Source organism: Babylonia areolata, chromosome 28, assembly GCF_041734735.1.
Source record: "Babylonia areolata isolate BAREFJ2019XMU chromosome 28, ASM4173473v1, whole genome shotgun sequence".
NCBI classification, from domain to species: Eukaryota; Metazoa; Mollusca; class Gastropoda; order Neogastropoda; family Buccinidae; genus Babylonia; species Babylonia areolata.
In genome coordinates this window covers 13,224,155-13,296,243 of record NC_134903.1, presented here as the reverse complement: position 1 = coordinate 13,296,243, position 72,089 = coordinate 13,224,155, and the positions used below count along the sequence as shown (strand labels likewise).

Here is a 72,089-nt window from a genome sequence, read left to right as displayed (position 1 = left end):
AAACTGAAGGGGCTTAAAAAGCCAAAAATGGCAAAGTTGTATAAAACAACGCCCCAAATCCTGATCCTGATCCTGATCCTGAAACATTTCCATTGGGAACAGCATCGTCTGATTGTGGCAGACTGAGAAAAGTGAGACACTGGTCCACTGCCGTCCGAGGGGAGAGACTACCAGCTGAGGGAGAGCGGCCATGCCAAAGGCCACCTGGAAGGGGGGACCACCCATCAGTGTGGTGGTGCCCTGTGTACCATGGTGTCCGTCGGTGGTGTGTCGGGGCCTAAGATGTGGGCAGCCGTCAGTCTTTTTGTTTATTTTTTTTTTTTTAATGAGTTCAGAAAACTAACGAACATTTATTTTCTTACAATCTTTACTTTGATTATATATTTATTAATATTATTAAGTGTAAATAGCCAAGTTAAAAAGTACAAGAAAATGGGGGTTTTCGTTCTAAAAAATAAAAATAAAAATAAAAAATAAAAATTACATTCGCGTTTGTGTTGTGCTTTTTGGTTCCAATGGGGTGCCAGGTGAAAACAGCACAGGCCCACGTATTTACGTAAAAATTCCGTGACATAGGGACATGTGTCGAGATCATCAGGCCTGACAAGAAAAAAACAAACCATCCCGCAAGGCACAGCGCCAGGAGGAAGACGAAGAGGCAGACAGAAGTTTCAGTTTCAGTTTCAGTAGCCCAAGGAGGCGTCACTGCGTTCGGACAAATCCATATACGCTACAACACATCTGCCAAGCAGATGCCTGACCAGCAGCGTAACCCAACGCGCTTAGTCAGGCCTTGAAAAAAAAAAGAGATAACTACATAAAAAAGAACTATTACTTCTAATTATAAAATATGTATAAGGCGCAAAAACTTGATGAAATCAACTATAAGAGTACAAAATAAAATAAAATAAATAAATAAATAAATATATTTAAAAAAACCCAAAAAAACTAGCTAAGTAACTAACTAAATAATAATTTTTTTTTTAAAATAATAATAATAAGGCAGAAGAAGAGGTGGGAAGATAACATCCAGGTGTGGACAGACTTGTCGTTCGCGGAATCGCAGAGAAGCAGCCCGCGACCTAGACAGATGGCGGAAGATTGTCAGAGAGTCATCAGTGGTGCCTCCTCAACCCCACACGGAGTTTCTAGACCGATGACGATGGCGATGATGATGATGATGAAGGAGTCAAGAGTGTTGGAAGTAATCAAAGAGTCTGTTCCACGTCTCTGGGACATTAATAGAAAAACAAGAGAGGCAAGGCCTTCAAGACTCACTTGTGATACACTTTAAAAAAAAATTAAAAAAAAAAAAAAAAAAAAAAATCCAAGCTTTTTATGTATTGAGTATAATTTCAAAATGTAATGTTTAAGATGAGAAAGATCAGTTTAAAGCAAATTAAGTCCCCTAGCATTAATTACAGAATAATTTCCCTTTTTTACTATCTGCACCAAAACGTTTGCAAAATAAATAAAACTTCCATGCTTAGCAAAAGAAGTTCCTGTTTGAACAGAAAATGATAATAATGACTGCTCTTGTTGTTGTGTCAGAATATCAGATCAAAGTGCCAAGTTTAGAGAATACAAAAAAATATAAATATAACAGTAAATGCAGTTTGCATATAATTAGGCTTCATTTTTTATTTTTTGTGCCCATCCCAGAGGTGCAATATTGTTTTAAACAAGATGACTGGAAAGAACTGAATTTTTTCTATTTTTATGCCTAATTTGGTGTCAACTGACAAAGTATTTGCAGATAAAATGTCAATGTTAAAGTTTGCCACACACACACACACACACACACACACACACACACAACCGAACACCGGGTTAAAACATAGACTCACTTTGTTTACACAAGTGAGTACAAAATCAGTGTCCCTAGGTCTTATTTCTGTTCAGAGGTACTCAGAGAAGTCGAGTGTCAGAAGAACGGTTGCTAGCGAGACGGAGTATAGATATGAGGTTCCGAAAGGTACTCTAGTCCAGACGCACTGACTGTGCAGAAATATTTAGGGTTGATAGCTTGTAGCCAATTCAATCAGAAACAGGCAACCAGTGGAAAGATTCAGGGAGAGGAGAAAAAAGCGTCAGACTTAGAAGCTTTGCAAATGAGTTGGCAGTTAGTTTGGATTCATTAAAGCCTGTCTACACACGTGCGTGAACCCCCCCTCCCCCCCCCCCCCCCCCCCCCCACCCCACCCACCCCACCCCAGCCCCCTCCAAAAAAAAAAAGAAAAAGAAAAAAAAGAACCCCAAAAAACAACCAAACAACAACAACAACAGAAACAAAAACAACAACAACAACACAAAAAAAACCACGAAAACAAACCAAAAAAAAACCAAAACAAACCAACACCTGAACACAACAGTTTTAATTTTGTGCATGCTAACTTTGTGTTTCAACAACAACAACAAAAATTCGTAATTTATATCAATAATGTGGTCGTTGGATTCTCGGAATCTCCTGTTTTTTTTTAAAGCATCTTTTCAATTGTTAAAACCAGTCGTGCACATAACCTGCATTTGGTTGACACATCTATAGACAAGATGTTTTATTAATGTTATCCAATAATTATTTTTGATAACGTACTGATAAAATGAACCACTCCAAAATGGCATTGATGCGATAGAAAAGAAAAAGAAGAAGAAGAAGAAACACAAGCAAATGGAATTATTTGACAGTGTGATAAAGTATGAACAAGAAGATATAAAAGGTGACATAGAATTATGCGTTATCGGACCACACCTGGCCTGTATCTGTGTTTGTGTATGATTTTCGATTTGTGTTCGTACCTTTTACGTATCCCCCGCCCCCACCCCACCCCGCCTCCCTCCAATATTCATTGTGACCCCGGTACATTTGGTAATAAAGACATATTCTATTCTATTCTATAACACTGCACCACCCAACTTGTGGATTGATTTCTAGAAAGAAAAATAATAAACAAAGAAGCATAAGAATTATAATAACAATATGAAATAAGTTGAAAATAGATAAGCAAATAGAAATGTAATACTGCGACTACTACTACTACTACTGCTACAACTACTACTACTATTACAAATAATAAATAAATACATAAACAAATGAATGAATGAATAGATATATTAATCATAATGAAAGGAGAGGAAGAAGAAAGAAGAATGAACAAATTGATATATATATATATATATATATATATATGTATATATATATATATATATTTTTTTTTTTTTTTTTTTTTTTTATGACAGAACTAAATACTCCTTTCTTTTTTTTCTTTTTTTTTTCCTTTTATCCTTTCATGTCTTTGACCCGTCAGTCCTTTTTTGACTCACTTGTGTAAACAAAGTGAGTCTATGTTTTAACCCGGTGTTCGGTTGTGTGTGTGTGTGTGTGTGTGTGTGTGTGTGTGTGTGTGTCTGTGTGTCCGTGGTAAACTTTAACATTGACATTTTATCTGCAAATACTTTGTCAGTTGACACCAAATTTGGCATAAAAATAGGAAAAATTCAGTACTTTCCAATCATCTTGTTTAAAACAATATTGCACCTCTGGGATGGGCACAAAAAAAAATTAAAAAAGAAACCTAATTATATGCAAACTGCATTTACTGTTATATTTATAATTTTTGTATTTTCTAAACTTGGCACTTTGATCTGATATTCTGACCCAACAACAAGACCAGTCATTATTATCATTTTTTGTTCAAACAGGAACTTCTTTTGCTAAGCATGGAAGTTTTATCTATTTTGCAATAAATGGTGCAGATAGTAAAGAAGGGAAATTACTCTGTAATTAATACTAGGGGACTTAATTGATGACAAGTGAGTCTTGAAGGCCTTGCCTCTCTTGTTTTTTTTTTTTTTTTTTTTTTTTTTTTTTTTTCACTTCTCCTTTGGGTTCGCATGACCTAGCAGCTGGCAGCTGGTTGTCTTAAGTCGCTGTGATGTCATCCTCATAGCGACGGCTATAGTGGGTGTGATTTAAAGAGATAAGAGGATAAGTCCTGTTCAGTTTGGCATGAAGCCCATTCGCGCCACTCTCTGGTGGTCTGTGGTAGGGAAGGAGTGAGAGGGTGGGGGGAGGAGAGGGGTGCGGAGGGGGGTGGGTGGGGGTTGGGGGTGGGCAGTGGGGGGCTTGGAAAAAAAAATATATATATGTGTGTCGTGTCGGTGAAGCGGTTGGTTGATCATGGGTGTTTGCGAGATTTCTTATTGTTGCATGTGCGTTGTGTGTGTGTGTGTGTGTGTGTGTGTGTGTGTGTGTGTGTGTGTGTGTGTGTGTGTGCGCGCGCGCGCACACTTGTGTGTGTGTGTGTGTGCGTGTATATGTGTAGTAGCAGTAGTCTTCAGTTTAACGTCTTCCACTTTAAGTGATATTAGACAGGGGAAAAAAAAGGGAGGGAGGACTGGGTGGAGGGCGGGGTGTGGTGGTGGGAACGGTATTGAGCAGAGGGTGAAGAATGGTGTGTGTGTATGTGTGTGTGCGCATGTGTGTGTGTGTGTGTGTGTGTGTGTATGTGTGCGTGTGTGTCGTGGGGAAAGATACAGAGCACTGGAAAAAATAAAACATTAAAAGGGGAGACATAGGCACAATATAGAAGGAAACGCTAACATCAAACAACTGTAACAACAATAACAAATGTCCAGTTGTACTATGCAGCAAACCTTCTGCAATAGCAGATAACATCTTGAAATTGTCAAAAATACATTCATACTCTGCTGAAGTTTGTTATTGTATAAGCGTTCAGCTTTATCCTGTTTGATAATGCCTGAATTTGCCTTAATCTGAATAAATTACTGAATGTATTTGATTGATTGATAGATTCCGGTTGTTGAATATTATTTATCCTTTTATTTAAAACTTTGCCATTTTGCTGGTATACTTCCCTGGCTTTGCTCCATGATGCTTTTTCTAGTAAGCGGTACCGCTCTTGTACAGACACACACAGAGTGAGTGACAGACAGACAGACAGACAGACAGACAGACAAACAGAGAATGTGTGTGTGTGTGTGTGTGTGTGTGTGTGTGTGTGTGTGTGTGCATATGTGTGCGTGTGCGTGTGATTATTTACATTTATTCATCGATTATTATCATCATTCTTATTCATATTATTTTCCACATAGTTTCATTATTCGTTTTTTTCTTTGTATACGTGTATGTGCATGTGTGTGTGTGTGTGTGTGTGTGTGTGTGTGTGTGTGCGTGCGTGTGGCGGGTGGCGGTGCTATGCGTTATTAAAACTAATCAGTGTTAAATCCATCGGCCAGCTACTTGATTACGTGATGGATAACAGCATTTGCAACGGTACCACTGAGTTATCCTGGATTAGCCTCCAAAGTTTGGATCATACCTCTGTTACTAATGTATATTGAGGGCAATGGTTTAGAAGCCAAGCAGGTTTTGGACTTCTTGGTCTCTTTTTATTTTTTTTTCCTTGATAATTTTTTTTTTTATTCGAGTTTAACATTTAAGACATACAGAAATACAAAAATAGTATTTGTAATTATTGATGAACTTATTTGTTTTTATGCATTATTTAAACTAAAAATCAGGAAAACGACAACACAACATTGTTTTATACAGAAAAAAAAAATCAGAAATAAACAGTCATACACACTGCATATAAAAAGTAAATAAATGAAAGGAGAAAAAAAAAAGATAAAAGAACAAACGTTATTTTGTATTTGTATTTCTTTTTATCACAACAGATTTCTGTGTGTGAAATTCGGGCTGCTCTCCCCAGGGAGAGCGCGTCGCTATACTACAGCGCCACCCATTTTTGACTCACTTGTGTAAACAAAGTGAGTCTATGTTTTAACCCGGTGTTCGGTTGTCTGTGTGTGTGTGTGTGTGTGTGTGTGTGTGTGTCTGTGGTAAACTTTAATTTCTCTGCAAATACTTTGTCAGTTGACACCAAATTAGGCATACAAATAGGAAAAATTCAGTTCTTTCCAGTCATCTTGTTTAAAACAATATTGCACCTCTGGGATGGGCACAAAAAAATAAAGAATGAAGCCTAATTATATGCAAACTGCATTTACTGTTATATATATATTTTTTGTATTCTCTAAACTTGGCACTTTGATCTGATATTCTGACCCAACAACAAGAGCAGTCATTATTATCATTTTCTGTTCAAACAGGGACTTCTTTTGCTCAGCATGGAAGTTTTATTTATTTTGCAAACGTTTTGGTGCAGGGGTAAAGAAGGGAAATTACTCTGTAATTAATGCTAGGGGACGTAATTTACTTTAAACTGATCTTTCTCATCTTAAACATTACATTTTGAAATTATACTCAATTCATAAAAAGCTTGGATTTTTTTTTTAAGTGTATCACAAGTGAGTCTTGAAGGCCTTGCCTCTATTGTTTTTTTTTATTTTTTCCTGCGTGCAGTTTTTTGTTTTACCTATCGAAGTGGATTTTCCTTCAGAATTTTTCCAGGAACAACCCTTTTGTTGCCGAGGGTTCTTTTACGTGCGCTAAGTGCATATTGCACACGGGACCTCGGTTTATTGTCTCATCCGAATGACTAGTGCCCAGACCACCACTCAAGGTCTAGTGGAGGGGGAGAAAATATCGGCGGCTGAGCCTTGATTCGAACCAGCGCGCTCAGATTCTTTCGCTTCCTTGGCGGACGCGTTACCTCTAGACCATTACTCCACTATATTCGTGGTTTGACTTTCCTCCTCCTCGTCTCCCCCCCCCCTCCCCCCCCTCTCTCATTTTACCCAATACTGTGGGCACATATGGAAAATAAATAAATAAATAAAAATAAAAAACCCACCCCCAAACATCACATCCATCCACAGATAGACAGAGAAAGAGAGAGAAACAGACACAGAGAGACAGACACACAGACAGACACACCGAAACACAGGCAGGGAGACAGAGAGAAACAGACAGGGAAAGATATTATAAACAAAACCCTGAGCCACCACAGGACACGCCACACCTACAGGTGACGTCATTGCAGTCAACCAATCAGTGACCAGGGGTTTTAACCACTCAGTTCCCTGCGGTCGAAGGTTGGGTCGGATCGGATCGGGTCAGCGAAGGGCAGTTCGCTTTCATACAGCCAGGTTAATCTGCTGTAAATGGTTCAGTGACACAACGCGGGTGACGTGCGCTCACGGTTGAATTACCCCCTTGTTGGCAAAACGCATTTACGGAACACACACACACACACACACACACACACACACACACAAAAGAAAAAAAAAAGTTGAGCACACTGATTTTTCGCGGTGGCTCGAGATTATCATTCTTGGTCAGCCCCCCCCCCCCCCCCGACCCCCCACCCCCCACCGCGAGAGCTACTTAACTACTTAATTACTAAGCATGAACCCGACTTCTCTTCCATCCGCCAACTAACCCCCTCTCCCACCACCAGCCCACCACTACCACCCCCACACACCCTCCTCCGCACAGACGCATTGACCTTAAATCTCAAGCCACTTGTTGGTTGACTTCCAAATCACATGCACTTAGTGAGCCAAGTATTACGCCGGCTGCTAACAGGTTAATCTACGGTTCCGTTATGGAACTTAACTGTTCTTAATCAAAGGATTAGCGTTAGGTTCAGAGCGGTGGAGAGATAGATAGATAGATAGATAGATAGATAGATAGACAGATATTTGTATTTGTATTTCTTTTTATCGCAATAGATTTCTCTGTGTGAAATTCGGGCTGCTCTCCCCAGGGAGAGCGCGTCACTACACTACAGCGCCACCCATTTTTTTTTTTTTTTTTTTTTTTTTTTTTTTCCTGCGTGCAGTTTTATTTGTTTTTCCTATCGAAGTGGATTTTTCTACAAAATTTTGCCAGGAACAATCCTTTTGTTGCCGTGGGTTCTTTTACGTGCGCTAAGTGCATGCTGTACACGGTACCTCGGTTTATCGTCTCATCCGAATGACTAGCGTCCAGACCACCACTCAAGGTCTAGTGGAGGGGGAGAAAATATCGGCGGCTGAGCCTTGATTCGAACTAACGCGCTCAGATTCTCTCGCTTCCTGGGCGGGCGCGTTACCTCTAGGCCATCACTCCACATGATAGATAGATAGATAGATAGATAGATAGAGAGATAGAGAAATAGATACAAGGTTCACAAAAAGATAAGCAAGATAAGGTCTAAGTGGGGACTTACACAGCTTTCGTCTTCAGAGGGGGTCGGGGGGTATTATGTTCACTACTGATACTGATACTATGTACAAGGCTCACAAGGAGAAAAGAACCATGTGGGGATCATGTACAAGGTTCACAAAAAGATAAAGACCATGTGGGATCTTGCACAGTATTCGTCTTCGGGGTACGGTGGGGTTGGGGGCGGAGGAGGAGTGTGGGGGGGGGGGGGGGGGGTGGGGGAGGTTATGGGGGTATTATGTACAAGGTTCACAACAAGATAAGGACCATGTGGGACCTTGCACAGTTTTCATCTTGGTTGGGGGAGGGGGCGAAAGGGGATGGGGGTGGGGGTGGGGGTGGGTACGGTATTGAGTAGAAGGTTCAGGACAAGATAAGGACCATGTGGGAACTTGCAGTTTTCGTCTTGGTCGGGGAGGTGGGGAGGTGGGGGTGGAGATCGGGCGGAGGGACGGTATAGTGTGGAAGGTTCACGACAAGATAAAGACCATGTGGAAATTTGCCTAGTTTTTGACGATGTAGAAAAGGAAATGTAACCTTGTATACAAGGGTAAAAATAATAAACCACTCATACCCAGATGAGGTTACTTGCCGTTTTCTTACTTTTTCCTCAAGGCCTGACTAAGCGCGTTGGGTTACGCTGCTGGTCAGGCATCTGCTTGGCAGATGTGGCGTAGCGTATATGGATTTGTCCGAAAGCAGTGTCGCCTCCTTGAGCTACTGAAACTGAAACTGAAACTGAAACTTTTTCGGTAAAAATCAAAAGTTATCGTTTATCAGTCACTGGTATTTTTTTCGGGGGGGGGGGGGGGGGGGGGGCAGGGGGAGGGGGTCGTGAGTGTCAGTTTTGTTCAGTCTAAAGTTAAGGAAAGAAACAAATGGGAAAAAAACAAACAAAAAAAACAACAACAAAGAAACAAACAAACGCTAACGTATTCGATGATGATTTAACCAACTCCTTTTTTTTTTTTCTCTCTCTTTCTCTTTCTTTCTTTTTTTTTTTTTATGCCGATGCTTTTTCATTTTGAAAAAACACGCCTATTCCACGCCCGCACTACCCCTTCACTCCAGCTACCCCCGCCCTCCTCAATGGCAATGAGAGTGATGATGGTGTTCGGGAGGGGTGGTGGTGGTGGTGGTGGCTGTGTGTGGAGTCAGTGGAATAATTCTGCAATTGTTTTGCATGCAGCATGTTTTTTCACCTGCCCAGTTTTACCTGATTTTTACTCACTGATTGCTATTCAACCAGCCTGTAAAGCTTTCATTTCTGTGCCCTTGTATGGAGGGCAGATGATGGCAAAATTGAACATCATGTCTTGATGTGAAAAGAACGGTATGAAATAACATATTTTTCTTTGGAAATGAACCGGGGATATAGATAATAATCATAATGATAACAATGGATCATAAATTTTATTAATGATTATGTAAAACTATGTTGTAACACGTGTAACATAAAATCAAAGTTACCTAAACTAACTTTCCTGACCGGATACTTTGTATTTTTCTATTCGATCAATCAACAGAAAACTGATTAGCGTTATCCTCACAGTGAACAAATAATTATGTAGGATTGCAGAAAAAACAAAATGTAATAACAGTAAGACTATCAGAAAAAAAACAAAACCAAACAACAACAGCAACAACAAACAACAACTGAAAATAAGGAATTTTATTATCTCTGTAAAGCAGAACCGTGTCCGAATGTGACACCTGACTACATCTCAAGCACTACTAAACGTGAAATGCTTCAAACTTAATTAATTTTAAGAAATTTATTCAAAATCAATGTATAGTTTGGTTTTTCAGAACTTGTGTGATGTAAAATGTGGCTGTTCTAATCAAATTATACAAAACAATAAGCGCGTCTGGACTGACGTCTTTCGAACACAACGAATTTTTTCGTTCCACACTTCGTATGTCTTGTGAACTGATAAACTACATCATTTCGTGACAAAACTTCACCATACAGCAAAAGCCAGAATCAAGGTTATTTATGGGGGTGATTTTCTACTTTGAACTTTGTTGTATGGATTTTTTGATGCAAGAAGTATTCAACTGAAAACAGTCTTACCGAACTACATGCGTTGACTTGATTCGAAATATTACGCCAGTATCAGTGATTGTGTCTAAACTTAATCGGATGAGAGAAAAATGTACAAACAAACCATAACAACGACGAAATTAACATACACAGTTTATTTGTTTTTTGATATAGCAACCACGGGGTGCGAATGAACATATCTGAGATTTCCGTGTAACATACGTACATTTCACACACTGTCGGAAACAACACATTCTCTGAATCTGTGATTAAACACACACGATTGAAGGGTGTTTGTCAAACCGATTTACACTTTCCCGCGATGAATCCGCATGATTTATGTGAAAACAGTTCTAATTTTGTTTACATGTATTACTCTTTCCCGCGATGAATCCGCATGATTTATGTGAAAACAGTTCTAATTTTGTTTACAAGTATATTTTATTGGGTTGTTTACATGCACAGAAGTAACACAAAAAAGCGGAACTGAAAATTAATATGCGACGTCGATTACATTTCCCCCCCCAAAAAAAATTAGTGTATGTGCTGCAGAAGATAGCTGTGTTAACCACCTGCTGCAAGTAAAGAACGTGTCGTATATTCACGAATGTGCTTGCCTTTGAATGAAAAAAAACAACAACAAAAAACAAAAAAACAAACACGTCAAGAGGAACGGGTTGTTTACGTCTGTCACGCGGGTTTTTTGCTACACGGTCTGTAAGGCCCTCAGCTACCCCAGTTTCCATCAACTAGTTACACCATCATATATGCTTTGCAAAAGTAGTATATTTTGAATTTCATTCCCAGTATTGACTGCATCATTTATGTGTGTGTGTGTGTGTGTGTGTGTGTGTGTGTGTGTGTGTGTGTGTGTGCCGTGGAAGCTGCGATACGTAGCCTAGAAACGAGTGTGTGGACGAGGGGGGTAGAGGGGGTGCAGGGTAGTGTGTGTGTATGTGTGGGTGTGTTGGGGCTAATGAACGTTTATGTGTATTTGACTGTGCTTTCATATCTGTGAAACTGCATGTTTGGTGCATATCTGTTATGCATATGTGTGTGTATGTGTGTCTGCGTGTTTTCATTTATTTGTTTATATATCATCATTGTTGTCTTTTTATTTAATTTTATTATAATTATTATTATTAATTATTATTATTTATTTATCTATTTATGTACGCTTATAGTTGACTTCATCAAGTTTTTGCGCCTTATACATATCATTATTAGTAGTAGTTCTTTTTTATGTATTTATCTATTATCGATTTACTCCCTTTTTTTTTCTTTTTCTTTTTTTCTCAAGGCCTGACTAAGCGCGTTGGGTTACGATGCTGGTCAGGGCATCTGCTCTGCAGATGTGGTGTAGCGTATATGGATTTGTGCGAACGCAGTGACGCCTCCTTGAGCTACTGAAACTGAAACTACACCACAAGAAATGAAGGGGAAGCTTTTTCCCCCCCTCTTTTTTTTTCGATTTTGACGACAGTCTGTTGCCATTTAATCAACCACTGTTCTGTGAACGAAGGTATTGCATGAACTTGAGAAGCGAGGTGGCAGAATGGTTAAGACGTTCATCTGTCGGTACAGTGGCTGTCAAGGACTGGGTTCGACTCCCTCTCTCGCCCAATCTCCCAGGTTTGACTGGAATAATCCAAATGAGCTAGACGTCCAGTCATTCGGATGAGACGATAAACCCAGGTCTCGCGTGCAGCACGCGCTTGGGGCACTGAGAAAACAAAAACAACAACAAAAAACAACAACCCAAAACACGGCAACAAAATGGGTTGTCCTCTGGCCAAACTCTGAAGAAGATATCCCACTCACTGTGATAAGTACACAACTGTATATGCATGCACTCCCGGCCTGACAAAGGGCTTTGGGCTTATGCTGCTGGTCAGGCATCTCTTGCCATGCACTTGTGGTGTAGCGTGTACGGGTCTGTCCGAACGCAGTGACAACTTCCTGTGAAACTGAAGCTGAAACATGAACTGCAATTCATTTTCTTTTGGGTTTTTTTTTCTGTTTTTTCTTCCATCACGCCCTAAAAAAACGTTGGTTTTTTTATACTTGTATTATTATTATTATTATTATTATTATTTTAATACATCGTGAGGTTACTAGTTTTAAGATGAACCCCTATAATAAAAGTTTCTGTGTATGTTTGTCTGTATTTTTCTCCCCCCCCCACCCTCCACCCAGCCCCACACCAAACCGCCCCTCTCTCTCTGCCCCCACTCTCTCTCTCTCTCTCTCTCTCTCTCTCTCTCTCTCTCTTTCTCTCTCTGTATTTGCGTGCGTGGTTCTTCTGATACTGAAACTGAAAGTGAGGGTCGATTCGTCCATGCATACAAATTATGTTTTGCCCAATGAAGAAGCATATGACGACAACAAGTCCAGTAATAAAAGGGAGCTCATTTCTCTGTGTGTGCTGACAATAACTATATCAAAAATAATTATCACTGAATAAAACTTTCCGATAATTCTTTCCACACGTGCATGATTATTGGATATGTGATTGTACTCTGCCTCGTACCAGTTTTTGTCTGTCGTAATATGCTTGACACTGGTATTGACATGTGCTGTATGCTTGTGTCAGCAAATTTTGCTACTTTCTCTGAGACGGTATCCGGTTATGTATGTATATATATATATATATATATATATATATATATATATATATATATATATATATATATATATAAACATAAAAAAACCACACACACACACACACACACACAAAAGCAGTAGAAAGGAAGTGCTAGAATCCGCTTTGTATACCCATTGTGGACTATTTATTGCTAGTATTATATATATATATATATATATATATATATATATATATATATATTATATTATTATATTATATATATATATATATATATATATATATATATATATATATATATATATTTCTATTAGAAAATGCGATATAAGCAAACGAGCATCTGCAGGTTATACTTCATTTGGTGAGATATAATTTTCATTCATTTTTCAGGAATTAACTGATGTACAAAAGAGGCGCCGCTGCTTTTTTTTTTTGTTTGTTTCCAGCAGGATTATAACCATCCATCCGCTTATGAGCCGCTTTATCTATGTCCATAACTTTCTTGCCCAGTCTTTGCAACATCCGCTCAATGTTTTATCGTTGTTCCTGTTTATCCATGTCCATAACTTTCTTGCCCAGTCTTTGCAACATCCGCTGTGTCTGGATGTGTCTGCGTCGCTCCAGGGCCACGCTGATCACGTGCAGAAGCGGGTTGAGCGCCATGTTGACGGGCAAGGTGAAGGCTGTCACAGCAGAGCGGATTCCATCCCCCTCGGACAGCGGGGCGGGCAGCAGTAGCCCCAGGACGGCCACCAGAAACCAGCCACAGGCGTCAGTCACCGAGACGGTGATCGTGCGGCGTGCACAGTTCAGCTGGTGGGATCTTCTGGAGTCCGCCACAAACACTATGGGGTTGGCGCGAATGACGATGTAGATGAATACTTGACCCGCCATCGTCAGTGCCATCAGTAACGCGTTCAGCACGATCAAGACACGTGAGGCATGGTGGTGGTGATGTGTACCCGGGGTGTGGGTTAAGGGAAGGGGGATGCACAGACTGCTTTGATGCTGCGGGGACGGGGGAGAGAGGAGTGGCGTGACGGACAGGGCAAAACCCATCAGCCAACAGAGGGTGCTGGAGACCAACACCTGTCTCCTGCCCCACACCTGTGCGTCCGGCCTGGCCAGCTGTACACAGTGCCCCAGGGTCAGGCACAGCAGGAGGAAGGCGGACACCTGGGCGGAGAACAGGTAGAGAAAGCCGCACAGGGAGCACCACGAGCTGTGCCTCCACCACCTGTCTGCCCACAGGTAGTCACCCCGGTGCACCTGGTCAGCCAAACACACCGCCGTCAGGTACACACCCATCACCAGGCTGCACACGGACATTTCACACACGAAGACACCGCCTTCTCTGTTGTGTTCACCCGCCCTCCTTCTTTTGTCCACCCCGTGCAGTTGGAAGACGATGCTGGAACCGTTGCCCAGAAGAACCAAAACCGTCAAGATGGCAGTCACCACACGCAGAGAGGACGACCCCAACAGATGGTGACAGGAAGAGAAGAGAGAGGAAGGGGCGTGGCAGTGCTGGAGGATGAAGTCTGCAGGCAGGTTCTGAGGGCAGCACAGTGTGGGCAGGTCCGTGTGCACAGTGTGCAGCAGGCGGAGGGGGGTGAGCCAGTGAGGCGGGAGGTGGTGCAGATCGCAGCCCGTGACGTCCAGGGTCTGTAGCTGTGACGTGGGCAGACCGCCAGTTACCCGCTGTACGCCGCTCCCTGACAGGTTGAGGACAGTCAGTGAGGGGAACACCTTCAGCATCTGGGCAGACAGGTGAGGGATGGGTACCTGAGACAGGTGCAGAATGTGTAAGGTGGGCAGGGGGCGTGACACTGAGGAACCGTTGCCTCCGAACAGTCCGGTCATAGGGTTAGCAGTCAACAGCAATATCTTCAGTTTGCCTACTTGTTCTAACTGCTTTAAAGTCACGACACGGATGCTGTTCTGACTGACGTCCAAAATAACCAAGTTGGGCAGCTGGGGAAGAGAGAGATTGACGAGACCACAACGCTGAAGAGCTAGGAACACCAGCATCGTGTTCTTCCCCAGGTGTTCAGGCATCACTCCGCTACTGCTGGCGTCCAGGTACCGCACATCGGGATACTCCTCCACACGCACCTCCCTCCTGCAGTGAAAAGACAGACCTTGGCACGTGCAGCTCGCGGGACACGAGTGACTGCAGAACCGTTCATCATCCTGCTGCTGACAGTGCAGGGTGGCGTCACACAGGTGGTCAGGATGCAGGCACACACGGGAACCCCGACACCGGTAAAACCCCGGACACGTCCACTGCTCGCAGGCCGTTTCGTCCTCACGTCCCGGACAGTCGTTCATGCCGTTACAGATGACGAAGACAGGGAGACAGTAACCGTCCCCAGGACATTGGAAGTGGGTCTGGGGACATACAGTGCCGGCATTCTTACCGCTGGTGTCAGTTGAAGAAGGGGACAGTGGCGTGATGTAAACTTTACCAGGCGGAAACGCTACAAAGGTCACAACAGCGGGAGGCTGGGGCGGCTTGAACTGCCACATTTTTTCGACGTCAAACCCATAGATAATTGTGCTCCTCTTGAAGACCGCAGCAACTTCAGCGATGCATCCTTCTTCATCAGCAGAATTCAAACAGTCTCGCACATCGTCGCACTTTTCTTCTACAGAAAAGCACTGGAAAAACATACACAAACACGACTTATTGCACATGATATTGCACATACCAGTTTGGACAAGAAAACGCGCTTGCACACACACACACACACACACACACACACACACACACACACACACACACACACACACACACACACACACGTTTTACATAATGCACAGCATCCAGCATGAAAGACACAATACTGGTACACATCAATCAGATTACTACTCCACACTTTAAGAATTCAATTACTTTCTTTTAAGAGGTCTTCAAAGAACGACTGAATTAAAGTGTTTTCCTTTCTGTTAACAAATTGCTGGTTTACGTTAATCGTACTGATAAAGGTTTCATATATTTACCATGAAATGTTACGATGAACCATACTATAGATGCGTGTTTGTCCTGTAGTGTCCACAAGTAGATGAAGCAGATAGTTTGTGAAAGTAAAAGTTAAATAATTAATGGTAATTTCTCCAGTAACATTATTTTTTTTCTATCATTTCTCTATCTATTCCCCAAGCACCCAAGCATGTATAAACAGTTCTTTATTCCCACGTCACACACACACACACACACACACACACACACACACACACACACACACACACCATTGCCTTGATTCTTATATGAGTGCGTACTATTTTACAAGTCAGCCAAGAAAAAAAACAACACACACAACAAAGGTAGAGGCCATAAGGATAAGTATGATCACAAAGATGCACAGGTTTTTACAATACTTGCCATTTTCCGCGTCAGTGGTATCCATTTGCCTCCGGGAAACAATTCATAGTGAATAAAGTCTTCACATTGCAGTTCACGAACAACCCATCATTCATCTGTAATTTGGTCAAGAAGCTGATTACACTGTATTGTCAAAAGACTGTGTAACCCCCGTTACTCATGTCTAGAACTACCAAGAATGCTTTGCCTGCTAACAGTTCTTCTACAATTTACTTAGAAACAACAAACGTTCCACAAACGACAGCGCTGATGAATTTCACTATTTGTTTGTGAGTCCCAATTTTGAAGCTGTCAGCAAGTGTTTATCTAGAATCTGCCCAAACTATTAAATTCCACATGTTTTCTGAAAAGATAAAAGACAATATTGCTCAATCTCGAAACATTTCTTTCTACTTTGTGTCGTTCTGTTTGATAAAGTTATGACTGTTGATATAGACAAGAATGCTGTTAATGGCCAAGGGAACAAATGACTTATTAACGTGTATTTATGTATTTGCACGAATGGACTTTTTTGTTTCGTTTTTGTTCTTTTGACATTACTCCGGCTCCTTATGTTTGTATCTCTTCTTCCTCTTCTTCGTTCGTGAGCTGCAGCTCCTACGTTCACTCGTCTGAGTGGGCTATTACATGTATGGCCGTTTTTACCCCGCCATGAAGGCAGCCATACTGCGTTTTCGGAGGGTGGGGTGTGCATGCTGGGTATGTTCTTGCTTCCAATACCCACTGAACGCCGACATGGATTACAGGATCTTTAACGTGTGTATTTGATCTGCTGCTTGCGTATACACACGAAGGGTGTTCAGGCACAGGCAGGTCTGCACATGTGCTGACCTGGGAGATCGGAAAAATCTCCGCCCTTTACCCACCAGGCGCCGTTACTGAGATTCGAACCCGATGTAACGTCCCAAATCGTCACCCCCCCTCCCCTCCTCCCTTCCGCAGGTCCCACGGGGTGTCCTAAATCGTCCCCCCGGGGGACTTTTCAGGATTCTGAAACGTCCCCCGGGGGACTTTCTGGGACGTCCCCCCCCCCCCCCTCATGCTGTTTCGGTCCCCACCCCCCCGCCCCCCCGTCCCCCTGACTTCAACAAAGCTCCCGTCCCAAAAAGTCCCCCGCCCCACCCCCCACCCCACTCCAATCCGCGAGCGCGTGTGTGTAGCTGTCTGTCTGTCTGTCTGTGTATATTTGTATGCAGAATAGTACTAATTAAGGCAGAAATAGTTTGTTCTTTTTGGTCAAATTATTATACTCTGTCAGAGGATACAACACTAAATGTTTTTTTTGTTTGTTTGTTTGTTTCTGTTTTTTGTTTTTTAATAGGAAAATGAATCGTCACAAGTCTTTTCTTATTCATTCCATCTGCAGTCTTACTCTGGCCGGGGCATGGGTTCAAGTCGTTCAAATGTCATCTGTCATGAACGGGTAGGCTGGACAGCTTTACCATTGGTGCAGTGGTGCATGTACTTTGTAGTGTATCGTGAATTTACTTGAGGTCTTTCTCACGTGTTTCCAGCATTTGACTTTCGGCAAGTTTTCACAGGCTATCACCTGGTTATTACATTTTGTTATTTTATTTGTCATTTTTGACTCACTTGTGTCAACAAAGTGAGTCTATGTTTTAGCCCGGTATTCGGTTGTCTGTGTGTGTGTGTGGTAAACTTTAACATTGCCATTTTTTCTGAAAAACTTTGTCAGTTGACACCAAATTTGGCATAAAAATAGGGGAAAAAATCAGTTCTTTCCAGTCATCTTGTTTAAAACAATATTGCACCTCTGGGATGGGCACAAAAAAAGAAGAAAAAAAGAAGCCAAATTATATTGCAAACTGAATTTAAACTGTTAAATATATATATATATATATATATATATATATATATATATATATATATATATATATAATTCTCTAAACTTGGCACTTTGATCTGATATTCTGACACAACAAGAGCAGTCATTTTTGGACAGCTACCGCCCGCCCAAGCTGGGCAGCCCCCAGCCAATTAGGTGCTGTCCCGCCACGACCTGCATTCTTCTATGGGTGTATGAAGATTAGGAGAATATCCGACAAGCAGGTCGTTAATTTCCGTACCCGGAAAAAAGAAAATTTCAAGAAACGGATCAAAAATGAAACTGCCCTGTTGGAATGTCCGGACAAAGATGCCTAGACTCTTCGAAGATCTGCAAGACATCAGTGATGCCAGATAAGAGGCCGTAATAAACAGCGAGCTAAAGAGACTAAATGTGGACATTGCCACTCTGCAGGAAACACGGCTGGCTGACTCAGGAACACTAAAGGAGAAAGACTACACCTTCTTCTGGCAAGGAAAGAGCTCTGATGCCCCAAGAGAGTAGGGAGTAGACTTTGCAGTCAGGAACAGCCTGCTGAACATAACTGAACCAGGTAGCGTTGGTTCTGAACGACTCCTGACTCTCCGCCTCAACACGTCCGAAGGCTATGTCACTCTCGTCAGCACATATGCTCCAACTCTGTCCGCCTCTCCAGACGCCAAGGATGAGTTCTACGAAATCTTGCATCAACCATAAGGAATATCTCCAGTACAGAACAGCTTGTTCTCCTGGGCAACTTCTATGCCAGAATGGGTGCAGACAATGATTCGTGGCCCTCCTGTCTTGGTTCCTTTGGAGTGGGGAAAATGAATGAGAACAGACAGCGACTACTTGAGTTTTGTGCCTGCCATGAACTGTGCATTGCCAACTCCTTCTTCTGGACGAAGTCCCAACACAAAGTCTCCTGGAGTATCCTGGAAGCACCCACACTCAAAACATTGGCAACAACTGGATCTTCCCCACACACAGCGCAGACTGTGACATGGACCACTCTCTGGTATGCTGCAAGATCAGACTGCAGCCAAAGAAGTTCCACTGCTCAAAGAAACAAGGGAACTCTCGCATTGACGTCAGCAAGATGTCTCAGCCAGACTGTGTAGAACAGTTTGAAGAGGCCTTTTTGAGAGAATTTGATGCACCACAGCCCCAGACTCTGCCCCAGAAAGATGGGAAACGCTACGAGACACCATGCATCGCATTGCTATGGCCACCTTTGGGAAGAAAACCAACTGGTCTGAGGCCAGATCATCAGAGATGACTCCCATTATTGAGGCCAAGAGTGCTGCACTCACCGAGTTCAAATGGTCACCCAGTGAGAAGAACCTGCAAATCCTCAGGGCTGCCAGGAGTAAGGTTCAGCTTAACGCCAGGCGATGTGCAAATGAGTACTGGACAGAGTTCAGCGAAGAGATACAGAATGCTGCTGGAAGAGGCAACATCCGAGGGATGTATGATGGCATCAAGAAGGCACTGGGACCAACACAGAGCAACACTGCCCCCCTCAAATCCTCCACTGGGGAAGTAACCAGCAATCTTAGCCAGCAGATGGAGAGATGGGCGGAAAACTACTCTTGACCTCTACTCCACAGAAAACATGGTGTCCAATTCAGCCCTCGATGCCATCAAGTGCATGCCGGTCATGGAAGAACTTGACGCAAAGCCAACTGTGGATGAACTCAGCAAGGCCATTAACAGCCTGACACCAGGCAAGGCACCTGGCAGTGACGGAATTCCTCCAGACCTCATTAAACACTGCAAAACTACTCTTCTGCATCCTCTGCACACAGTCCTCTGTCAGTGCTGGAATGAGGGAGCTGTACCGCAGGAAATGAGGGACGCCAAGATCGTCACCCTGTACAAAAACAAGGGCGAAAGGAGCGACTGCAACAACTACAGAGGCATCTCGCTTCTCAGCATTGTAGGCAAAGTCTACGCTCAGGTCCTTCTAATCCGTCTGCAGAAACTGGCCAAACGCGTTTACCTGGAATCACAGTGTGGTCTCCGAACAAAGAGATACATGGTAGACATGATCTTCTCCCTTCGCCAAACCCAGGAGAAGTGCAGGGAGCAGAGGATGCCCCTGTATGTCGCATTCATTGACCTCACCAAGGCCTTTGACCTAGTCAGCAGAGACGGCCTTTTCAGGGCTCTTCGAAAGATCGGCTGCCCCCCCAAACTGCACAGCTTGATTAAGTCCTTCCACTCCAACATGAAAGGGATGGTGCAGTTTAATGGTAACCTCTCCAAGCCCTTCGACGTACGCAGCGGTGTCAAACAAGACTGCGTCCTCGCCCCCATCCTATTTGGAATCTTCTTTGCTCTTCTCCTGAGACATGCATTCAGCACGGTGCAAGAAGGGATCTACATGCAGACCAGATCAGATGGTAGGCTCTTCAATCTCGCCCACCTCAGAGCAAGGACAAAAGTCCGCGAAGCCCTCATCAGAGACATGCTCTTTGCCGATGATGCCACAGTTGTCACCCACACCCAGCAGGACCTGCAGTCACTAATGGACCGCTTCTCCCAGGCCTGCAAAGATTTCAGTCTGACCACCAGTCTCAAGAAGACAAACGTCCTAGGCCAAGACACGCCACTCCACCAACCATCACCATCAATGACTACGAGCTTGAAGCCATCCATGAATTCACTTACCTTGGGTCCACTATCACCGACAACCTCTCCCTTGACACTGAGATTGACAAGAGGATCGGGAAGGCAGCCACAATGCTGGCCCGCCTTACATAAAGAGTGTGGACAAAACCCAAGCTGACCACGAAGACAAAGACGGCTGTATACAACGCCTGCATCCTCAGCACCTTGCTGTGTGGCACTGATGCGTGGACCACACATGCTTGTCTGGAGAAAAGGCTCAATACCTTCCACCTGAGAAGCCTACGGCGCATACTCGGAATCTCCTGGCAAGACAAGGTGACAAACACTGAAGTCCTGACTCGCGCTGGCCTCCTGACCATGTATACCATGCTGAGACAGCGTCGGCTGCGCTGGCTGGGCCACGTTCGCCACATGGAAGATGGTCGCATCCCAAAAGACATCCTTTATGGTGAGCTCGCCATGGGGCAGAGAAGCATCGGCCGCCCACAGCTGAGATACAACGACGTTTGCAAACGTGACATGAAGGCGCTTGAGATCAACACTGAGTCTTGTGAGGACCTTGCAGATGACCGCAACAACTGGAGAAGCACTCTCAAGAATCAGCTACGGATTAGTGAGGACAAACTGTCAGCTGCTGCAGCGAAAAGCGAGCTCACAGAAAAATAACATGGCAGCCAACAGACCAGCATCAGCTTACACATGTGACCACTGTGACAGAGACTGTCTCTCTCGCATCAGTCTCTACAGTCACAGGCGACGCTGCTTGGTCCAAGCAGACAGCCTAATTAGACATTAGGTCGGATATACTCTCTCCATGGTCACCCATGACCAAAGGAGGCCTACTATATATATATATATATATATATATATATATATATATATATATATCTGTGTGTGTGTGTGTGTGTGTGTGTGTGTAAGCACAACAGACATAATATAGCAGTGAATGATACACAGATTTGGTTTAATAAATGTTTGGAACAATTGTTCAGAATGGGCTTTCATTCAAGTTTGAATGGCGTCACGCCACACAAATTACTTTGGCAGGTAAATGGTTGGAAAGAATCAATGTAGTAAAACTGTCATATTCTGCGGCATGTGCTGTAAGTTAAGCTATAGCGGTCATTGTATCCAGCTGAGTGCTCGGCTACACACACACACACACACACACACACACACACACACACACACACGCACACACACACACACACACACACACACACACACACACACACACACACACACACACACACACACACACACACACACGTTTAACTGAATCGATAGCTAATTACATGAAATCTGTGAGTTTCAAAAGCCGTGAAGATGATGTCAGTGTAAAAATCAGTTTGTTTGAGCTATATATCTGGTTGCGAGGTACTGGTGGCTAGAATGACTTGGGTCAGACAGACAGAGCTGCGTCCTATTTTCGTTGTCGAGTCATCACCTGTTGGCACAAGAAGAACATGCTTATCCTTTATTGTATGACTATGCAGTGTCACTGAGGGTCTGGTTTATATTTAAGTTCTGACCCTTTCTGGAAAAAAAAAAAATCAAACTGAGCATCTAGTCATTTGGATGAGACGAAAAACAGAGGTCCTGTGTGATAGCAAGCACTTGGCGCACTGAAAAACAGCCCATGACAACAAGAATTGTCCTCTGGCAAAATTATGTAGAAGAAATGTGCTCTAATAGGTACACAAATACATATGCAGGCACTTAAGGCCTGACTGAGCATGTTGGGTCATGCTGCTGGTCAGGCATCTGCCCAGCAGATGTTGTGTATGTCTTCACCTTCACCTTCACCTACGTCCAGAAAAGCCAGTGGAGAGTCGTCGGGGCACCGCAGATGATTTCCAGACCAGTTCCCTCAACCAGTTCCTGTCTCTCGCAGCTCTCTGGGAATCTAGGGAATTCAGGTCTGTCCATTCTCTGATGTCCTGCCACATTTTCTTTTGCTTATCTCTCTTCGTGATACGAAGACCTGCAGAATGGTCTTTGCGAGCCTGTCGGTCTTGCGACGTGTCCGTACCATTTGAACTTCTTCCTCATGATGACGGTTAGGAGGTCATCGTGGGGTCCATGGCTTGGGTGATCTTCTGTAACACCTCACTGTGACGTGCTGAGTGTAGGAGATGCCTAGCAGCTTTCACTGTTGGTGACGTGCTCAGTGTCAGAGATGCCTAGCAGCTTTCACTGTTGGTGACGTGCTCAGTGTAGGAGATGCCTAGCAGCTTTCACTGTTGGTGACGTGCTCAATGTAGGAGATGCCTAGCAGCTTTCACTGTTGGTGACGTGCTCAGTGTCGGAGATGCCTAGCAGCTTTCAGAAGCATCTAATTTCCATGGCTTGGAACTTCTTCTGGTGGTCAGAAGTGAGGGTCCACGTTTCGACCATGATGAAACGGACCAGTGGTGAAAATATGTGCATTTAAATGGTGCTTAACATGTGTCTCTAAGCGCTGACTTTAAGAGAAGTTCCTGTACTGCTTGACCAAGTGTGCCTCGTGGTTTCCTTGGATAGATGGAGTCTGGGTCCTGACCTGCTCTTGTCCCTAAAGGACAGCTTGTATACATACATACAGACATACATGGATGTACGTGTATATATATATATATATATGTGTGTGTGTGTGTGTGTGTGTGTGTGTGTGTGTGTGTGTGTATGTCTGGGTTTTTTGTTTTGTTTTTTTCACAACGGATTTCTCTGTGTGAAATTCGGGCTGGGCGCGTCGCTACACTACAGTGTCACCCATTTTTTTCTCTTTTTTTTGTATTTTTTTCCTGCATGCAGTTTTATTTGTTTTTTCTTTTTTTTTTCTTTTTTTCTGCCCCGTCATCTGCACCGTTTCAGTGGCATTACTCCCACGCCGCTCATTTAGATTCCCCCATACACGGCCACACCCGGGTTTGTCCGTCGTAGTTCCAGCGTCGGCATTCCACAGGGAACCATCGATGTTAGGTCGCCAGGAGGCCACACACCAGAGGAGACCCTGCACTGCTGCTGACTGTCACTTCGGTGGTGTTCAGTGGTGCCTGTTCTGTTTTAACGTACTTTGGACACCACCTACTAAGCCCCCTACTAACGAGAATAATGGCTTAGACTGAGTGAGCGTCCCTCCCAGAGTGGAGACCGCCACCACGTCCCTCAAAAAACAGCCCTCCATGAATCTGCCGACACTGACGACATTGACAGGACTTCACCCCAAGCACGGAAGTGGAGGGGTATCGAAACTGAGGTCACCATAAGAGCAGGGCATGAAAGGCCACAGACTTTGAGACTATTTTGTTTTATATTGATGACGATGAAGGAGGAGGAGGATGACGATGGTGGTGACGATGTTGCTATGGAGGTCCATTTGGTTTGGGACTGCGTGACAAGGCTGTACTCTACGCTTCCTGTCATAATGATATCCCGGCGTTAACCAGGCCCGAGAGATACAGACACTTGCAGTGTTGGTCAGGTAATTTGAGCAACACACCCAAAGACGCATCCTTGAAGTGGATGACACTCGACTGTGTGGTCCCAGTCTCCCCATTTAAGCCCACAGCACACTCAACTCTGGGTAGGAGCCGGCCACGGGCCGAAAAACCCACCTCCGCTGGGATTCGAACCCGCGTCCTTCCAGCCGTCAGTCCGCGACGCTAACCATTCGCCACGGCGGCTGGTCTATTTGTTTTTTCAATTGAAGTTGATTTTTCTACAGAATTTTGCCATGAACAACCCTTTCTTTTTGCCGTGGGTTAAGTCACGTGCGCAAAGTGCATGTTCACACGGTACCGCGGTTTATCTGAATGACTAGCGTCCAGACCACCACTCAAGGTCTAGTGGAGGAGGAGAAATATCGGCAGCTGAGCCATTATTGGAACCAGCGCGCTCAGATTCTCTCGTTTCCTATGCCATCACTCCACCATATACATACAGACATACATATACATACATACATACATACATACATACATACATCGATGAGGGTGCATCCCAGAAAACTGATCACGGTCAGTGAACCATGACTCTGTCCACCACATTCAAGCAGCAGAGCAAAAAAACAAAAAACCAAAAAAAAAACCCCAACCCACAAACACCCCCCCCCCCCCCCAAAAAAAAAAAAACCAACAAAAAACAAAAAAAGCTACCCACCTGCCCCGTGTTACCACACGGACTGTTGGCATGTAGAGGACACGGCCGGTAGGTGCAGAAGCTTTCATCACTGCCGTCAGAGCAGTCCCTGCGAGAGTCGCACACTAGCGTGAACGGCACCCGCTGCTCCAACCGATCGCAGACAAAGAACAACAACGGGAACGACGTCAACGGTGGCGCCTCGCACCAACCGGATGAAGGGGAATCCCACTCGGGAGCCGTGACGTCACTTCCGGCCCAGCAGTGGCTGATGACGTCACAGGCTAAAAACGTGAAGGTCCAGTGCTGGTCGGGGCAGCGAGTGAGGGACAGGGGGAGGCGAAAGGAGGAGAAGTTGCTGGAGGTGTTCCTCAGGTCTGGTAGCGTGACGAGTGGGGCGTAGGAGGAGGAAGAGGAGGTGAGCATCCTCCTCTGTCCAGGGATGATGTCTTGTGACGAAGGGGAAGAAGAAGAAGGCAGTTCGCACACGTAGTGCACCAATCGGTTCTTGCCGCAGTCACTGAGGATGACGTAGTCGTCGTAGAACGTTTCCATGGCTCCACACAACGGCAGAAATCTGTCTGCGTGAAGGAAAAAAGTGGAATGGTGGTGAAGGTTCTGATTAGCTGATTTGTTGTTTTTTTTTGTATGGGTGAGGTCTTTCTTTATATTTGTTTGTTGCTGACATCAAATACATACTATATTATTCTGCTTACTATTTATGTTCTCTCTCTCTCTCTCTCTCTCTCTCTCTCTCTCTCTCTCTATATATATATATATATATATGTGTGTGTGTGTGTGCTGATCTGTTCTGTGGCATATTTCATACATGTATGGCCATTTGGCATGCTCGTACACACGCACAAACACACACACACGCGCGCACGCACGCACACACACACACGCACGCACGCACATACATACCTGCAAAGATAGCAGGAGTGGAGTAAGCCATGGTTCCATCTTCGTGTTGTAATGTGAAGCGGTACCTGTGTCACATCAAAAGGAGAACTGAAGCAGAACCACAATGACATTTGACTCGGTGACAAAACCACCCCCCTCGTTATTCTCTCTCTTTCTCTCTCTCTTTGTGTTTTTAATTTTAAATTTCATGTTTTGGTTTGTTTTCTGATTACACACATGTTTAACGTGGTGGTTTTTCCACTAGAGCAGACAAATGTTCATGCTTCGAGAACATAGAGATTTCACACATACATTCATTGTAAGGTTATTGAAGACAGGCAACACCCACCCCTCAAAAAAAAAAAAAAAAAATCTCCCAAGTGTATATATCCATGCTGCACTCTAAGCCGATGACCTGGTGATGTGGTGCAAGGAAAAAAGAGCATGCTACCATGACCACACACAGAATGCAACAAGCAGCAGACAGGCAGATGACAAGGGCAGACGAGTGGTGTGTTGCCATCAACAAGAAGAAGTCCTCCACAACTCTTCACCTTGTCACTGGAGCAAAAATCCGGACCCATCAAACTTGGTGAGACAACCCTGAGAGAAGAAGGGGTGGCCAATTACCTGGGCATCACCTTTGACAACAAACAGACCTGCCGACCACACATCCAGAAAGCCGAAGCGAAGGCCAGGCAGAAGCTAGCTGGAACCAGCCAGGGAGCAAACGAAGTTTCAGTTTCAGTTTCAGTAGCTCAAGGAGGCGTCACTGCGTTCGGACAAATCCATATACGCTACACCACATCTGCCAAGCAGATGCCTGACCAGCAGCGTAACCCAACGTGCTTAGAGAAAACAAACAAAAAAAAAAACAAAAAAAAAAAAAAACAAAAAAACCGAAGAGATACTTAAACACATTTACCTGGGAGCAGTTAGGCCCCACAATGAGTATGTCTCGACAGCCTGGTCTACAACAACGAAGACCCATCAGCACTCTAGGTTAAGGTCCAGTCTAGGTTAAGGTCCAAACCCAAGCCATCAGGGTCGTCACTGGACCCATGCAATCCACCCCAAATCAAGGTCATGGATGAAGTTACTGCTATACAGCACCTCCAACTGAGGAGAGACGCACAAATCATGCACAGCTGAGGCAGAGAACGTCAACATCTGATAAACAAGAGGATGCAGAACCTGACGAAGAACCGTCTCAAAGCAAGGCAGCTTCACCCATGAAAGCAAGAGACTTGCCAGAATCACCCGGCTGGCTTGACACCCACCACAAGCCAGCTGAATCCCTCTGACCTGCTCCTGCCATGGAAAGAAGACTGCACAAAAAATCTCCACATGTCCACAACAGTTCCTCAGGTTACCTCAGGAGACACCCAGAATATCACCATCAAACACGCCCTCACAGTGGCCATGACTGCTGAGAAGTAACCAGAAGAATTCCTGTGTACACTGTCGGCTCAGCCTATGTACGCTGACTGCTCAGCCTGTGAACACAGGGAAGGCAGGCTACCTTGGTAAGAGGTGGGTTTTAAGGCCAGACTTGAAAGAGCTGAGTGCGGAGACTTAACAAAGCGAAGGAGAGGGCTCATTCCAAATGCAAGGTCCAGAGTACAGAGAAGGAGCGGCGGCAAACAGTGGAGTGTTTGAATCTGGGTATGCGTAGACAGAGTGGATCCGAAGCCGATCGCAGAGAGCGAGATGGTGGGTAGATGTATAGTAGTGCATTGTGTTGAATTGTAGTGTAGAGTCGTGTAGTGTGAGATAAAATGTGATGTGGTATGATGTGATATATGATATCGTATCATTTAGATATTTTTTCACCACCTATCCTCAGTCAGAGACCACGTTTTACAAACATGGAGTCATTTGAACAAAAGGCTGCCTACTTGGGTAGAGCCGACTGACAGCTGCCATTGGGCGCACATCATTCGTTTCCCGTTTCACTTAGTCACGTTTCGGTCACACACACACACACACACACACACACACACACACACACACACACACACACACACACACACATATATATATATATATATATATATATATATATATATATATATATATATATATATATATATACAAATCTAACCGATTAGGTTTCTGTTTCTCCAGCATAACCCAACGTACCTGCCAGCCCTTGCGTGCACGCATCTCTCTCTCTCTCTCTCTCTCTCTCTCTCTCTCTCTCTCTATATATATATATATATATATATATATATATTATATATATATATATATATATATATGTGTGTGTGTGTGTGTGTGTGTGTGTATTGTGTGTGTGTGTGGATTTCTTTTAGCAAATGTTTGCAAGAGGACAAGACTTTTGTTGCCATGGGTTCTTTTTCAGTATACTCGCCAAGTGCGTGCTAGCACATGGGACCTCGGTTCATCGTCTCATCCGAATAACTAGACGCACAGTCTTATTTTTTCCAGTCAGTCATAGCAGAAAGGGCGACAGCTGGATCTGAACCCAGACCCTCACTGCAACGGACACAACAACTGATTAATCAAACATTTCTGACAAGACTCAGAGTTTTGTTGCTATGGGTTCTTTTTTTTTAGTGCGCCAAGTGCGTCCTAGCACACGGGACCGTGGTTTATCGTCTCAGAATCTGAACAACTAGACGCTCAGTTTGATCTGTCCAGTTAAACATAAGAGAGAAAGGGGGTGAGAGCGGGAATCCGAACCCAGACCCTTACGGCAACGGACACAAATAACTGATTAAAACTAAACATTTCTGACCTAACTAAACCAGCTAAACTAAACTGACTGACTGACATGGTGTGGGCAGCAATAGGGGCGTACGTCAGCCCCACGTAAAAGTTGATCTTGCGACTGCGGGCCCACACCGCTCTCTTCAGCGCTTCCGTTTTCTGCAGAGAGGTCAGGCTGACCAGGTGACCCCCACGTGCCCTGCACCCTTCCCTGGCCTGGAAATGGGTCAGTGCCCCCCTTGGTCTGACCAACAGGTAGCAATGGTCGTCATCAACCCTGAAGCCGCCGTTCCCGTCACCGCAGGTGGTGGAAGGGCCGTGGTGGTGGTGGTGGTGGTGGGGTGGACAGTGCTGCTCGTCCTCGCCGGCGAAGCACTGCTGTCTCAGGTTGCAGGCCAGGTGTGGCTTGAAGCGAGGCCAGTGTCGCACAGAGCAGTTCCATTGACCGTCCCCCAGCCTTTCTGGTGTGGAGTGAGGCTGTTGTGAGAGAACAGGAAGGCACACACACACACACACACACACACACACACACACACACACACACACACACACACACATAGACACACACATACATACATACATACATACTGACTGACTGACTGACTGAAACCATTTATTGTCAGATTAACTGTTTGTTGTACTGACATTTTCGCAACCATTTGAATAAAATATTAACTGAGCAACACAAGGAAATTCTGATTTGAGGAAGGTATGATAACAAACAAACATATTTAACAAATCAAGGTACCAAATTTCATTAATATCATTATCTCCAAAAAATATTCTGACGCACACACATACTCACATACGTTTCTCCCCCACCCTCTCTCTACATACATCCATGCATGCACACAAACGCCCATTATAATTCCCCTACCTCATTCCCCTGCCCACTCACTCACTCCCACACACACACACACACACACACACACACACACACACACACACACACACACACACTCACACTGTCTCTCACTCTTTCTCATCAAATTAAGGTTTCGTAATGTAATCAAGACGACATATTACATGTTAGTGTCGAACAGTTCCACTAATTAGAATAATGGGAACTATGCTCTACAAGTAAATCTGACGCTATCACCCAAAATAAAGCAGAGGGGAACCTCTGCAGCAGAAGGGGGATGAAACAAATTAGAAAAACCGACCAATTGGATGGCTTTTAATTAGGTCAACTGCGGTTTTTGTCAGAGACCAACCATTTTCTTTGCTAGGGTGAAAAACGCTGGACATGGCTAATGGAAGATTACAGGATGTAATCATATCATGAAGGGGTTTGAAATGTAAATGTGTATCTGGACATTCGAGCAAAAAAATGTGGGATGTCAAGGGTCTTACCACAAATACATAGTGGTGACGGTTTCAAAAATCTGCATAACCATGCATTAGTTCTTAGCCTGTGTGTCAAGTTTCTTGTGGAAATTGATCCTGGGGGGTTAGTGCCTTTTCTTGCTGGAAGAGAGAGATCCCACCAGAGCTTCTTTTTTGAGTTTTCTAAGAACTGTTTCTGTCTGAAATTCCAGATATATGTTGAAAGAATAGTACAGGCTTCAGAAACAGAAATAGGAATATTGTGATTGATTGAAACTGAATTGTTCGATGCCGCTTCCTTGGCACAAAAATCGGTCATTTCGTTGCCACGAAGATTAGAATGTCCAGGAACCCACAAGAGTGAAATGACGGAGCCTCGCATAATTAACTGGTGGATTAAATACAAAATTTCGTACATAATATCTACTCGTTCAGATGAAGATTGATTATTTAAAGCCATCAATGCTGATTTTGAATCAGATAGTATAAGGATTTTTGCAGGCACAAGAGGCATATCACTAAAAAAAAAAGGTGAAAGCCATCAGAATTGCAAACAATTCAGCAGTAAAAATTGAACAACCTTTAGTTAAGTGGAATCTCTTTTTAATGTTAAGCTCGGGGATTACAAAAGCGGCTCCACCTTCAGAGTTACTACTAATTGATCCATCTGTGAAAACACGGAGGTAATATTTGAAACGTGTATTAATTAGTTCTTTGGCCCGAGAGGCAATAATGAGTGGACTGTCACTCTTTTTTAATTGTCCATATGTAAAAATGATATTTGCTTGCTCAGTCAGCCAAGGCGGATGAAAACAATGCGGAATTTTCGCAATATGGGAAAGAGACAGACTGCAACTCTCAAAGACTGACTTAGTAAAATCGAACAAGGACGTGTTTACAGCTTTGTTACGAATTTCTCTACAGATGTATGTTTCTTCATCAATTTCAGAGACAACCTAATTTGGAACAGCTCTAGCCGTTACCATGTAGTTACAGGCAAATAATTTCCTGTGTTCAGCATGTAGGAACAGTCAGCATAGGCGGCAGAACAATCACAAACCTACGTTTTGCCGACGACATTGATGGACTGGCTGGAAAAGAAGAAGAACTGGCAAGCCTGGTCAAACATCTAGACAAAGCCTCCACATCGTATGGAATGCAAATCAGTGCGGAGAAAACCAAACTGATGACTAACAACACCAACGGCATCAGCATTGACATCAAAGTCAACGACGAAAAGCTTAAAACAGTCCACAGCTTCAAATATCTGGGAGCAATCGTGTCAGATGAAGGATCTAAACCAGAAGTACTCTCGAGAATTGCCCAAACAACAACGGCACTCAACAAGCTGAACACCATCTGGAACAACAAAAACATCGCTCTCAGCTCAAAAATCAGACTGATGCGTTCCCTGGTTATATCAATATTGCTCTACGCCTGCGAGACTTGGACCCTGACTGCAGACATCGAGAGAAGAATCCAAGCTGTCGAGATGAGATGCTTTCGTAGACTACTTGGCATCTCCTACAGAGACCACATCACTAACACGGAAGTGAAGAACAGAATCCAGCAAAGTATTGGACCCTACGAAGACCTTCTGTCCATAGTGAAAAAACGCAAACTTAGATGGTATGGACACATCTCCCGATCATCTGGTCTTGCCAAAACGTTCCTGCAAGGCACCGTACAAGGAGGCAGAAGGAGAGGACGGCAGAAGAAGAGATGGGAAGACAACATCCGGGGGTGGACAGGCTTGACGCTCGGTGACGCCCTGAGGAAATCAGAAAACCGTGAAGAGTGGAGAGGAGTGGTGGCCAGGTCAGCAGCGGTGCCCCAACGGTCTGAACCCAGACTACGGGAGAGGGGAGGGAGGGAGAATTTCCTGTGTTCAGGTAATGGCAAAACACCAGCTTCTTTGTATGTTTTGTCGATTGAAGCCCATCGCGGTAACCCAAGTGCAATCTTAAAAGCTAAGGAATCAATACTTGTCAGTTTATGAAGATCAGAGTTTGAAGCAGTGAAATAGATTTCCTGACCATATGATATAATTGAGCGGACTAGTCCCATTGCAGCACTGATCAGATTATTGCCACAATTTATAACAGGGATTCCAGAAAGCACACGTAATAGCTCTATACATACATACAGACACGCACACATACACACAAATACATACGTACATACCCACACACACGCACATACACACATACACACGCACGCACGCACAAAACAAAAACACGCGCACGCATACACAAAAAACACACAGACAATTACTCATAAACACACACACACACACACACACACACGCATGCACGCAAACGCACGCACGCAAGCACAGAGAGAGAGAGACAGAGAGAGAGAGAGGAGAGACACAGAGAGAGGGAGGGGGGTTACGACATTGAAACAGTCAGCTTGAAAACCAAGTGTTCTTCGACATTATTAAAAAAAAGAAACAAAAAAACAAAAAAGCACCTGCGTCTGCGAGTGAATACAACTTCTGCATCAACTTATCCACTCTAATTTCTGTTCGAAACAGTGCAGAACACAAATTATAATTCACAGTTTCATCTTTTTTTTCTATGACTGCATTAATACAAATAAACAATTACCATTACGTAAGTATATACTGTGATGCACAGCTGTAGCCAATAAGTTAATCAATTTTGTTATATTTACGTTGATGAATGCACTGTACCTTTTGTTAGAAGTATTTGATGTCAGGATAATTTGATAATGTTTTCAAACATATGCACACAACGGGCGCAATAGCCGAGTGGTTAATTAAGGGGGGACACGGCAGTGCAAAAGAGACCAAAATGATGATTTTTTGTAATGATTTGGGTTTTTGATGGATTTTAATTCTTGAACATCTCTTCTATCATATGCATAAGTTTTTCCCACTGTAAAGATGCCTTTTTAACAATGAAAGAATTGCCAATAAAGATTGCTTGCAGAATCACGAAAGTGTTTATTAATAATTTTTTTGTTCAATTTCGACGCAAGTCGTCAGGTTTCTGGCCTTGACAACATACCTTGGACTTGCTCAATGATGAGTGGACCTACAACCATGAGACTTTGCATGATTGCTTTATGACATGTTATTGAAGTTTTGTCACGAGTATGTATGAAAATATTCTCTGGGTTTTAATTCATAGCAGTTCCAATCTTTATACCCATTGTAAATTTTGAGGATTTCGCAATACCCAAAATTTAAAAAAATCATAAAAAGTACAATAATTGAAGAATCAATACAATATCACGTGAAAATGAAGATAATGTAATTGTGTATCAAGTCCATATAACAAAAAAGTGACTGCATGCACCACATGGACCACAAACCCGATTTCTTTTATACATTTGAGTGCGTATCTTCTTCTTCTTCTTCTTCTTCTTCGTTCGTGGGCTGCAACTCCCACGTTCACTCGTATGTATACGAGTGGGCTTTTACGTGTATACTTCAATACATTGTTTGGCGGCCATTTTGATTTTTTTTCCATAGCAACGGATATTCACAGTAATCTAAGAACAATTTTTTTGTGATCCACAAGTGATGATACACCTAGTAGACAAAAGAGAGAGAGAGAGAGAGAGAGAGAGAGAGAGAGAGAGAGAGAGAGAGAGAGAGAGAGAGAGATAGTCGGAGAAAAAAAAGTCGTTATTTGACTGTGGTGTCCGGCCTTAATTAAATTAATTAAAGCGTTGGACTTTCAATCTGAGGGTCCCGGGTTCGAATCTCGGTAACGGCGCCTGGTGTGTAAAGGGTGGATATTTTTTCCGATCTCCCGGGTCAACGTATGTGCAGACCTGCAAGTGCCTGAACCCCCTCCGTTTGTATACGCAAGCAGAAGATCAAATACGCAAGTTAAAGATCCTGTAATCCATGTCAGCTTTCAGTGGGTTATGAAAACAAGAACATACCCAGCATGCACACCCCCGAAAACGGAGTATGGCTGCTACATGGCGGGTAAAAAACGGTATACACGTGTGGTACATCCGTCGGGATCGACGAGGACCATCTAGTCATCCTGGGGGGTGGGTGGGTTGGGCTCTGTGGGTGTGCAAATGACTGGTCAGGCCAATTCGCGCCCGGAAGGTTCTGACGCAGTGTGGACAGGGGGTGGTGGCGGCTGTCGGGGACTTTCTGGCCCTACTTTTCCTGGCCTGTCTGCATTGCTCTGCTGCAGCGATTCTGTTGGCCTCACAGGATTTGGCGCCTTTGCGGACAGCTGAACGCCACTTTGGGGTCTGTCCATTGCATTCAGCTCCTATGTGTCGTGGCTGATGTTGAAGTATACACGTAAAAGCCCATTCGTATACATACGAGTGAACGTGGGAGTTGCAGCCCACGAAGGAAGAAGAAGAAGAAGATACGCACTCAAATTCGGTTCACTCACCCGAGGCCCAAACAATAGTTGGCATCGCGAAAATCTGATTGATTACACGTTTAAAGATAGCATTACACGAAACGCACAAAGAACAGAATAAACTTTCAACACAGGAAACATAGGGTTTAGATCATGTACAGAACAGAAACACGCATACTCCCTTTCATTATTACATATTTCAGACTTTTAGAATGAAAATCCTATCCGAAGCAACACACACACACACACACACACACACACACACACACACACACACACACACACACACACACTGATAATGTGAGCATCCAAGTTTTTCATGTTACACTTCAAATCATTCGACACTCACCTCGTGATATGTGTATAGGAGTCTGAAGCCCGAGAACATGAAGAAACCTCTCATGAGAATATGAGTTATGGTCTTCATTCTACGTGCGACCCGTTTTGAGCGAGGAAGTTTGGCAGACTTGAACACGACGTGCAACTTTTCGGTGTTCCTGTAGACTTTTGGCAAGGGGGATAACTGCAGACCAGAGACGGACCATTCAAGAAATCGTCGCCCTTGGCTGTGTCTGTGGAGACTAAGGTGTGACACATAATCGATCTCTTCGTACACGGAACTGAGCATCACAGCGTGAAAAGCAGGAACCGTCAGTGTGGCTGACATGTCAGGGGGGCCCAGTGGGTGGTACAGCACGGACTCTGGGTTGAATCCTGGCGACTGCATTAACCCTGTGGAACATAACGATACAGAAGGGTGGTAACTCTCTCTCTCTCTCTCTCCACTTATCATTTTGTAAGATACACAACTTCAGATCAATGCTACTTATGCTGCCGATTTCAGCTGCCAGGCAGGTAAATAATGAACATAACAATAAAAGGTGGCAACTCTCACCACTTACCATTTGCAAGGTGCTAACGACTTCAAGTCAATGCTGCTTATGCTACCGAAATCATCTGGCACACCAGCAGATTATAAAAAAGGTACATTGGAACGAACTAAATACTTTCCCAAAACAACCAGAACAAAACTAAACAAACACATACATACATACACACATACATGGAAGCTTCAGGGCCTGTTTTTACATAGATCATTATACATTATGTACACAACAGTAATAACAAGAAAACAGTCCCGCAGCTTCTAATTTTGGAGGACGTCTCTGGGCTTGTTCCAACGTACATTTTACTAATTTGTGTACCAACTGAATCAGTAGCATGAGCAACAGAGACTTGAAAGTTGTGTTCCTTGTCAATAGAGATCTTTACCACGTTGTACTGTTGTTTAACTCTCTCCATACGAACGGCGAAAGAGACGACGTTAACAGCGTTTCACCCCAGTTACCATCATCAAAATATCGCAAGCGGAAGGCTCTTATACTGAAGAGGTGAATGTTGACAAAGAATACCACAATTCTGACGACGGAAGCTAAAGGTTGGGTCATTCAGACACCCACTGGACATCCGAGGGGTCTGTGTAGAGGAGCAGAGAGGACTGGCCGTACTGAGTGAGTTAATCCTTTAACAACTCGAACCTCATCGTCATTTCATTTTTTCTGTGGGAGCATAATTGTTTACAGCTTCATCTATGTGAACAACCACTTGCACCCGTACAAGCATACGCATATACAAAAGTTCATGTACGATCACGTGGATACGTAGTTTTCAGCACGCCGCATTTATATTTCGATTCTTGAATGTCAGTTTCCACTGATGAAAAAACTCACTTACACGAATTTCTTGACAGAAACAGACATGTTTGTGATACTTCTGTACATGATACATGACAACTTGAAAGTGATACCCCATCTCCTAATCGCCCCCCCCCCCCGCCCCCTCCACACACACACACACACACACACACACATAATTATAATCGAAAATATTATTGAACCGCAAAACCGCTTTGAAAAAGGTATTCTGCAGCTTAAGAATCATACCTATATTACATATTCAATTATTTACTGCAATACTGATTGCATTACAATCGTTGATAGTGGGGGTGCGTAAACTCAAAACCTTTAAAAGTTTAACCACAAGGGTCCCGTTTCAGTTCCAGTCTCTCAAGGAGGCATCACTGCGTTCGGACAAATCCATATACGCTAAACCATTTCATCTGACCAGCAGCAAAACCCAACGCACTTAGTTAGGCTTGCTTACCTATCAAAGTGGATTTCTGCTACATGTGTTTTGCCAGAGGTTAACATTTTCGTTGCCATGGGTTCTTTTTCAGTACGCCAAGTGCGTGCTGCACACGGGGCATCGGTTTATCATCTCATCCGAATGGCTGTGTCCTCAGTTTGATTTTCCACTCAAACTTGGGAGAAAGGGCAAGAGCAGATTCGACCCCACACCCTCAGGAACTCTCTATATTAGCAGCTGAGCATCTTAACCGTTTTGCCACCTTCCTCTTTTTATGGGATAAGGGTCCACTTCTTGATATTAGGCATGGCATTATACATCCACACTGGAAACATGCAACTACAGTTTCTGTAACACGGAATAATCCAACAAATGTAAATATACTTATCTCCATTAACTATCCAGATAGGCCAAATTCTTATAATCCTCCTGAGATAAGAAAATATTTCATTGTCAAACAAAACTCGGTAAATTTAGATATTTCAATGCATATGCTCAATTTTTAATTTTTTTTTTTTACTCTGGCTGCGCCAATGGCACTTGCAATCGTTCAGCTTAAGAACGTTAAGGCTCAGGTGTAGCTGGTGTAATATGTGTACGTGCGTGCGTGCATGCGCGCGCGCGCGCGCGCGCGCGCGTGCGCGTGTGTGTGTGTGTGTGTGTAACGACATGTGCTTTGTGGGTGAAAACGGAATGTGTCGCCTGAGGAGCGTACAAATGACGATGAAAGAAGCGAGTCAGACTCACCAAAGAGTGGTGTGAATTCCACCACCTCCAGCGCGCGTCCGGGGGAGATGTAACTCTCTAACACGATGGCCATCGTTACATTGTAATCCACAGAGAAATCTTTCACTCTGAACACCACGGCTATTTCATTGCCCAGGGTGACGTAGACAGGAAAGGGGTCGTACTCTGGTTCACATCCTGTCCACGTGACTCGGTTCCATTCGTACCAATCGAGCACACGGAACACATAACTTTTGTGATAAACCTTCTCGTAGATCAACAGCGAATTTGAAGATGTGCACGTCTGATGGTGGAAGTAGACATGGAAGGTCTTCCTACCAGGTATCCTGGAGTAAAGATGTACCTCTGATAGCATCCGTTTCTGAAGAGAAAACACAAGTGTGCATTCTGAAGAAGCGTTTTGTGAGAAATGAGAGCTGTTGATTTGTGAAGTGCGGAAATTTATGGTGGCAGGCAGTACAGAAACGTTGAGCTGTTTCTGTTCAGATAACATGCAGGCAACAATGTCAGGTGTGCTCACAGTTACATTGGCTGTTGGCTGCTGACTGTGGCTGTTGGTTTGGCTGTCTTCTGGAGGCTGTTGGGAAGTCTCGTGTCCTGCAGAGTGCATGTAACAGGTGCAAGCAGATGTGAGATACCCAACACATCAGCCTTAGAGCTTTCTTGGCAATAGGGAGATGTGGCATATAGAAGGAAGTGATACCACAGTTATGTTTTGCATGAATGTGTAGCCAACAATACTAAATGGCTTCATACTAAAACAAACAAAACAGACGGTGACAGACATTGGGACCAAGACTGATTGCTGGCTGTGCTTTGAAAGGCGTTATGATGTGTCTGAGAAATGTACTGGTTGTCTGCTTCAACAAGGGGGAAAATGGAAGTATATGTCATCAGATTTTCTTTCAGATGTAAATATTTGGAACACCAAAGGCAAACAAAACACGGACAGGCATCCATCACTCTCAGACTTTGTGGCTGTGCTCTGAGTGGTGACTGATACAGCGTCGTGTGTGGCTGGAGTAACACACACTGGCCCCTCAACCACGCACACACTGTGCGCAGGTGAGATCTGACGTTGATCTGTGTCACGGCTCGTGGGCGATCTGCGTGCATGCCTGTCTACATTTTTTTTTCCCCTTCTCTTTTCCCCCTTTCTCTCTCCCTTCTTTCCCCCCTCTCTCTCTCCCCCTTCTCCTCTCTCTCCATTCTCCCCCTCTTTCCATCCCTCTCCTTCACCTCCCTCTCTCCTTCGTGCTTTTGCACGTGTGGCATGTCCCTTCTCCTGAACGGTTTTTTTTTTCGAACTCTGAGCGAGTTCAGGAGTCAATCTGGTTAGGAGAGATAGATTTCTCTGGGCTGTTGACGCCAAGCTTCGCAGAGAGACGGGTCGCCGTTCCAGCGTGCGTGCTGTAGGGCGCCGTCGACGAAGTAGTGGGGGCGTTTCCCTTTGTCACCCCTTCTTCTGTATTTGTCTGTTTCACTCTGGGCCAGTGACGTGCCTGGTGACAGGTGAGGGAGTCTGTGTTTGTTGTCGTAACATTTAGTGATGTGACTTGTGATTAAGAGTGAGATTTAGGTTGCTTGTAAGGTTAGTGTGATGTTTTTTTAGTGGATATCTTTTAAATACAGTATTCTTTTACTTCTAAATATAGGGGGGAATTAGTAAATTTGTTGTGTTTAGGTGTAACATTTTTGCCATAATAATATTCAGCTCAGATTGTTTCAAATTTGTTTTTGGAAATGTGATATAGCCTGACTGGTGCCGTTTCAATTATTCAGAACTAGTATCATTGAAACTTGAATATTGTTATTGCCTTGTTTAGCGCAATGTATATTGCTTAAGGAAGACAAGGGGGGTGGGGTATACTTTTACAACTGGTTTAAAAAACCAGTCTACAGAGCCAATGGGGTGTTACAGGTTTTTCCGGTGTTTCTTCCCCTTCGTGCCGCTGCCTTCGACGGGTCCCCAGAACACAAGCGTGGAAACTCCCTCACTACCGTTCCCACTCCCGCTCCCACTCCATACTTCCATCTACCCCTTTCCCACCTTCCCACTGTCCCTCTTGCCAACCAGCTGCAGCCATCAAGCTACAAGTTTTGTCCGTTTTCAGCTGTCAGCACGAGTTTTGTACTCTGGCAGCAGGGTTGATCAGTACTGTTGCAGGTTGGGATTCTAATGCCTTGTTTTGTGGCGGGTATTTATTTATGTATTTTTTGCATCACCACAGTAAAGCAACGAGCTGAACTCTTCTGTGTCTCTGTGTTTGTGTTGTCGGGACGTTAGCTAGTCTGGGAAGGGGTGGGGGTTCATGGGCAACCCCTTACGGGTTGTGACAATGGTGGAGATGCGGGGTAACTGATAGGTTAGTTAGGAAGGTAAGGTGGGGAGGGTGTCTTTGTTCTGTTTGTCCCATCATTTGGTTCGTTGAAAACACTTCATATAATTTTGGTTGTGGTGCCGTAAAGATATTGTGTTTGGACAAGATAGACTGGATGTTTGTAACTCACTTGTTGTTGCTGTAGGTTGTGGTGTCCTGCAACTATTTTACATAGGAAGAGTAGTCACTGTCGTGTGGCAGAAGTATATTCAGACTGTATCCCTTCAAGAAACGTGGCACTATGTTGACACGGAGGCAAGCCGCTAACGCTGCCACACCAGGGCATAAAACACCAGCACCCAAACGGGATGATACGAGCCGTTCTCCAGGGACCCTTGAGGAAACAGAATTGTCTGGTTGGGTCAAAGAGCAGTTAGGCAAACAGCTTCATGGCTCGCCTGGTTCAGCAGGTAAGGGTGAGGCCAAGTCAGAGATTGCTTCCGCTCAAGACCCTTATTTTAAGTTCCGGACCTTGGGCTCTGATCTGGGACTATCTGGTGAGGCTTTGGCTCGGTTCGTGATAGATGCTATCAAAGAAGAGAAAGAGGAGGCTAGACGAATCAGAGAAGAAGAGAAAGAGGAGGCTAGGCGCCTCAGAGAAGAAGAGAAAGAGGAGGCTAGACGAATCAGAGAAGAAGAGAAAGAGGAGGCTAGGCGCCTCAGAGAAGAAGAGAAAGAGGAGGCTAGGCAAATCAGAGAGGAAAGGCGTATCCAAGAAGATAGGGAGGAGGCTAGACGTGCAAGGGAGGAAGACAGGTTGTTCAGAGAGAGACGGTTGGAAGAGGAGAGGCAGAGGTTTGAGAGGAAGCTCGAGCTTAAGCAAGAAGAAATAGAGGCCAGGTCGGTACAGCAGCTCACCCTCACACCCTTCGACGGGAAGGACGACCTGGACTCGTTCTTAAGCCATTTTGAGAGGGTAGCTCTCCTTAACAGATGGAAACGCGAGTCTTGGGCAGCCCGTCTAGTTACCTTGCTTCAAGGCCGAGCTAGAGATGCCTGTCTACGACTCTCTGAAACTGAAATTAGGGATTACGATTCGCTGAAGGCCGCACTGTTGCGCGTCTTCCTGTTGGATGCTGACTCATACAGGAAGAAGTTTCGTTCCATGCGGAAGCAGGCCGAGGAAACTTTTGAGCAGTTCCTTGATCGCCTTAAGACGTGCCTATCTCGTTGGTGCACTGCGAGTGGACGGGACGAAAATCAAGTGGATGACATCAAGGATCTCTTCCTCCAAGAGCAGTTCTTTGCAATCTTGACTCCCGAATTGGTCACGGAAATTCGCAAAGAAGAACCACGTAGGGTAGAAGATGTAGCCTGTATCGCAACGAAGGTAGCCTGCGCAAGGAAGGCGGGGCGCTCAGCGGAAGCAGAGTTCAAGGCCTCCAAGAGGATGGAACGGAAACTGGACATCGTTCCCAGACAGGTGGTTACCAATGAGGCTTCCTCCAAGCGAAGTGGCACTGGGGAGCCAGGTGCTCGGGGAACCCACAACCCGACCTGTTTCAAGTGTGGCAAGGTAGGACACTTCGCCAGGGAGTGTAAGCAAACCAAACGAGTGTCCGTGGTGGCCAGTCACAGGTCTTTAACGAAAGAACATCCTCGACCACTCCCTACTCTCTGTGACCCTTGCGCTTCACAATTGTACACTCCACGTTGTGAGGTCGTAATCAATGGAGAGGCTGTCCAAGGTCTGCGTGACACTGGGGCTCACATGATTGTCGTGGCCCGTCACTTGGTTCCTCCCAGGTCGTTCACGGGGTCTACTGTTCGAGTCGTCTTAGCAGAGTCCAGTTGTTCATCTGTGCTGCCGATAGCTCTGGTGGATCTGGAGTCGCCATTCGTTTGTGGCAGGCTCCGTGTGGCCGTGATGGACGCACCAGTTGAGGACGTCCTCATTGGGAACACAGCATGGAAAACTGATGGCACGTCAGTGGACGTTCCCGTCTACGCTGACCCCAAGATCGTAGGAGCTGTGGGGACCAGAGCCCAGGCCAAGAGGAGTTCCCAGCCTGTCCTTTCCCTTCCCACCAACAGTATAAAGATGCACATAAGTCGAGAGGAACTCATAAAGCAGCAGGGCCAAGACTCAGACTTGCGGAAGGCTAGAGAAAGTGCCGACAGGAAAACAGTTCAACGAACGGGGTCTGGAGAGGTAACCTATCGCCGTAAGCAGGGTGTGCTTGTCCGCTGTTTCAAAAACCACTGTGGAGAAGTCACACAGGTTTGCGTTCCAAAGACTCTGCGAACTTCCGTGTTGAGTCTAGGTCATGACGCCCCCATGTCTGGGCATCTCGGCATGCAACGTACTCGGGACAGAGTTTTTCCCCATTTTTATTGGCCCGGCATGTGTGCTGACATCAGGGGTTATGTCCAGTCATGCGAGAGGTGCCAGAAGACAGTCGCTAAAGGAAGAGTTCCCAAAGTCCCTCTTGTGAAGATGCCTTTGATCTCGGAACCCTTTGACCGGGTCGCTGTTGACATCATTGGTCCTATATCTCCTCCATCAGAAAATGGCAACAGGTATGTGTTGACGATGGTGGACTACGCCACAAGATATCCCGAAGCCGTTCCTCTCAGGACAATTACAACTGAGACAGTAGCTGAAGCCCTGTTCAACATGTGGTCACGTACTGGAGTCCCGTCGGAAGTACTCACTGACAGAGGGACCCAGTTCACCTCCAACACCATGCAGGAGGTGTATCGCTTGCTGGCTGTGCGGGGCCTCACAACAACACCATACCATGCCCAGTGCAACGGTCTGGTGGAGCGCTTCAACGGGACGCTGAAGACCATGCTGCGTCGTCTGGCCCAAGAGGAACCGCGAATATGGGATCGCTGGCTCCCGGCGCTTTTGTTTGCTTACCGGGAGGTCCCTCAGGAAAGCACGGGGTATTCTCCCTTTGAGCTGCTCTACGGGAGGACTGTGCGTGGGCCGATGCAGATTCTCCGGGAACTCTGGCTTCACCCAGAAAAGTCTGAAATCCAGACTGCCGCCGAGTACGTAGTGAACCTGCGCAACAAAATAGCTGACTCTTGTGCCATTGCCCAGCAAAACTTATCAAGAGCTTCCAGCAAGTACAAGAAGTTCTTTGACGTCAAAGCGAAGCCCAGAGACCTTGCAGAGGGCAGCAAAGTGTTGCTGCTTCGTCCCAGCAAACAAAATAAACTAGAACTGGAGTGGCAGGGTCCTTACACCATCTTACGACGGGTCGGTGTGGCGGACTACTGTGTCCAGGTTGGAAACAAAGAAAAATTATATCATGCCAACCTTTTGAAACGGTTTGTGGAACGGACGCCTGAAGCATCTGTTGCCCTGGCAGTGATTGATGACATAGAGGAGTGCTGGGAAGGGACACGGACTGTGAGTCAGGACATTCCTCTTCTTCCACTGGAGTCATCTGAGGGCCCAGGAGACGTGGTGGTCGATCCAGACAATCCAGCTTTAAAAGCTGCAATATTGGACATGGCGAAGGACTTCAAAGATGTGCTAACTGATTTACCATCCTGCACTCACTTGGAGACTTGCACCATTGAGCTCGTCTCTGACACGCCAGTGCGGACTCGACAGTACCCACTTCCTTACTCTCAAAGGGAAACCATTCAGGAGGAGGTGCAGTCCATGCTAAAGATGGGTGTGATCGAGCCCTCTTGTTCACCATACTCGTCCCCTATCGTCCTAGTTAAAAAGAAAGACGGCAAGGTTCGGTTTTGTGTTGACTTTCGCCGCATCAACAAGTTAACAGTATTTGACGCCGAACCCATGCCAGACATTGACGCACTGTTCGCAAAACTAGCAGGTAAACGGGTATTCTCGAAGCTCGATTTGTCAAAAGGCTACTGGCAGATTCCGGTGGCTGAGGTTGATCGTCCTAAGACGGCGTTTACGACTCCCCAAGGCCATTTCCAATGGCGGGTTATGCCATTTGGGCTGAAGACCGCCGGAGCTATTTTCAGCCGGATGATGCGCAAGTTGCTCCTTCCTCTGGGACTTCCTGAGGTAGACAACTTTATGGACGACATTCTGGTTTCTTCTGTTGATGAAAGGTCTCATCTCCGACTCTTACGTACTGTCTTGGGAAGACTGCGCAAATGTGCTCTGTCTGCTCGACCGTCCAAGTGTTTCCTGGGACTCCAAGAACTGGATTATTTAGGGCATCGGGTCGGCCGGGGTAAAATCTGGCCAGAGGACGCAAAAATGCAGAAGATCCAGGACGCTCCTCGTCCTGTCACCAAAAGGCAGCTTCGTGGATTCTTGGGTCTGGTAGGCTATTATCGCCGGTTCGTGCCACAGTTCGCGGAAATAGCTTTGCCGCTCACTGAGAAGACGAGGAACAGAGAACCCAGTAAAATCTCTTGGGATGAAAGGTGTGAGAGAGCATTCTGCCAGCTAAAGAAGATTCTCTGCAGTCGTCCTGTGTGCTGCCTGCCAGACCTCACCAAACTTTTCATCCTTCGGACAGACGCATCCGATGTAGGTGTCGGGGCGATGCTACTTCAGGACCAGGGACTTGGCGCGCAACCAGTCGCTTGTGCGAGCAAGAAATTAAATCCAGCAGAACGCAACTATCCTACCATTGAAAAAGAATGCTTGGCTTTGGTTTGGGGTGTGCACAAGTTTGAGCAGTACTTGTACGGACGGGAATTCGTCGTTCAGATGGACCACGCTCCTCTCCAGTACCTGGAAAGAGCCCGAACCATCAGTGGTCGTCTGACAAGATGGGCCCTTCAGTTGCAACCTTTTGCGTATACAGTACAGGCAATTCCAGGGAAGGAGAACGTCGGCGCTGACTTTCTTAGTCGGCTCCCTGAAACTGGAAATGGGGAATCTCCATAGGATGCTTGAGATCAAAGACGATCCACAGTCTGACAGTCCATATTATTAAATCGTTGGCTTGGTTTGTACTAATATGTGGGTATATTCAATTGTTAGGAAGTGTGGGAAGCAATGAGTGTTGCCGTCGAGCTTATACGTTTTTTTTTTTGTCCTTTTTCTCTTATTTTCAAAATGTGTATGACCTGATTGATGGAATTGTTGTACTGGGTACACGTTGAGACAAGTTCCTTTCTGTTGAACATGTGTAGGTGTGTTTCTGGCCTCAGGCGAACTATTTTTAGAAATGGGAAACTTCATGGAAAATCTGTCACTGGGGTTGGTTGAACGTTTTTGTGTGTACTCGCCGCGACATGTGGTCAAGGTTCAAACCATGTGGTTTGAATTTAAGAAGGGGGGTATTGTCACGGCTCGTGGGCGATCTGCGTGCATGCCTGTCTACATTTTTTTTTCCCCTTCTCTTTTCCCCCTTTCTCTCTCCCTTCTTTCCCCCCTCTCTCTCTCCCCCTTCTCCTCTCTCTCCATTCTCCCCCTCTTTCCATCCCTCTCCTTCACCTCCCTCTCTCCTTCGTGCTTTTGCACGTGTGGCATGTCCCTTCTCCTGAACGGTTTTTTTTTTCGAACTCTGAGCGAGTTCAGGAGTCAATCTGGTTAGGAGAGATAGATTTCTCTGGGCTGTTGACGCCAAGCTTCGCAGAGAGACGGGTCGCCGTTCCAGCGTGCGTGCTGTAGGGCGCCGTCGACGAAGTAGTGGGGGCGTTTCCCTTTGTCACCCCTTCTTCTGTATTTGTCTGTTTCACTCTGGGCCAGTGACGTGCCTGGTGACAGGTGAGGGAGTCTGTGTTTGTTGTCGTAACATTTAGTGATGTGACTTGTGATTAAGAGTGAGATTTAGGTTGCTTGTAAGGTTAGTGTGATGTTTTTTTAGTGGATATCTTTTAAATACAGTATTCTTTTACTTCTAAATATAGGGGGGAATTAGTAAATTTGTTGTGTTTAGGTGTAACATTTTTGCCATAATAATATTCAGCTCAGATTGTTTCAAATTTGTTTTTGGAAATGTGATATAGCCTGACTGGTGCCGTTTCAATTATTCAGAACTAGTATCATTGAAACTTGAATATTGTTATTGCCTTGTTTAGCGCAATGTATATTGCTTAAGGAAGACAAGGGGGGTGGGGTATACTTTTACAACTGGTTTAAAAAACCAGTCTACAGAGCCAATGGGGTGTTACAGGTTTTTCCGGTGTTTCTTCCCCTTCGTGCCGCTGCCTTCGACGGGTCCCCAGAACACAAGCGTGGAAACTCCCTCACTACCGTTCCCACTCCCGCTCCCACTCCATACTTCCATCTACCCCTTTCCCACCTTCCCACTGTCCCTCTTGCCAACCAGCTGCAGCCATCAAGCTACAAGTTTTGTCCGTTTTCAGCTGTCAGCACGAGTTTTGTACTCTGGCAGCAGGGTTGATCAGTACTGTTGCAGGTTGACTGTAAATGGCATAAATTGTGCGGTGTTTAGACAAAGGTTATTTTTTGGGATTCTAATGCCTTGTTTTGTGGCGGGTATTTATTTATGTATTTTTTGCATCACCACAGTAAAGCAACGAGCTGAACTCTTCTGTGTCTCTGTGTTTGTGTTGTCGGGACGTTAGCTAGTCTGGGAAGGGGTGGGGGTTCATGGGCAACCCCTTACGGGTTGTGACAATCTGTCTGCCTGGCGTTGGGCCTTTACTCTGTCTCTTTGCTGGGCAAGCGTCTCTTTGAACTTGGAGAGGCCTTTCTGCACCGTCTCACTCCAAGCCTATCAATCGGAGGTTACTACTTCCCCAGTGTTCAGGTCCAGGTTCAAGACCTTCAGATCTCTCTTACAGACGCATTTCTAGCAGATATGGGGTCTGCCTGTGGGATGTTTGCTATGTAACAGCTCTCTATAAAGGATCCTTGGTGATCAGCCATCGTCCATTCACTCAACATGACCAAGCCAGCACATGGGTATCTCTTTCAGCATGGTGTATATGCTGGGAATTCCAGCTCCCCACAGCTTCCTGTTTCCCATACTGAGTCAGTGTGGACATGGTGAAAGTTGTCTTCCTTATGCACTTGATTGAATCAGTGTCCAGGGTCAGGTAGTCTGAGATTTTCGAACCCAGGTACACAAAGTCATGGACAACATCCAGTTCAAGGTCAGATATTCTTATGTCTAGTGGAAAGTTCACACTCTGTCCCATGACCTGTTTTATCATCAGACAGATGGTGTGTCCAAAATCTCGGCAAGCCTCGCTTAAGTGACCTACAAGCTGCTGAAGGTCTTCAGCTAAGTGGGCAATGACTGCTGTGTTGTTTGTGAAGAGGAGTTCCTGTAGGCATTTCACTGAACATTGGACTTAGCTTAGTCTGGAGAGGTTGAACATCCATTTGACCTAATCTGGTGATAGATGCTGTCTGCAGCAGCTCCAAAGGTGTACTTCAGGAAACAGGATTGGTGTGAGGATGCACACGACGATGTTGACATCCCTTATATTTTTTGGCACTTCACTCCTCCCACATAGGAAAAGGAAGAACATTTTTATGCAGGTGCTTTGCCACAGGCAAGACAGTCCAGTGACTCCCTGAATTCTATGAGGGTTGGTTTTCTGTTGAGAGGAGGCACTCAGGGCGTCTTCAGCGACCCAGCTTCTCTCTTTCAAATAGCTCTACCCAATGCTCCCTTTGTTGTGCCCAGTACTGGGCTTTCTTCCTGTTGCAGACTTCAGAGGCGCAGTTTTCTTTTTAGTCAGACTCAGTGCCTGCTTGATTTCATCATACATCCCCTTGACATTTCCCATGTCCACTGCGATCTGTATCTGTGAGCAGAGCTGGTACCAGCAGTCATTAGCACATCACCTTTCCTTCTACTACACCTTGCTGCAGGTGGCTTAGGGGACCTGCACATTCCGTTCACCAGCAGCCAGGGCATTTCTTTCCTCCTCTGCGATGGGCATCATTTCCTCAGCGTCAACTTCAAACCAGTCTGCCGACTTGCTGGCCTTCCTCCCAAAGGCATGTTCGTCCTTCAGATTCGAAGATGACCATGGCTTGAAAAATCAGATGGAATATCTGTGGCTGTGGGTTCAGAGGTGACTGGTGAGGCTCTGAAAGCTCACTCACATGTGGAACACAAGTGAGTGAGTGCCGTTGTGGCAGTGGATGCTGCTTGGGCCATGCACACTGCACGCTTTTGGTGATGCACCTTGCTTCAGCTGCACGGGCTCCTGTGGTGATCTTGCTGCACCAAGCTGGATGGTCTAGAGCAAGCGTCTCCGACATGTTGATGTTGATGCCCAGGTCTTTGAAAAACGCTTTGAAGCAGTCTTTGTAGCGTTTCTTTCGCCTTCCAACTGAGCGATTGCCCTGACAGTTCTCCGTAATTGCTTAGGCAGTCATCTGGCATTCTGACCACATACCCAGCCCACCTGGCTTGGGATTTCTGCAGGACGGTGGAGACACTGCAGAGGCCAGCTCGATCCAGGACTTCTGTGTCAGAGACTTTGTCCTGCCACATGAGCTTGGTGGTAGCTCTGAGTCCTCTCTGCTCCCAGTACTTTTCATGGAGTCTCCCAAAGGTGGCGCTGGCTTTGGCGATCCTGTTGTTGACATCAGCGTCAATGTTCACTGCGCAAGAGAACGTGCTGCCGAGGTAGGTGAAGTTGTCGACTGCCTTGACCTTCTGCCCCTTCACTGTGATGCGCGGCTCCTGGTATGAATGTCCTGGGGCAGGCTGGTACATAACTTTGGTCTTTTTGGTACTGATGGTGAAACCAAAGTTGTCACAGGCTTGTGAGAAGCAGTCCATTTCACACTGCATCTTCTGCTCTGTGCTGGCTTTGAGTGCACAGTCATCAGCAAACAAGAAGTCTCTTATGACAGATTCTTTCACCTTTGTAACAGCCTGCAGGCACCTAAGGTTGAGCAACCTCCCGTATCTGATGTAGATTTCTTCTTCACAGTTACGGAAGGCATCTGTCAGCATGGCAGAGAATACCATACTGAACAGAGTTGGGGTGAGAACTCAGCCTTCTTTCACACCATTTGTCAGTGGGAAGGCCTCTGACTCGTCTCCGTCATCCAGACCTTTCACCATCATGCTTTCGTGGAACTGTCAGATGATTGCGATGAACTTGCTGAGGCAGCCAAACCTCCATGGTCATCCACAAGCCTTCTCCGCTGACTATAGTTGTAAAAGCCTTGGTCAGATCAACAAAGGTCTTGAAGAGGTTGGTGTGTTGCTACTGGCATTTCTCCTGGAGTTGGTGCACAGCAAAAATCATGTCCGCAGTCCTACGCTCTGCACGAAATCTGCGTTGGCTTTCTGAGACCTTTCTGATACCTTGCTCAAGATGCTGGAGAAGGCGGTTGAGCAGGACAGAATCTTCCTAGCAATGGACAAGAGGGAGACTATGCTGGCATCCTTCAGCTGTTGTGGGATCTGTCCCTTGTTCCACATGGATTGGAAGAGTTCTGTCAGCTTTTGCACCATGGCAGGGCCTCTTGCTTTGTATACCTCAGCAGGGACTGCATGGGATCCTGATGCTTTGCAACAGTAGAGTTGCTTCACTGCCTTCCTGACTTCATCTTCTGTGAAGGTGTCGAGGTCCTCATTGATCTCTACCGGGGGCAGGTGAGCAATGGCCTCGTCGTTGATGTTGGCAGGACGTTGAGGACGTGGTTGAAGTACTCAGCCCACCGCTCCAGAATCTGCTTCTTCTCTATCAGCAGTTGTGTCTGTATACAGCCTTAAGCACATGATGGAAGCACTTTGTGTGTGGCTGTCTGTTTAGCCCTGGATTTCATCTGCCTTCTTGCTGAACCAGCTGTCCTGCATCTCACAGAGTTTCTTCTGCACATTCCTTTTTGCATTAGCAAGGGCATCTTCCTTGGCTTGTGACGTGGGGTCATTATAACACACTCTGAATAGTTGATTTTTCCCTGTTATCAGTGCCTCTATTTCTTCATCATTCTCATCAAACCAGTCTTGGTTTCTTCAGGTTGTTGGACTGAGATGTTTGAGGGCAGAAGTGTAGACAGCGTCTCTGAAGGCCATCCACTGTTCCTCAATGCTAGTCCCATCTTCCTGTAGTGTGTCTGGCAATCTGCCTTCAAGGTCGTCAACGAGTTCCTTTGCAACTTTGCTGCTTTTCAGCTTGGAGATATTCAGCCTCTTTGCAGTCTTCTGACCTTGGGGTCTTCTCATGGGCAGAATGCCTGACACAATGAGGCAGTGGTCGGTTCAGCAGTCGACACCACACATGGTTCTCCTCACTCTGACATCCAGCTTGTCCCTCTTCCTGGTGATGACATAGTCTATGACATGCCAGTGCCTCGAGCGAGGGTGCATTCTTCGTCTTCTTACAGGTGGGTACGCGGAACAGGGTGTTGGTGATGACCAGGTCATGTGTGGCACACGTCTTGAGGAGCAGGAGGCCATTATTCTTACACTTGCCAGTGTTGTGCCTTCCAATGATACCTTCTCAGGTTTGGTAGTCTGTCTCTTCTCTGGCATTGAAATCCCTAAGAGCAATGAGCTTCTCTGACTGTGGAACTGCTGAAATGAGGGCGTCAAATTCTTCATAGAACTTGTCTTTAATGCCATTCTGGGTTGGTCATGGTGGGAGCGTAAGCACTACTCATCTTTGCACTCTTCTTGTTTGAAAGTGGGAACTGAAGTGTCATCAGGCGGTCATTGATACCCTCTAGAAGCTTGTTGAGTTTACAGGCAAGGTGAGATTTGATTGCAAATCCCACACCTGCTTCTTGTTGTTCAGTGCTGCTGTGACCATTTTCAGAAGAACGTGTATCCACCACCACGTTCTGTAAGCTGGCCCTTGTCTGCGTTTCACTGAGACCTGCTATGTCCATGTTGTAGTGAGCTACCTCTTTGGAAACCAGTGCAGTTCTTCTCTCTGGTCTGTCTGCCTTGATGTTATCCAGCAGAGTTCTCACGTCTCATGTGCCAATGTTGAGCACATTACTTTCTTCTTCTTTGTTTGTCGACCCATATGAGGGATCCCCACCAGCCACGGTAAGCTGGCCAGGGAGAAGTGAAGCTGGCTATATTTGAGGTACCTTTTCTAGCCCCTTCATCCATTGAGGTGAGCAGAGCGATATTAAAGAGCACTGCTCAGACACCCATGGGGCTGCCAAACTCTAATGATGCTTCGGACCAGTAGAGAGCGACTCTATGCCATGGGCCGCCTGTGGTACAGGTTTTTGACAATAGTTTCCAGTGTATCTGCACCTGCTGCTCCGCCACTCCCTGATAGCCACAGGACTTAGGTTTTGAGCTGTGTATTTTGAAGTCCTGACTTGCGCTTGACTTGAATTAAAGGAGGGAGGAGAGTTGCGCAGGTCGTCAGCCTCACTCTCTCGCCCTGGCATATCTGGTCCCAGTGGCAAGACATACTTGTAACAGCTGGAGATAGGTCAGGATGGAGTAGATGGCCGGCAGTGTTCTGCATGTGTCTCACTGCGCCCACAGACCATGGCTGAGAATCGCCTTTCTATCCGTTGAAACATTGATAGTTTCTTCTGCGCAGTCTGCCGAATCCAGGCTTCATACTCTAGGTAGACAAGCTGTAAGTGTAGTGGGTCCACGGCAGTTTTTTGTGGCGTGCTCGCAAGTCTCCCTACCCAGTGTTGGTATCCTCAACCGCCTTTGCAGCCGTTGAGAGATGTCTCCTCTTCCGCCTGCTCTGCCGTTGGGATGACCTCTTAGTATTTTACCCATACATGGGGCCTGGGTCTGCGCACCACGGCATATTCACACAACGGTGGGCCATGCATTCCGCACGTTATGTATAGGGGGCCAGTACCTACCTCCCTAAAAATCCATCTTTAACGATGCACCAAATCTGGCAGAGACTATCCCTCTCCAGATCGGATTTTCATGTTGGATTTATTCTCCAAGTGCAGTAGGTAGTACTGGGTTACATGGTTACCATAAGCAGAGGTTAGCCTCTGACCTGACTATCAGAGGGTAACTATGGCAGCATTGCACTCAGGTTAATTCCTTCATCTTCACCTGGTCGTGAGTTAATTCCCTGGTCGTGAGTCTTCCTGGCGTCAATGCAAGGTTTATTCTTCATTTTTGTGTTGCACTATTTTCTTGCATGCAAGTTTCCTTTGCTGTACACAAAAGGAGTGGCAAGTGTCACAATCAGCTATCTGTTAGCTGCGAGTGAGCTTGATACTGACTAGGCATGAGCTTCTGGTAAGGAAGTGGTCACACTGGTTCCAGTGCGTGGATCAACAATGTCTCCAGAGACTGGGTTGGTGATTCGTGTTGATAAATGTGTTGCTGACACAAAGACCATGATGACAGTGCTCCCACAAGCATTGCCCATTCTCGTTCATCCTCCCAGTGCTGAGCTGACCCAAACAAGCTGGCCACAAGTTGTGTTGGGTACCACTCTAGCACTCACCGTGGATTAGTTGTGGCTCTCCATCTGGGATTCTTCTGATGACATTGCTAATGCCATCATAGATGGCAGAGCTCGAGAGACAAAATTCGTTCAATGCCAGCTGTAGATGGGATGATAGATTCCAGCAGGCTGTTTCTGAACACGAATCACTCTTAATGTTTTTTGTTTCATCTGGCTGCAACAAAACAGGTCAACAAATAAACATACAGAATCCCAAGCCTTTTTCCATCAATCCATTTACATTTGTTGCTGTATTTCTGTGCATAGAATGTTGCATAAGTGATGGATAACTGCATTTTGCCTTGTTTTCTTTAAAAAAAAAAATTATAGCGTTTTCATGTCTTTAAAGTTTGTGGTTATAATTCCGCAATTTTACACAGGATTGGAATATTCGTAGTCCATATCTTTTTTTTTTCTTTTTTTTATCATTGTAAGCCAAACAATACAGCATAGTATCATGTTATAATACGAATGCAAAGACGACATCTTGCACTGTATAAACACTTAAACTGCTCAGGTCAGCTCTGACTTTGAATCAACTTGACAAGTTTGTCTTCTTTGGCTCGGCGTCTTTTCTCCAGCAGCATGTTCAGAGTGTACAGGAAAGGGTTGATGGCCGAGTTGAGGGGCAGCACGAAGATCGCCATGGCAACGTTGACCTCCCCAGACACAGGGACGTCCTGAGAGGCCAGCAGCCCCAGCAGACCAATGGGGAACCAGCACAGAAAGTCCGACATGGCGATGGTGAACAAGCGGCGGGCAATGTCAGAGTCCTGTGCCCTCTGACCTGTTTTAGTTCCCGACATTTGATTGGCTCGCACGGAATAAAATATGGCAGATTGTCCCAAAGCGATGATGATGAAGAAGATAAAGTTGAGGACGATCATGATGGTGAAGGCATACTGCTGTCCAGCAAACTGTTTCCTGGTGACTGGTAAAGGAATGCAGATGCCTGTCTGACTGTAAAAATTCCAGTGAGCAGTGGCTGGCAATAGTGGCACTGCTGCCAGGAGGATACCAACCATCCAGCACGCACCACTGGCCAGCTGCGCGTGAGTGTGCTGAAAATGCAGGAAACTGAAGGGAAAGTGCACAGCCAGGAAGCGGTCCAGTGTGATGAGAGAGACGATGAAAGCTGACACTTCAGAAGAAAGCAGGGATAGGAATCCTGCCAGTTGGCAGACAGTGCTGTGTCTCCATGACACGTCCTTCCACACGTACCTGTTCTGGTACATCCTGTCAGCCACACCCACCACTGCCAGGTACAGCCCCATCAGAAAGTCTGAAACACACAGGTGAACAACGAACACGCTAAAGCCTTGGGACCCTCCTCGTTTCATAGCCATCACACGGAACACAACGCTGACTAGATTGCCCATCATGGCCAGTGAGGCAAACATGGCCAACACTCCGCGGTACACGTTGGATCGAAGCAGATCGCCACATGATGATATCTCATCCATGGGAGCGTGACAGTCGTTGGGACTGAGCCCTTCTAACGAAGCAGCATCGCAACACAGCTTGTAATTGTCTCCATAAACTGCTCTCAGTTGGAAGAGATTTTTGAAGATGCCTTTCTGAATGTCTTCCATAGGACAGCCCGTCATGTCCAGAGTCTGGAGCTGAATCATCAACTGCAGGCTGTGTTCTGTAACACGGTGTGTTCCACAACCAGAAACGTTTAGGCTCCGCACACCAGGGAAAAGATTCCCTATCCTGTCACTGATCGTTGGAAGACTGATTCCAGACAGGTACACATCTTGAACATGAGGGAATGCTTCAACTGGATCATCATTCAATACATTTTGTTGGGAAACATCTCTATAAAGAAAGTTCGAAAGGGGATTGTTAGCAAGAATTAACGCTTTAAGGTTTACCATATCCCGAACAATGGTGTTGATAGAGATGATGTTGTTATCACTGACATCAAGAGTAACCAGGTTAGGGAAGATAATTCCAATCCCAGAAACATTACAGCTGGCCAGGTTGAGGTAGACTAGCATGACGTTGGATGTCAACTGCTCCATCTTCAGACCGCTGTCACGAGCTTTCAGGTAGCGCAGGTCTGGGTACTGGTCAGCAGGGAACCTGCGAGGACACGTGAATGCCAGACCATGGCACGTGCAATCATTAGGACAGCGCAAGTCACACAGCGATTCGTCGTCAGACTGCGGACAGTGGTACATGCCGTCACACAGGTGGGAGGGGTGAAGACAGATGGAAGAGCCACGGCAGCGGAAATAGCCTGGACACGTGTAGTGCTCACACCGCGCTTCATCCTGCCACTCCGGACAGTCATACAGCCCGTTGCACCTGGTGAACACCGGGAGACAATAGCCATTGGGGCACTGGTAGTGAGTCTTTGGGCACAAGAAAGGCCTGGCGCTGTGTGTCTGGTTTGGGGCGAGGATCGTGTGACACGCTTTCATGAAGTCCACAACAGCAGGGGGGGCGGGTGGTGGCTGCCTGTTAAGGGATTCGAATCTGGTCCGTGTGCACAGGTCAATGGCAGAACAGCTTGCTTCATCATCCCCGTTGATACAGTCCTTCTGTCCATCACACTGGTTGGTGACGCTGTAACACTGCACACACAGACACACACCAACACACACACTGACACATAGACACACACACCCGTGTGCACACGCACGTGCACACACACACACACACACACACACACACACACACTCACACGCACACGCACACGCATACACATATTCACACGCACAGAGGTATGCAGGCTCGTCTGAACGCTGCTTCCATTTCCCCGTTCACACTGTGGAAATTAACTTGAATTGCACGATGTTAAGAATCCCGTATGATACTGCCAGATTGAGGAGACAAACTTAACAATTACAAGAATATTCAAGCACATTCAAGGCCAACGATGCCATGCCAATCTTCGCCCAAACACTCAAGTCAGCCATGAACCCCTTCATGTGTATTCTGAACATGCAGACATAGAAAATACGTTGAACTAAAGAATGCAAACTCGTCAAGTGGATTCACACTCAAAGCTGACCTGAAGAGTTTAAGCATGTGTACAGTGCAAATATGATGGTGAACAGGAGTAAGGCTATTTGTAATTGTATGTGTATTTCTTTTTATCACAACAGATTTCTCAGTGTGAAATTCGGGCTGCTCTCCCCAGAGAGAGTGCGTCGCAACATTACAGCACCACCATTTTTTTTGTATTTTTTCCTGCGTGCAGTTTTATTTATTTTTCCTATCGAAGTGGATTTTTCTACAGAATTTTGCCAGGAACAAACCTTTTGTTGCCGTGGGTTCATTTACGTGTGCTAAGCACATGCTGCACACGGGACCTTGGTTTATCGTCTCATACGAATAACTAGCGTCCAGACCACCACTCAAGGTCTAGTGGAGGGGGAGAAAATATCGGCGATTGAGCCGTGATTCGAACCAGTGTGCTCAGATTCTTTCGATTCCCAGGTGGACGCGTTACCTCTAGGCCATCACTCCACTGATGAAGAAGTGCACCTGTGAGATATTTTCTTCTGAATTAGGGTGAGTAATAAAGCGTGTCAAATCATAATTATATAGTCATGATATCACACGGGCGCAATAGCCGAGGGGTTAAAGTGTTGGACTTTCAATCTGAGGGTTTCAGGTTCGAATCTTGGTAACAAGATTACGTTTTAATCAGCAATGCAGTCAGTGAAATTTTGCAGAAAAACAGGATCGCAGGTTTGCTCTCCACCATTGTTTCATTGTAACAGGACGTTATTCATTCCCGCATACAATGCAAGGTGCGAGTAACTCCTTCGTTTACTTTGTATTGCCCGGTTGGCATGTTACGGCCCTCAGTTTTGTGATTGCCGATAAACTGTATGCACCATTCACTCAAGGTCGCAGTTAGACTGTGATGGTTCAGCACTGAACTGGCCAGCTGCCCAGCTTGAGGTGGGTTTCACTTGGCAAATGGGCTGCAATAACGCTTCCCATTAAACAATGCGATTTCAGCGTGATTTAAAACCCGTAAGGGTTGTCTCCCATGTTCCATCGACGACGATTTTTGAGGTGACTACAAAAAGTTGTTTCTTCTGCTTCTTCTTGTTCTTCTTTTAATTTCTTATTTGTCTGTGCGAAAGCAATGGTTATTACGCTCATCTGCACAACACAGTGTGCGTGAGGGTCTGGGTTCGATTCCCATTCTCGCCCTTTCTCCCAGGTTTGACTGGAAAAAATAAATCATATAGTCCAGCCATACACAGTGCCGCTACCTTCAGAAACTGAGACTGAAACATCCCAGCAGTGCAAGCTTGAACGTTCTATGAACACCCTGAGTTGCCAAGTTATCAGGGGCCCGCTTTCTACCTTGCTGTTGTGACATTGTACACAATACAACTGGCAGCAGAGGATGACTTCCCACCCCGAACCTCCAGGGATGAGTTGTGTGGGGTAGTGGGTAAGTCCCACAGCAGGATGACCTATGGGGCCATGGATGTCTGAACAGCAGCAATGTTTCAGCTCGTTTTCCTTCAGCAGAAAGTAACACGTCTGTGGGAACACACCTGCTTAAAAAAAATATAAAAAAACAACAAAACAAACAAACAAAACCACCAAACACGAAGTGACTTATGTCTGTTCTCACATTCCTCTGTCAGTTTTTAAAATTATGTCGGTGTTAATTCAATGGGGATACCATCATGACATCACAATCATTAAAAAAAAAAAAAAAAGAAGTCATAGCAATGTTGATGATAATGATACCTGCTTGTCAGTGCCACAAGGTACATGGCCAGGCAGACAGGGCTTGTGGACACAAAAATCTTCATCACTGTTGTCGACGCAGTCCTGACGATAGTCACACACTAGAGTATAGGGGACTCTCTGCCCGCCTGTCCGGCAGCTGTAGGAAGGAGGAAGTGACGTCATGGCCCTCACCGGACACGTGAGGGACGACGGGATATCCCAGGACTCAGGGCTGTGTCCGAAGGACAGGGTTTGCTGCAGGGCCCAGCAGTGGCTGAGTGGATCACAGGCGAGGTAATCGTGAACAGTGTGGTTGGAAGGACAGACCGTCAGTCTGGCACTGTCCTCCTTAACCTTCAGGTCAGGCATTGTGATGACAGTGACTGCTGGTGTCGGTGACGGTGAGGGGGCGTTCTGCGTGTCGTACTCACACAGGAAGGCTTTTCGGATAATCTGACTGTCAGTGGAAGGAAAATGTCAATAAACAATTACAGAGAAATAGACAAAATACAAAAATATAGAGCATCAACACCAGGAGAGCAATGGTATTAAAACTAGCAGTCCCATAAAAGAAATACACGTCAAATCACATGTTGTTTTTTGACTAAACTGCATCTGAACATATGGAAATCGGCTGGCGTTAGAAAGGAAAACGACTTTAGTATGGCCACGTAACTAGACCCAATGATATTGCAGAAAACAACCCTCCAAGGAACTGTTGAGGGAGGAAGATGTGGAGACAGATAAAAACGATGGACTGACAACATTGCAGAATAGACGGACAAACCATTAACAGAGACCCAGGCTTTGACACACAACTGACAAAGATGGACAGATCTGGTGAACAGTTCTTCTCTGTGGTGCCCCAGTGACACTTCACGGAAATTTTCTTCTTCTTCTTCGTTCGTGGACTGCAGCTCCCATGTTCACTCCTATGTACACACGAGTGGGCTTTTACGTGTATGGCCGTTTTTCCCCGCCATGTAGGCAGCCATACTCCTTGTTTAGTGCCAATGCCTGGTTTTCCCGACCATTCAGCAGTTTTGTGAGTCCATCGGATATGTTCTCCCTGCAGAGTTCATTGAAAGATTGTTTAAGCAAGGTGAAAGATGGTTCTAGCAAGGCCATTGGATCTTGGTTACATGGCCATACCTACGTTGTTATTTTTTCATGTGAGGAGAACATGGAAATAAAACACAAGGCTATGTAACACAGTCACAACGTATTACTCCAGCAAAGCAATCAGATATCAGGTATTAAGAGCTTCTTTTGTAAGTCTGAAATTGACGTGGCGATGTACACTGACAAGGGAGATATGTATGCATGGGACATGCCATAAGGGACTCGTATTAAACCATCAGAACCCTGTACATCTTGGTGCATTCATTTGTGGTGGATTATTGATACCCATGCCATACCTCTCCTCAACAGCGAGTTCAGCTTGCCGGCCATTAGACATTCACTTCCAGGTAAACCTTGCTTCATCATTCGAATATTTAGATTTTTTTTTTCTTCTTGAACATCAGTTTTATAAGTGTTAGAATGACAAATGATAGACAAAACATTCATAAATGCCAGAGGCACAGAATTAACAGACAAAACATTCATAAAAGGCAGAGACACTGAATTACAGAAATATTAAGAAAAATGTGAGAGCCAAAGGAAAATCTGAATCATCTTGTGATGTGGGAGACAGGATATGAAGAAATATTTTTTATAGGATGGCTGTCTCTCTCAGCAAACAGTCAATCACGTTGTATTTATTTATTTATTTAAATTCAGAAAGAGAAACCACACTTCACACACACACACACACACACACACACACACACACACACACACACACACACACCAATCTTATCAAATGTTCAATTTGTAAAGTGTGCGTGTGTGTGTGTATGTGTGTGTGCACGTGCGAGCGTGTGTTCGTGCGCGCGCGCGCGCGCGCGTGTGTGTGTGTGTGTGTGTGTGCGTGTGTGTGTGTGTGTGTGTGTGTGCGTGTGTGTGTGTGCAATCGATGTCAGAGTTCTGGGTTATGGAAACAAGAACATATCCAGCACTCACGCACCCCGGAAACGGAGTGTGGCTACCTACATGGCGGGGTAAATAAACAAAACAGTCACACACGTAAAAAAGTTACATGTCTGTCTGATTGTGCATGTGTGCGTGCCTGAAACCTGATTAAATGACACAGGAAACGAATGATGAGCACCCAGTGACAGCCGTCAGTCGGCTCTACCCGAACTAAGCAGCCTGTTGTGGAAATGACCCCGACTTTGTAAAGCGCTTAGAGCTTGGTTCCCGACAGGATATGCTCTATAAGTAACCAAACATATGTGATTAGAATATACGCACTAAGTACTGGTGAAGGCAACCAGGTGAATGACATTGGTCCAGGTGTGAGGGGATTTGTGCAGGTCCTGAAACTCCTTTCTGTTGGGGTCCTCGGCAAGCAGCTCACCACAGAAGGGCAGGTGGAAGTGAGGCGCAGGCTTGTAGTGCACGGGGTACGCTACCGTTTTGTCGGCCCATATCGGTGTTCTCTTGTATCTGCAACCCATACCGTACACGATAGGTGTGTGTGTGTGTGTGTGTGTGTGTGTGTGTGTGTGTGTGTGTGTGTGTGTGTGTGTGTGTGTGTGTGTGTGTGTGTGTGTGTGTGTGTGTGTGTGTGTGTGTGGTATACAGTCAAATCGATAACAGTTTTAGAGAAACACATACTTTTCTGCGAACAGTATAGTTTCAAGCAAATGTTATGTCAGTAGTACGTATGGTAGTCAGTCGTGTCCGACAATGACCATCAGAACAACAGAGGAGGCAACTGCTGTGGGAAGCCAGATGGCACCACAAGAACCCAGGCGTGGGCTTTGCCATATGAACCAAACTGACAGCTTGACAGCCTTCCACGTGGGATAAACGATAGGTTGATGACCATGCGTCTGAAGCTGTCTGAGGATCGCTTCTCCACATTCATCAGCTGCTATGCCCCGACAATGACCAACCCTGATGACATCAAAGAAGCTTTCTATGAGGAGCTCAGCTGCACCATTTCAGTGATAGACAGAAAGGACAGGCTGATCATCCTTGGGGATTTCAATGCCTGCATCGGCGTGGACTTCTCCTCGTGGCCAAAAGTCCTAGGACAGCACGGCACTGGCAAGTGCAACTCCAACAGACTGCTGTTGCTCTCGCTCTGCGTGCAGCATGGACTGACCATCACCAACACCCTCTTCCAACAAACGGACAAGTACAAGAACACATGGATGCACGCCCGCTCCAAGCAATGGCACATGCTGGACTATGTGATTGTCCAGCAGAGGGACAGTGGTGATGTTTCCATTACACGCTGCATGAGAGGAGCAGTCTGTTGGTTGGACCATCGCCTGGTGCGCAGCAAGATGAACATCAGTCTTGCACGCAAGCTCCAACCAGCCAGGCAGAAACCCCCTAAGAAGCTGAACATCCACCACCTCCCTATCACCAAGGACGTGCTGCAGCAGCAAATCCAAGTAGCTCTCCAAGAAATCGAATATACAGAAATATCGCTTCCTAATTAATACTAACAATCATCATTATGATAGGAATGATAATAATTCAAATAATAATAATAATAATATCATTTATTTTCAGTCTAATATCATCATCTTAGATGAACAGACTACAAATAAATAAACGAACGAATCTCCAAGAAATTCCTGCATCGACTGATGTTGAAGAGGTATGGAGCACCTTTAGAGATGCTGTGTACACAGCAGCAACTGACACACCCTGCTTTGTACAGAAGAGCCACAAAGACTGGTTTGACGAGAACGACTCTGGAATCTTCAAGCTCTTGAACACACTGCATAAATTATATGGCATCAGGATCACATTTCCGATAAAAACTGCCAGAGGAAGAACACCTGGTGGGAGAGACAGTCCAAAGAGCTGCAGTCCGCTGCTGATGCTCACGACATGAAAACCTTCCATGATGGTCTCCGAGCTGTGTGTGGGCTGCGAGTCACAGGATCAACCTCTCTCCGAGCCTTGGACCAGACCACACTCCTGACAGACAAAAAAGACATCCTTGCCCGTTGGGCAGAGCACTTCAACACCCTCCTCAACAGGGACTCGTCCGTATCGGACGAGGTAATTGCAGCCCTCAAACAGCTACCAGTCAATGACTCGCTAGCTGCCCTTCCCACCAAGGCCGAGACCCGGAAGGCCCTGAAGCTGACAACGTCAGGAAAAGCACCAGGAGTGGATGGAATCCAGGCTGACATCTACAAGTATGGAGGCGAGGTGCTGACAAACAAGCTGATTGCCATGTTGCAGTCTATCTGGGAGAAAAGGGAGGTCCCCCAGGATTTCAAGGATGCTTCAATTGTCCAAATTTAAAAACGGAAGGGAGACTAAACATCCTGCGATAACTACCGTGGAATATCTCTCCTCTCCATCGCTGGAAAGATCTTCGCCCACATCATATTGAACAGACTGGTTGACCATGTCTCCAACGCCAGTTCCAGGGTGTTTGAGGCACTGTCGAGAGAGTTCCTCTTCGCTGATGACTGCGCGCTTGCTGCACACACCCATGAGGACATGCAGTTCATTATGGACAGGTTCTCAACAGCAGGTGCTTTGGATTCACCATCAGCCTCAGCAAGACCGAGTCAATGTACCAACCAGCTAGCTCACAGAACGTCAGTGCCTTCCCCCCACCTGCAATCAAGATCGATGACACAGAGATCAAGTCAGTTGACAAGTTTTGCTCCCTGGGCTAAACCCTATGCAGCAGCAGAGCCCTTGATGCAGAAGTGACTCTGCACATCGCCAAGGCCAGCTCCACCTTTGGCAGACTCAACAACAGGCTGTGGAACAACAAAGGCATCAGGCTCAGCACCAAAATCAAAACCTGCAAAGCTGTTGTGCTGACCACCTTGTTGTACTGCTGTGAAACATGAACGACGTATTGCCGTCACATTCAACAACTTGAGCAGTTTCACCAGAGATGCCTACGAAAGATCATCGATATAAAGTGGTAAGACAGGGTCTCCAACCTCCAGGTCCTAGAGAGGAGCAGCCTGCCCAGCATCGAAAGCCTGCTGATCCAGTGCCAGCTACGCTGGACAGGACATGTTGTCCGCATAACAGACAGGATCTCGAAGATGCTCTTGTATGGCCAGCTGAAGGAAGGCCACCGCGAACTTGGAAGACCCTGCAAGCGCTTCAAGGACACCTTCAAGGAAGCGCGTTCAGATTCTCTCGCTTCGTAGGTGGACACGTTACCTCTAGGCCATCACTCCACACTGTCACAGCGCCATTGTCAACATCAAAATGTGAATAAAAAAGGTGATCCTTCAGATGCAACATACACACACACATACAATATATCCTTTAAAGTGTCCAACATAGCTTTGTCAGTCAGAAATACCTGAACATTAGCATATTCATTATCAATACAATGAATATAAGGGGTGAATGCTTTCTTGATAAGACAGATAATGCCACCTGAAGATCGAGCATGTTTAGAAAACTTAATTGCGGACTGATGAAAACACAAATAATCAGTAAATAAATGGGACTGGAAATTCTCCAGAAATGTTTCAACCAAACATATCAAGTCAAAAGAACGAATGTAAGACAAGAAATTTTTGTCTCTTATTTGGAAAACAAGACATTAATATTCTAATGCAAAATGTATAAAGGTTTATTTACAAACACACCAAAACGAGAAAAAGTTTGCTCAAAATCGAACCCGCCCCCCGTGTTAACACGTTCAGCGTCATTCATGTTACGCTCAGTTGCACACACGTCACTGACACTGTCACTGTCACGAACTTTACACATATGTGCACGTGCAACAGAGTTGTCAAACACAGGGCTCACTACCGGTCTCGTTTTTTCAACTGTTTGCTTTGACATCACATGAAAAGGACTATTTAGATTATCGTCATTGTCCACAGTGAACTTCTCACCATCGATAATAAGATGGTCAAATACCACTGATGCCCTTTTGTTTGCAGTTCTGGCACTCTTCAAATGTGGCAACAACCTTCTTCATGATTTCCTGCACCCTCAGAGAGAAATCTTCCCCAATAAACATTCCGCTGCCCCACAATTTACCTTTGGCACGCAGTACCTCAAGCTTGTCCTTGTAGAAGGTGCAGCAGCCGATCACACGGGAGATGGGTTTGTTGCTCAGGCGGTGAAGTTGGTTGAAGGGGACGTCGATGGCCAGCTCCAGCTTGGCCATGAAGAACTCTCTGACCGTAGCCTCGAGGTCTTCTGCCGTTTCACCCTCAGGTCTCTGGAGTCCATGGATGATCAGGTTGTTCCGCTTGGACCTACAGCCCAAGTCATCTGCCTTCTTCTTCATGTTCTCCATCCTCTTCTCAAGGTTTTTCGATTTCAAGTCCGTGTTTTCTTCACGCAGGCAGACACATTCCTCTCTGAGGTCCTTGATTTCATTTTGTAGCATGGCACAGCTTTCTTTCACTCCTCTCATGTCGTCCCTTAGAGAGTGGAGCATAGACATGACGACTGTAAGAGCCGGGCCCTTGCTTGGGGTTCCATTCATACTGGCATGGGGACAGGCTGAGGACTGACTTTCCAGCCGGGTCTGCTTCATAGATGCTCGATCACGAGGCCCTGAGTTCGACTCGATGTTGCCACACTGAGACAGTAGCAAACTGCCCCAGAACCAAAACGAGAGGAGCAAACTTAAGACAGCACCGTGTGTCATGGTCTTCATTCTCTGTCCATGTTGCCGAAATTTTGACCTGGGTCGCTTCGTCATGAAAAAAATAATATAAAAACAAAGATTCCACATCGTCGTCTAAAGTCCAGGCTTTCTGGTGGCGTAGTTCCTGACGATGACCTATGCAGCCAATGAAGACGCAGGGATGTTTATATCGCTGGCTATTAAATGATTTAGTGAGAGCTCATGTTACATGCTGTGTGCAGGCTGAGCTTCGTTTCTACCCCATCCCCAAGAGAGAGAGGTAGAGAGAGAGAGAGAGAGAGAGAGAGAGAGAGAGAGAGAGAGAGAGAGAGAGAGAGAGAGAGAGAGAGAATCTAGTTTTCTCTTCCAGACACTGTAATTGTGTGCAAGGGCCATTGTGTGTGCGTTTTATGTCTTTTTCTTCTTTTGTGTTGCATGACCTTAAGAACGCTGGATAATGCCATTGGGAAGAAGATATGTTACAAGGAAAGAAATAAAAAAGGAAAAGAAAATAAAGAAGAAAAAAAGGCAAAAGATAACATAAAGAAAGGAGAAAAATGATGATGGAAGGAAAAAAAAAACGAAAGAAAAAAAACAAACAAGAAAAAAAAAAGAAAAAAGAAAAAAAAAAGACAGAGAGAAAAAAACCCCGAAAGAAACAAAAAGTAAAAAAGAAAAAAAGAAACGAAAGTCTCCCATGGATGCTGAGACAGCCCTGCATATTTGCAGAACTTGAATGCATCCTCCAATTTCTCCTTTAAAAAAAAAAAAGAAGAAAAAAAAGTTGATTCAAATGTACTTTGATTACATGCTAGGGGCGTTGACAAAAGCAGAGTACAAGCCGACGGTCACAGGGAACTGCTGATGCGTCCACATCACCCGTGCCACAGCCTTGTACTCGCTCACCGTGCTCAGACTGGCCAACTGAGATCCTTTCCTCTGACAGTGCTGCTCCGCGTTGGGAACGTCATCGTGCTGATACTTTCTGAACCAGAGGCTGTAGCACCGCCCGTTGACCTGGAAACCATCACCACCACCATGAGGACCACACCTGGGGTACCCACATTCCTCCTCGTCTTCGTCCCTGCCGTCCAGACACTGGGTGACCACGTTGCAGGCCAGGTGAGGTCGGAAGCTTGGCCAGGTGTTGACTGAACAGTTCCATTGGCCCTCCGAAGTTAGGACAGGTGTGCTGGATATCTGAAAAAACAACAACACCAAAACCCAAATCATATCAAATAAAATATCTCCCAAAACGAACGACATCCTGTTACTATCTATTATACTACTTTTATACGATTTTCTTTCAGTTTGTGTGTGTGTGTGTGTGTGTGTGTGTGTGTGTGTGTGTGTGTGTGTGTGTGTGTGTGTGTGTGTGTGTGTGTGTGTGTGTGTGTGTGTGTGTGTGTGTGTGACTCTGCCATGGACGGTCCTAAGCCCGGCTGAGAAAGGACGATGGTTGGGCGAAGGGCTAGCAACCCTTCACCGGAAAACGAAACTACCACCAGAGAAACGCAAACGAGAGTTCAAAACGACAGTTCGGACTTGGGGGGAGATGGATCTCCAGCTGATGAACTGAAGAAGCCAGGTGGTGAAAGCCAGGGTCAACTGGAAGCTACCAGGCCGTCTGCCATGGATCCCAGATCATCACAGCCTCCGGCCGTCCGAACCAAAAAGAGGAGGATCAACATGGATGTATCCAGTGCTACGCACTTACAAATGACAGTGACGAGGAGGCAAAGGAGGACTTCTGCAAGAAACTGTCTACAATCATAGAGCTAGAGAGATGCCCAAGGCAGAACATCATCATCGTCATGGGAGATTTTAACGCTATGATCGGCAGCGACAATGGAGAGAGATTTGCACACCTATGCACCAAAGCAATCTCGTCATTGGAGAGAGCATCTTCAAGCACAAGAAGATCCACAAGGCTACCTGGGTATCACTGGACCACACCACAGAGAACCAGATCGACAATGATTGTGTGCATCGAGAGAAAGTCTAGAAGATCTCTCCAAGAGGTCCTTGTAAAACAAGGAGCCGACGTTGCTGCAGACCACCACCTTATTGCCTGGTTGAATCTGATGGTGAGAAGGAACTGGACAGGAGAAAGCAACAAGCACCAACGGTACAACACCACTCTCCTCAAAGACACCACCAAGCTGGAGGAGTGAAAGGTCACACTCTCCAACAGATTCCCAGTGCTCCAAGAGATGATTGGAGAGGAGGAAACCATTGATGAAAGATGGCAAAGAGTAAGAGAGGCAATTACAACACCATGCCAGGAAGTACTGGGCCCTAAGAAACACAGCCACGAGGAGTGGATCACAGCAGAGAGAGAGGATAGAGGAAAGGAAGATGAAAAAGGCAGCGGTCATCAACAGCCACACAAAAAGCTGGACAGGCCAAGGCACAAAGAGAATGCACAAACAGGACTGTCAGGCGAAGTATCACAGAAGACAAATGGAAGTATTTAGAAACACTGGCAGATGAATCAGAAGAAGCAGCTTACTAAGGAGACATGCAAGAGTTATATACTACCATCAAGAAGCTGTCAGGAAAGTTTGTTTGTTTTTTCTGATTAACTGATATGGATACTTATATAGCACCTGTCCTCGGGTGGTACCAAGCTCTAAGTGCTTTACAAACACGGGGTCATTGGCACAACAGGCTGCTTACCTGGGTAGAGCCAACTGACAGCTGCCACTGGGCGCTCATCATTCGTTTCCTGTGTCATTCAAAAAGATTTCAGGCACGCACACATGCACACGCAGACATGTAACATTTTACGTGCATGACCATTTTGTTTTATTTACCCCGCCATGTTGGCTGCCATACTCCGTTTTCGGGGTGTGCATGCTGGGTATGTTTTTGTTTCCATAACCCACCGAACCCCGACATAGATTACAGGATCTTTAACATGCGTATTTGATCTTTTGCGTGCGTATATACACGAAGAGGGTTCAGGCACTAGCAGGTCTGCACATATGTTGACCTGGAAGATCGGAAAAATCTCCACCCTTTACCCATCAGGCGCCGTCACCGAGATTCGAACCCGGGACCCTCTGATTGAAAGTCCAACACTTTAATCATTCGGCTAAAATGCGGCGGAGCCGACAGTGAGTGAAGAGTTTCTTCTTTTTCTTCTTCTTCTTCTTCTTCTTCTTCGTTCGTTCATTCGAATGTACACGAGTGGGTTTTTTTTTACGAGTATGACCATTTTTACACCAGCCATGTAGGCAGCCATACTCCGTTTTCGTGGGTAGTGAGGAGTTTCATATTGTGGTGTACTGAATGAAACGACGATTGTCATATATACCGTCGTGTCGATGGTCCCACATGATGAGTTCTTGATGTGTTTTTTTCCTGTCCCTTCCTGTTGTTGTTGCTGTTGTTGATTTTATTTATTATTATCTTGTTGTTGTTGTTGTCTTTTTTCTTTCTTTTTTTTATAATGATGACAATGATGATGATGATTACTATCATTGATGTTGTACTTATTGTTCGTGTTGTCGTCGCTGCTATTGTAGGTTTCATTCATTCATTCATATATATATATATATATATATATATATATATATATATATATATGTGTGTGTGTGTGTGTGTGTGTGTGTGTGTGTGTGTGTGTGTGTGTGTGTGTGTGTGTGTGTGTGTGTGAACCCACCGAACGCTGACATGGATTATATGATCTTTAACGTGCGTATTTCATCTTATGTGTGCGCATACACACGAAGGGGGTTCAGGCACTAGCATGTCTGCACATATGTTGACCTGGAAGATCGGAAAAAGCTCCACCCTTTACCCACCAGGCGCCGTCACCAAAATTTGAACATGGGACCCTCAGATTGAAAGTCCAACGCTTTAACCATTCGGCTAATGCACCCGTCTAAGTTCAGCAAACCAGAACGACCAGTGAAGGACAAAGAAGGGAAGACCATTCTGGACGAGGACGGACAGAGGAACAGATGTGTGGAGAACTTTGAGGAGCTGCTGAACAGACCAGCACCACAGGACACACCTGATATCCATCCAGCTTACAGCGACCTGTCCATCAACTGTAGCCCACCTACTAAGGAAGAGATTGACAGGGCCATCAAGCAGCTGAGAAACGGCAAGTCTGCAGGACCAGACAGTACCCCAGCAGAGACACTGAAGGCGGACGCTGAGACCAGTGTGGAGATGTTGCACCCACTTTTCCAAAAGATCTCGGAAGAAGGGGAATTCCCAACAGACTGGAAGAAAGGATACTTTATCAAACTTCCGAAAAAGGTGATCTCGGACAGTGTTCAAATTATATGGGGACTGCCAACACCAAGATGAAGATCCTTAATCTACACCACCGTGAAACCAGTACTACTGTATGGAGCTGAAACCTGGAGTACCACTGCCACAGCCATGAAGAAAATCCAGATGTTTATCAACGCATGTCTGAGAACAATACTACATATCCGCTGGCCAAATACCATCAGTAACCAAGACATGCAGCAGCGGACCAACCAACAGCCTGTGGAAAAAGACATCCTCTGAAGACGCTGGGGGTGGATTGGCCACACCCTCAGAAAACCTGCATCCAGCATCACACGACAAGCTCTCACCTGGAACACTCAGGGCAAAAGAAAAAGAGGCCGCCCGAAGGACAGCTGGCGCTGAGATCTGGAGAGAGACATCAGGAGGATGGGCCGTAACTGAATACAGTTGGAGTGATTGGCCCAGGCGGGATGCCTGGAGAGCTCTCGTTGACCTATGTCCAAGACAGGACCACAGGCGTAGATAGAGATAGATAGATAGATAGATAGATAGATAGATAGATAGATAGTGTGTGTGTGTGTGTGTGTGTGTGTGTGTGTGTGTGTGTGTGTGTGTGTGTGTGTGTGTGTGTGTTGTTGTTGTTGTTGTTGTTGTTGTTGTTCCTAACTATAGAATAGATGTTTCAAATAGTCATAGTTGTAGGTTTTTTTGTTTTTTTGTTGTTGTTGTTGTTTTGTTTTTTTTATAAACAAGATATTAAACTTTTTCTCAGATGTTCCTTTGGACTGCAAGTGTCCCCCATTCTGTTCAACAACAAAAGAGCAGTTGGCAAAAGTACGGTCCGAACTAAGTGGAATGTTCACCCAGAAGTAAAGCATTCGTCTAGGAAGTGAGAGAAGCTAAGTGTTCTGGTTCGAATCCCTGACTCGTCAGTATTTCCCCAACTTCCACTAGCCCTTGAGTGGTTGTCTGGATGCTAGTCATCTGGATGAGCCTATAAACCTAGGTCCCTTGTGCAGTATGCACCTAATGCACGTAAAAGAACCTCAAAGTATGGTGCAGAACAATGCCTTCAAAAACAGGACCTCAAAGTATGGTGCAGAACAATGTCGTCAACAAACAGGACATCAAAGTATGGTGCAGAACAATGCCTTCAAAAAAACAGGACCTCAAACAATAGTGCAGAACAATGTCCTCAATAAAAACAGGACATCAACGTATGGTGCATAACAATGCTGCTTGAGAGACGCCCATGGGCATCATGGTCATTGACTCCCACAGGCTGTGCCTGGACCCTGACCGTCTGGAGAGGGACTGACAAGTCACTTCACTTATATCTGTACGTTATCATCATATTTTCCCTAACTATCTTTGCTATGTCATTAAATGATCAAGCTCCATTCCTCTTGTTTGCCAGGCGTCTCTGCATAAATTTGGAAATGAATAATTTGGCTCTACCTGCTCTTTGCAGTCGCTGGAGATAGTAAACTTGTAGGTCCGCATCACAAACCACATTCACAGTACCTGGTGGAAGGTGAATAACAGACGGAATCCTGGGTAGGGTGCGCCGTCTGCTTTCATCTGATACACGATCAACACAGGATCTTGGCGGTAAGGGAATAGGAATGGGTCCATGGGAGTGCTTTGATCCTTGCGGAAACAACCAGGCCAATTGGTTACTCCCGTTTCAACAAATGTTCCTGATTCCCGAGGTTTAGGTTTCCTCATGCACAGCCTGAGTTGCAGACGGTCTTGAAAAGAAAGGGCGATGAAAAGAAAGCTCATCATCATGATGTGATCAGTCTGCATTTGGATATGCACTGTGCTGTCAATACTGCTGCCGGCAAAAGGCGGGTTGGTCACGCCGGCTGTGGGGTTCCATCCCGGCGATTGTAGCAGACCTGGTGGAACATTGACAGCAGCAGGAAATTGAATGGTACTATCCTCGTGATCCATGGGGATAATAATTATTATCACAGCCCCAAGTATGTAATACAGATTAGCTTGGCGAGGGGCCTATAATTTATATTTAGAGATATTAAAGAATTACCACATCCAATGCTCACAGCGCCAAGTTGTAACAAGGTACACTTGGTGGTAAAGGGCTGTGGTTAAGGGATGGATTCAATTTTGATAAAATAATTGTAACATTAAAGGGAAGGATTTTGGATTAATCAAGGATAATTATCCTGTCGTAAAGATATTTTGAAGGATCCTGTCGACGACGCCATTTTTGTAGCCGTGTACTGAACCGAGTGGTTCCATTAGGGTACAGTACAAAAGAACTAACTACTGATGATTTACTGTCTTAACGGATAGACACAGGCCAGGAACATATTGAGGCCAGTCACAAATGGATCTTTCTATTGTTTTATTTACAATAGTTGTAAAAACATTAGAAAAAAGACAAATAATGAGAGAAGAATAGAAGAAGACAGTGCCTGGAATGACACAAACAAATATCATTAGCACAACATGTTGGCACAATTGAATAGTAAAGCACATGTATGGTGGTGTGTCCATCGAGATCGATGATGACCATCGTTGTCATCCAGATGGGGGATGGGGGAGGGTGGTGGTGGGGTGGGGGGAAGGATGCTCATGAGTCTATCTGTGAGTGCGCAGATGGCTGAATAGTCCAATCTGCGCACGAAATGTTCGCTGACAGTTGGGGCAGACAAAGACAGGCATATCATTGTCAGGGAGCTTGTTTGCCCGTGACTTTCTGGCCTGCCTCTTCTGAACAGCTGCAGCAGTCCTGTTGGCCTCGCACAACTTGGCGCCTTTGTGCACAGCAGCGCGCCATTTGTTACGGTCCACTGCAGATTCCTCCCAGGAGTCAGGGTTGATATCAAACGCTTTCAGAGAGACCTTCAGAGTATCTCTGAAGCGCTTCTTCTGACCTCCGTGTGATCTCTTCCCTTGTTGCAGCTCGCCATAGAAGAGCCTTTTGGGCAGCCGATGGTCTGGCATGCGCGCCACGTGTCCAGCCCAGCGAAGCTGGGACTGCATCAGGATGGTGAAGATGCTGGGAAGGGTGGCTTTTGCGAGCACCTCTGTGTCTGGGGTCCTGTCTTGCCACTTGATGTTCAGTAGCTTCCTGAGGCATGTTGTGTGGAAGTGGTTCAGCTTCTTGGCATGTCGTTGGTACACTGTCCAAGTTTCGCAGCCGTACAGTAGTGTGGGGAGAACTACTGCTCTGTAGACCTTTAGCTTGGTCTCAAGACTAATGCCTCTTCTGTTCCAGACATTTGCATTGAGTCTGCCAAAAGTTGCACTTGCTCTTGCAATCCTGACATTCACTTCATCATCGATGGTCGCATTTCGTGACAGTGTGCTGCCAAGGTATGTGAACCGCTCCACCGCACTGAGTCTCTGACCGTTGACTGTGATGTTGGGCTCAACGTAGGGTTTCCCTGGGGCTGGCTGATGGAGAACTTCAGTTTTCCTCGTGCTGATGGTAAGGCCGAAGTTCCTGCTGGCAGTGGCAAACTTGTTGACGCTGAGTTGCATGTCAGCTTCAGATCCAGCGTTGAGGGCACAGTCATCAGCAAACAAAAAGTCTCTGATGATGTCTGTCATGACCTTCGTTTTTGCTTGAAGCCTTCTGAGGTTAAACAGCTTGCCATCTGTTCGGTACTTTAGGCCAATTCCAACATCGCCATCTCTGAAGGCATCAGTAAGCATTGCAGAGAACATGAGGCTGAACAGCGTTGGAGCCAGGACGCAGCCTTGCTTGACACCATTTGTGACAGGAAAAGGAGCAGATGTTTCACCATTGTCCTGGACTCGAGCCTGCATGCCTTCATGGAATTGGCTGACCAAGGAAATAAATTTCCGAGGGCATCCGTACTTGGCCATGATCTTCCACAGTCCCTCTCTACTCACGGTGTCAAAGGCCTTAGTGAGGTCGACATAGGTGGAGAACAGATCAGCATTTTGCTCCTGACATTTCTCTTGCAGCTGCCTTGCAGCAAACACCATGTCGGTGGTTCCGCGCTCTTTCCGGAATCCACATTGGCTCTCAGGCAAATGACCTTGGTCAAGGTGTGCTGTGAGGCGGTTTAGTAGGATCCTGGCAAGTATCTTGCCTGCGATGGAGAGCAGGGAAATGCCCCGATGGTTATCACAGGCTTGCCGGTTCCCCTTTCGCTTGTACAAGTGAATGATAGATGCATCTTTGAAATCCTGGGGGATCGTCTCTTCTTTCCACATGAGTGAGTACAGCTGATGAAGCTTCTCAGTCAGCACAGTGCCTCCATCCTTGTAGACCTCTGCTGGTATGGAGTCTGAGCCAGGTGCTTTGCCACTGGATAGCAGACGGATTGCTTTCTGGGTCTCAAGAAGTGTTGGCGGATCGTCCAGTGCTTCGTTGGTGGGGACTTGTGGGAGACGGTCTATGGCTTCATCATTTATGGAGGAAGGGCGATTTAAGACACTGTTGAAGTGCTCAGCCCATCGTTCGAGAATGTTCTCCTTCTCGGTGATCAAGGTATTCCCATCTGCACTGAGGAGGGGGGATGATCCTGAGGATGTGGGGCCGTAGACTTCTTTTAAGGCATCATAGAACCTCTTCATATCGTGCCTGTCAGCATATCCCTGGATCTCATCAGCTTTGTCACTCAGCCACTTATCCTGCATCTGGCGTAACTTTTGCTGAACAGTCCTGCGGATGGCATTGTACGCATCCTTTTTTGATGTGGACTTTGGGTTGCTCAGGTGGGCTTGATGCAGACGGCGTTTCTCATCCAGAAGCTGCTTGATTTCATCACAGTTATCATCAAACCAGTCTTTGTGC

At 45.6% G+C, this 72,089-nt stretch overlaps 1 protein-coding gene across 1 annotated transcript; it reads left to right on the top strand.

Moving 5' to 3' along the window:
* Nucleotides 1-39,580: 39,580 nt before the first annotated feature.
* Nucleotides 39,581-44,173, top strand: LOC143301798 (uncharacterized). The gene has a single exon (XM_076616190.1). The coding sequence runs from the start codon at nucleotides 39,581-39,583 to the stop codon at nucleotides 44,171-44,173; it is 4,593 nt and encodes a 1,530-aa protein (XP_076472305.1).
* Nucleotides 44,174-72,089: the final 27,916 nt, after the last annotated feature.

Excerpts from the sequence above, each read along its gene's own strand:
- LOC143301798 (XM_076616190.1), top strand. The coding sequence starts at position 39,581 with ATGTTGACACGGAGGCAAGCCGCTAACGCTGCCACACCAGGGCATAAA.